Here is a 55,086-nt window from a genome sequence, read left to right as displayed (position 1 = left end):
TCCAAGAATTAAAAAATAAATAAACCTAATTACCCCCCCCAAAAAACCCCAAAACCCAAAACCAAAGAAAACTTTACTGTGTTTGTTGCGAAAGGTTAGGAATAAAGGCTCTGACATCAGAATGCATGGCCTTGAGTTTGGACCCTACCACCTTTCTCTATTCATTATTTCTTTATGTGACAAGTGGTTTTCTATGTGCAGTCTTGTATATATTTTATAACATTTTATGCTATTTTAAAGTGAATTTTTAAAATTTCAAACACCTAATGTTCACTGCAAGTATATAAAAGTACAGTTGAATTTTGAATATGAATTTTGAATATTGACCTTGTATCCTGCAACCTTATTAAACTCACAATAGTTTTGGGAGCTTTGTTGTAGATTCCATTGAATCTTCTACATAAATCATGTGATCTGCAAATAAAGACAGTTTACTTCTTTGTTATGGATGCCTTTTATTTATCTTGCTTTCCTTACTTTACCGGCCAGAATCTCCAGTACAATGTTGAATAGAAGTAGTGAGAGTGGATATCCCTGCCTTGTTCTGGATCTTAGGGAAAGAATTCAATCCTTCCCATTATATACAATGTTAGCTATAGGTTTTTAGCAGATACACTTTTTCAGATTGATGAGGTTCCATTCTAATTTATAGTTTTTGAGAGTTTTTTAAAATCATGAATGGATCAGAATGGTTTTTCTTTTTTAGTTTGTTCATATAGATTAATATACTGATTCATTTTCAAGAGTTAAATCAGCCTTCCATTCCTGAGACAAACTGCACTTCGTCATGTTGGATTATTATTGTTATATATTATTGGATTTGACTGGCTAAAATTTTATTGAGTTTATAAATCTGTGTATAAAGAATAGTGGTCTTTAATTTTCTTCTATTTTTATCTCATATTTTTATCATAATGCTGGCTTCATAGAATGAGTTGGGAAGTATTCTCTCAATTTTCTGGAAGGGTTTGTGTAGAAATAATTTTTTTCCTTCTTAAATGTTTGGTGAAATTTTCTTTGGGGGGAAGATCTTAACTATAAATTCAACTTCTTTAATAGATATACGGATATTCAGGTTATCTATTTCTTCTTGAGGGAGCTTTGGTAATTAGTGGGAATTTGTCCATTTCACATAAGTTGTCAAATTTATTGGCATGAAGTTATTCATAGTGTTCTGTTTTAAAAAATACTTTAAATAACTGTAGAATCTATAGTGAGATTCTCTCTTACTGCTGATAATAATTTTTGTCTTTTCTTTATTTATGATTAGTTTGGCTAGAGGCTTATAATTTTTTTTAAACTGGTCAAAGAACTAGCTTTTGATTTCACTAATTTCCCTTATTGTTTTCTTGTCTTCTGTTTCACTGATTCCAGATCTAATCCTTATTGCCTTCCTTCTGCTTACTTTGGTTTCATTTACTCTTTTTTCACCCAGTTTTTTAAAATGGAAGCTTAGGTAACTGATTTGTGACCTTTCTTATCTTCCAATGTAGACATTTTAATCTTTTATCTTCTATTGTCAGCGTAAACTTCTCCTTAAGTGTGACTTTATACTTTGAATTAGGCAGGTGGAGACGGTGGATATGGGGAGTCCATGCAAAGAACTGGAACGTGAAGGATGGAAAACAAAATATGCTTGAATACATAGTGAAAGCTATTCCATGCAAGGGAGGCCCATGCAAAGAACCAGAACATGGTGAATTAGGAGAAAGGCAGGTTATTTAGTATACCTGAGACAGAGTGAGAGGAGGTGCAACAAGGGATGAAGCTGGAGAGGGGGGGTCCAGATAATAAAAAGGCGTTAGCCTGAGGCAATGAGAAGTCAGTGAAGAATTTTAAGCGGGAGAGTGGCATGGAATAATTTGCATTTTTATAAAGATCCCTCTGGTGGGCAGGTGGCTGTGGAAGTTGACTAGAGTCAGGAACACTGGATAGGAGATGGTCTCGTGTTGATCCAGATGAGAGATGGGGGTGGCAGTGTGGATGAAGAAAAGCAGGAAGATTAAAGTGACAATAAAGGACTGAAATCAGTGTGAAAATTGGTAATCAACCAATGGGGGAAGGGACTGAGGCATCAGTAGGGGAGCTAGTGGTGCCTTTGAGTGAGATGAGGAATAGTCAAGGAGCAATGTTGTTCGCAGGCAGGTACAAGGGTAAGAGTCAAGCTGGGAATGATCGCACTTTGTTGAGTTTGTGATGCCTACGAGGCATCCAAGAAGAGATATACAGCAAGCAGGTGTTTATGTGGGTTTGGAGCTTAGGAGAAATACCAGTATATGATTGGTAGGTGAAGTGTTGTGAGTGGACAGAATCACCAAGGGAGAGGGTGTTGAGTGAGAAGAAAGTGAAGGATTAAAGTTTGGGAAATAAACACTTCAGGCATTATCACAGGATACCAGAGAGGTAAGAGTGATCATTTTGTTGTGAAAGAGAAAAGTTTCATGAAAGAGAAAACAATAAGACAGACAACAACAATGTATAACAGATTTATCAACAGAGAAGTAATATGCATTTGTCAAGAGGTATTTAAAACATGGTAATACATGGTAATTTTGGAATGTTTGGGAAGTACAAGAAGGTATAAAGAAATATAAGGAAAAAAGCCACAGTCCCACTCCCCACAGATTAATACTGTGAATGTTGTGGTTTATCTCCTTTCAGGTTTTTTTCTATCAGTGTGTAGACACAATACACACACCCACACTATCTTTTATAAAGTGAGATACTATGTATCCAGTCTTGGATGCTGTTTGTTTTTCTTTTTCCATTAACATTGTATCTGAAGCACTTATTCCACTTTCGCTGGTACTTTAAAATTATTGGATATAATACAAAAATGAAGATGGGATTTTCTTTTGGGGGAAAGGAAAATCATTTTAGAGAAAAATAGGGGGAAAAAAATCTCCCTTTTACAGGTAAAGCTTACTCAGAGATAAGATGCACCACCTTATCCTTGTTGCTATGTTCATTATCCAGCTGAGCCAACCAGTCACAGGTGAGATGGAAAGAAAATCCATGTGAAGATATGATTGTTTTCAGCGAGGGGAAGAGTTTGGGCACTGGCCAAGCTAGGTTTGGACCATCTGCACCCTGTAACTTGATGTGTGCAATAAATGAGGTGACATTATTACAGTATCAGAGTCACATATTTTCCTGACATACGGTGTGGCGAGAAGCCCACGAAGACAACTGTCTGTTGAATGCGGAGCAAGCAGCAAATGAGGCCCAGGGCTACAGTGGTGACCATACCTAGTGTCACTTCCCTTGTGAAATTTATAATCTTGGGAAACTGGTGATCCTTATCCACTATCTGACAGGTCCTCTGCTAACTATACAAGATCGTAAAGCAATAGGCTCTCTTCTGTTTTCAGAGCCCTTGGATATATCCAGGTAAGTAACTGTGTACACAAAATGAGATTTTGACATTTGTATAAGATACATAAGAAAATTACCCCCTGTCATGTTAAAGCAGAAATGTGGAAAATTTAAAGTTAGTAAACAGCTGACATTAAATGAATAATGTTTTATAAAACATAGCAAAATTGAACAACATATGTGCTTCAAAAGCTTTATTGTAACTTGGGAAGAAAAGATTGGTTTTGGTCTTTTACATTTTTTGTATTCTTAAATGAGCTCTTGCCAACCCTTCTGAACCATCAGCAAGACAGAGAGGATGTTTTAGGTTGGTGTCTCTTGATGTGGCCGCTCTAGGTTCTGAGCGGGAGGTCGCTGGGTGGAACCCGGGCACATGCACGACTGACCTGTGGGTTTCCCCATGTGCTTAGGTATACTGAGGGGTTGGCTGTTCGGCCAGTCCTTGCATGGAACACTTCCCTAGCCTTTGAATTCTGATTTTGACAACCTCTGCATTACGTGCTCCGGCTACATGATCTTCTCCAAAGTGCCTCGTGGAGGAGAAAATGACTTTTCCAAGTTAGGACCTGAGTAAGTCACAGGCTTTTCTGTGTAGTCCTGAGGATTCAGCTTCCTGAGCTTCAGGGAAATTGTTAATTTTGTTCCCAGAGTATTGTTGGCATCGACCATGCATTAATTATATGGCCAGAATCCAGCACATACTGGACATACCATGGTGGGGGCAGCCTAAAAAGGGACATCAGGACGTCCCAGGAACTTGGCAGACTTAAGAAACACAGAGAGAGAACAGAGGGCAGTGCGAGATAATGGAACCAGGCAGCTCAGACCCTCTTGACTATGTTACTGTCACACCTGCAGCCTGTTAATGGCATCAAAGGGGGACTCTGGGATTAGGTTCATTCTGCCCTTCATCACTAAGCACAAGACAGTTTTCTTAAAAGAGGACAGAACTGAGGTGGGGGGAGGAATCTAGGAAAAGGTTAAAGGAGCTTCTTGAGTGAACAGAGTTCACTGAGAAACTGTTCCATTTTCCAGGAAGCTGGTATTGTCTGAGGTGGACGATACTTGGGGTATAACCAGTGGGTATATGTTCTCAAAGGTACAGATGTTAAGAGATGAAACTGAGTTAGATGGTGAGGTAACAAGTGACCTGTGCTATTATTGTGGCTCTTCTGGAATTCGCTTATTTTTTTAAATTAAATAAAGACCTCGTCTTAAAGGCTGGAATCACAGAATCCAACATGCTGCCGAATTCAGGAGGAAACGATGCCAGGAAAGGGAATCATATCAGGCTTCAAACGTGTCTATGTGTGAGTAGGGAATCTGTTACGTGGCACTTTAAGGCCCGCTTTAGGACTTCATAGTTTTACCTTGTTATCTATAGAACCAAAACAAAGATGCAATACCCTTAAAACTTCCCTTGTCTTATGTATTATTTGTCTGGTTGAGAGTTTAGGAATCTCATTAAACCAGTGAAGAAGCCAATGTCTTTTATTTGTAGACTAGGGGAGATTACTGTGTACTCTCAAAGGTAACTCTTTCATGAGGTACAATTACAAATCTAGTGATCTGTACAAGTCTTGGTTTATTTGCTCCCTGAGAACAAAAGCCAGAAGTGAAACCCATACAATGCTCTGCAGAATCCTCTTTTATGATGTGATGTACTGAACTTCAGTGCTTTACTGACTGTTTTAACTTTTCAGGCATCAATCTCACATACACCAAGCGTTAAAAACCAAGACGAAAACAAAAAACAGCCCATGTCCATGCTTCCAAATGGAAGTTACAATTTTCAGCATGATACATATAATATGTAGTATATATAGTAGACATTATATATTTATGAAAAGCACCCATTCTCTTCGAAAGGGAAACATACCTTCGATTTATCTCTAGAGATGATGTCTTAGTCACATCTTAGGGGTTTTGTTCTATTTTTGATTTATAAATCGATCATTGAACGAAACAACATCTTGAGTCCTGTCTAGAAGAGCAATGAGCTCTGTTTTCAACTTCAGTCCTTTCCATTTCCCAAACCCCAACGCAGCCACTATGACAAGAAGACTAAGGAAAGGAATTCATGTCCTCTCAATGCACGGACTCAAATGTCAGTGCTCCAACTCCTTCTTACTTACCCCCCAAACAGCCAAACGCGGATGCTCTTCACAGCCCTTAACACAGGCTCCAGCAGTGTTAACAGGACGAGGTTTCCCACTCTCTCAGTGCTGCTTCTGTGTGTTGGTTCAGCAGTTCTTACGGCTACATCCTTCCTCATTCACATCCACCAGGAAAGAGGCTGCTTCTTTCCCCTATGTAAGTCATTCTCATAGAATAAGGAAGTGATGACATAATTTTCAAATAGCAAAAGTACAGCTAATTTTCTCCTCTCATAGGTGACATTTTCTACTCCCCTTTGACAGTCAGCACTGTCAGCCGGGAAATTCCAAGGGAATGATTTTCCGTCTACTCTTTCACCACTATGTGGATGACTCAGTCAATCACTGCTGAATCTTCACCTGCAAAAGTGCTTAAAAACAAAGGCATGTGACTTTCAGAGGCACTGGATAGGTAGGTCAGAAGTTTGCTGTCTTATTAAAAGCTGACCAAGCAGCAAACACTAAGTATGGATGACCTGCCGAGGCTTGCTTAGTCTTTGATTTCATGAATTACTCTCAAATTTTCAACAAAAATTCCTAGAGAGAACAGTCTCATCCACAATCCTCATCACATGCATCTAAAGTTCGTTCTGATGCTTATCCAGGTTCTCCTACTCCTGTGCTCAGAAACAGGTGACCGTGTCATCAAAGGGCACTGCCACCTGGACCCACAAACGCATTTCCTTTTGTCTCAGGATGGCTTCACGCTTGACCTCACCAGTAATATTTAAAAGCCTTCTACCTTTGTTCATATCAGGTGAGAAGTTATGACCTGGATCTTGAGAAGCCAGACTTCTCAATATGTGAAATGGGCAAGGTTTTGATGATATCATTCCAGGAAGAGTTTGTCATGGTTTTGCTGGTTCTCTTTCCAAAACTTAACATTTTGCTGCAAACAAAGCAGATTTATACCCTAACAGAGGTGGAATACTGAATACATAGGCCCTTGTTTTATAGGAATAGTGGAGGGGGAGGGAACTCATAAAGAAGTCAGTCATTGGAACTGTCACAGACACCCACTTCTAACTGGAGAAACAGCCTGAAACAAATAATTTGATCCTTAATTGGAACATTTGAGTACATAGCGTAAGACACAGTCGTGTATGTACCCATCATAAGACACAGTTGTGTAAATGTGTTATAACACTGTGTGATAAAGCACCCATGGAACCGACTTCAGCATTTCCTGGGAGATAATCTTAAATGCATTCATGTGTTTATAAGAAAGAAATACAGAAAGTTACGTTTACAGAGACTTCTACAATTGGTAATTTCACTCCACTAAAATGAAATTTAAATGGAAAACAATGTGCCCCAAGGGCACACTACAAATGTCAGAAAGAAATGATAAATCAATGATCTTTTTCAAAACCATTTGCACCAGAAAATCAAAACATCACTTTCCCTAGAAGATGATACAGGAGAATAAGGAAAATGCCCTAGAGCTTCCTGATAACTTGGAAAAGGTGAAACAGAAGCTTGAGTAGGCAGCCACAACCCAATAAGAATAAATCTGTGAGTATTAGTATTTATTACAGGAAAGAAGTCCCAATAAATATTTGTTGAAGGGAAGGAGAGAGAGCATAGAACCAGAACTCCAGAAATCTAGGCTGTATTCTCAACCACTAACTATATGACCTGGAGCAAGTCACTTCAAGCTCTCTGTAACTCATTCTACTCATCTATAAATAAGGGAGTTGGATTATGATCTGTAAAGATTCTACTCTGAATACTATTTCTTTTTGGTGTTAGTGAAAAGGCAATAAGAAATCAATTGTCATGTTTCTTGAGAAACACTGTTTCAATTTAAGCTAAGTATCAGGAAACTGAGTTACTGTCCCCCTCAGGGGATCTTTGAAAGCCTTGAAACGAAAATAACAGTTGCAACCATCATCATTTTCTAAAGAACTGCTGTTCAAGTGACAGTCCCTACTATTGAAATTTAGTATTAAACTCCGTTCCCCTACGGGACTTCTTTACCTTCTTAGCTGTAATTCCCTCTGTTCTTCTTTCTCCCATTCTATACCTTACCCGTAGTATTCCCAGCATGCAAGATGAGCTTCAGAGAAACAGCATCACTCAGAAAGCCCTGGGCTGACTGTAAAATCAGTGGTTATGCATAGGGCTTCTTCATTCATTAATTCATTGATTCAACAAGCGTTCGTAGAGGGCCCACTGGGGCCACATGCTGCATGGGTAACAAAGATTTAAAAACTTCAGTCAGCTTCAAGGAACTTAGCGTCCAGGCCTGAGCGCACGGATTTCCCTGCACGGCCCTCTCTGGGCCCCAGCGGTTGAGCTCGGGTTAGACTACTGGGCTGGGACTGCAGATTTCAGTCAGTCCGAGCATCCCGACGGCGCCTCCTCCGGGCCAGGCTCGGGCCCAGCAGGCTTCGTCCTTCTGAGACCACGGACCGCCCCTCTGCCGGGCCAAGGTGTCACCGCTCACACCTGATGCCACTTGCAGCGTCTGCGTAGCCCGAGACCCGGGGCGGGTCCGCTGAGCCCGCCTCTGGGATTCCAGGCCTCCTTGGACTCGGGGTACCCTTTTCCGAGGCGCCACCGCCGCCTCTGTGCCGCGCATGAGGACCACAGTGGCCGAGAAGCAGCTCGGGGTGCGGCCTGCACCTGTCAGCCCCGCGCGGCCGTCTCCATGGGAACACGCAGGGCATTCTGGGAACGTTGCATTTTTTGCGCGGGGACTCGGCTTCCACAGCGCCGCCTGCAGGCAGGAGGAGCCAAGAGCCTTTTGAGGCGTCTTGGCGCGCAGGGCATCCTGTAACAGCGCCAGAATCTTACAGGCTCTGTAACCTGGGAGGCCTGAACTTTAAACCCTGGTCTCCTTCCTCCTTGGGGGTTACACAAGGTTGGACCTAAAACTGCTGGGCATATAAGTCAGGGAGTTGCATTACGAGTAACGCTGTGTTTTTCTGCCTCGATTTTTGATACTCTAGTCAATGAAAAAAATTAGTCAATCTAAGGAAGAAATGGAAATTTTTATTTGAGCCAACTTGAGGATTATAACCTGGGAGACAGTTTTTCAGAAAGCTCTGAGGACTGTTCCACCCGTCAGAAGTCAAAGCACGGTTATATAAGTTTTTGAGACGAAGGGTTAAACATCAAAATAACACATTGACAGTTTACATAGTCCAACAAGGTGGGTAGTGGGTTATTGTGACTCCCTGACAAGACTGGGAAAGGAATGGCATCACCTAAGGCATTGTCTTCTTTGTGCCAGGAGGAAGCGTGCTTTTTTGTTTTTTGTTTATTTGTTTTTATTTTGGTGAGTAGGCAGTCCCACGACTTCTAACAGGAGCTAGTTAATGTGTAAGCAGATGCACAATGTACACCAAAGGGGGGGTGGGAGTGGCTCAAACAGGCAGAGAGAATTTTCAGTTTCATCAGGTAAAAGAAGCCCTCAGAAGTAAACTCCCCATCCTCCAACAACCAAACTGGTATCTGTAATAGTGTCATGTCCCTCTCCTCCACTTACTGTGGGGAGAATGTCCCTTCCCCATCAAAGGCCAGTTCCTCCACTTGCTCTGTTACCTTTCCTCTCTACATCATCAGTTTCCTCCTCTTTCAGAATCCTCCTCCAGTTGCATGCAAACATGCTCTAGCATCAGTAACAACTTTTCCAGCTACTACCAGATTCTCTGCATCCCTTCATAACCAAACTTCTTTCAAACTTGAGTTTTCTGTATAGCCTGTCTCCAATTTCTTATTCACATTTATGCACCAATCAACCAACAGTTCCCAGTGAAACTCCTCTGGTCTATGTCAACATTTATCTCAGTGTTGCCAGTTCTACCAGCCATTTCCTCATTCTCGTTGCACTTAACTTCTTAGCAGCACGCATCTCTGTTGACCTTCCTGGAATACTCTCTTTGCTTGGCTAATGAGACACCATTCTCTCATATTCTCTCCTTGTTTGGTCTCCCTTGCTTCTTCTCCAAATCTACTGATCCTCAAGTTATTGGGGTTACTTAGATTTTGGTCTTCTGTTCTTTTTTTGTGTGTCCCCTTAATCCCTAGGTGATCTCAATGCCAGTGAATTTACATGTTTAATGCTGATGACCAAGTTTCTCTCTCTAATCCAGATCTAGCCTCTGAGCTCGAGACTCACAAATCTGTTAAACCACCCCACTTGCATCTTATCTTTAGCTTCTAATAAAGAAAACTGTAGGAGGGTTTTAAGCAGGAAAATGACATGATATGACTTTTATTTTTAAAAGAGCATTCTGGCTACTCTTTGGAGAACAGGCTGTGGGCAGGCAAGGGTGGAAACAGGGAAATCAGTGAGGAGGCTATTGAAATAATTAGGCAACAAGTGCTGGCAGCTTGAACCAGCTGGACTTGGAGGAGGTGCTAAGAAGACAGAAGATTCTAGATATATTTTGAAGATGGAACTGTCAGGATATGTTGATGGATTAGGTGAGATTTTTGAGAGGAAGAGAGAAGTCAAAGACAATATCAAAGTTTTTTTTTTTTTTTTTTTTACTAAGAAACTACAAGGTGGAGTTTCCATTTACTGAGATGGGAAAGACTACAGAAAGAACTGGTTAAGGGAGAAAACTTGGAGGCTTCGGTTTATTAATGTCGAATTTGAGAAGTCTGTTAGACATCCAAGTGGACATGGTGAGAATGTATCCTTATTCCCTTAACACACCAAACAGGTATGATTTTTCTTTATAGAGACCATTGCTTTTCCCTCAACAACCTATTTTAAGTGTTTGTTGAGCCCATCTTTGTCCATACATTTTACCAGGTGATTCTCATCAGGATATAATCACAGTGGTTTCCTTGGGGTTATTCTCATAGAGTAGGATCATGGTTAAAAAAAGTCCTTCTAGTTTCCATGACAGTGATTGGTTTGTTTCTAATTTATTTAAAAACTTCTGATAACAAACTCCCCTTTATTTTTTCAATTATACCTAAAGATTCTGGATTTTTAGTTATTTGATTTAATAACTCCAAACTTCCCATTGTAGGTTAATGGAAACCTCCCTCCTAAACTATCTTGGTCAAGAAAGAAGTAGTAAATTACATCCAGCTGGAAAAAAGTTTCTATTTTATTCCTAAATAATCCCTTTGTTCCTAAAATCATAAAAGGTTTCTATTAATTCTAATTGCTTTTCTTCCCTATTTTAAAAAAAGAATCCATTTAAAACTGGACAGCTCCATGTAAATCAATGAAGTTAGAATACTCCCTCACACCATACACAAAAATAAACTCAAAATGGCTTAAAGACTTAAACATAAGACAAGACACAATAAATCTCCTAGAAGAAAACATAGGCAAAACATTATCTCACATACATCTCAAAAATGTTCTCCTAGAGCAGTCTAACCAAGCAACATAAATAAAAGCTAACATAAACAAATGCGACCTAATTAAACTTACAAGCTTTTGCACAGCAAAGGAAACCATAAGCAAAACAAAATCACAACCTATGGAATGGGAGAAAATACTTGCAAAAGATGAGACAGACAAGGCCTTGATTTCCAGAATATATAAACAGCTCATATGACTTAATAAGAAAAAAACAAACAACTCAATCCAAAAATGGGCAGAAGACCTAAACAAGCAATTCTCCAATGAAGACATATGACCAATAGGCACATGAAAAAATGCTCAATATCACTAATTATCAGAGAAATACAAATCAAAACTACAATGAGGTATCACCTTACACCAGTCAGAATGGCCATCATTCAAAAGTCCACAAATGATAAATGCTGGAGAGGGTGTGGAGAAAAGGGAACCCTCCTACACTATTGGTGGGAATGCAGTTTGGTGCAGCTGTTGTGGAAAACAGTATGGAGATTCCTCAAAAGACTGAAAATAGACTTACCATGCATTCCCACTCCTGGGCATATATCCAGAGGGAACCTTAATTCAAAGATACACCTGCACCCCAATGTTCATAGCAGCACTATTTACAATAGCCAAGATACAGATATAACCTAAATGTCCATCGACAGATGACTGGATAAAGAAGATGTGGTATATTTATGCAATGGAATACTACTCAGCCATAAAAATGATAAATACTGCCATTTGCAGTAACATGAATGGCTCTGGAGAATGCTATTCTAAGTGAAGTAAGCCAGAAAGAGAAAGAAAAATACTATATGGGGGGGTGGGGGAGAAAGAAAAATACTATATGATATCACTCATATGTGGAATCTGAAAAAAATAAAAGACAAATGAACTTATATATAAAACAGAAATAGACTCAGACAGAGAACACAGACTTGTGGTTGCTGGGGGAGGGGTGGGAAGGGCTAAATTAGGGGTTTGAAAGTTACAGATACTGACTGGTATATATAAACTAGATAAATAAGTTTATACTGTATAGCACAGGGAAATATATTCAATATCTTGTATTAGCTTATGGTGAAAAAGAATATGAAAATGAATATATGTATATTCATGTATGACTGAAGCATTGTGCTGTATACCAGAAATTGACACAGCATTGTAAACTATGCCTCAACTAAAAAAAAAAAAATCCTTTTCATTGATCTTTTAATCTCTTCCAAGATGCTAATACTCTCCCTTGGCCTTTTTTATTTTTATGCTGAATACTTCGTGGTTTTCTCTGTTCTTTCTATGTAGTCTTCTTTCCCTGGTTTAGGTAACTGTGCTGGGGTTTTTTGTTTGTTTAAGAAGTTAGTATTTCTTATCCACAGAATATGCATTTCCTAGATATCTAGTTAGGTGCAGTGGAAACATCCCTGCCCTGGAGTGAGGAGACAGGCACAGTCCCTGCCCCGCCACTAACTAGGTATAGGACTGCGGATAAGACATTTACTGTGGTTTTGGTTTCTTCTTCTGTATCATTAGAGACTGGAATTTAAAAAATCTAAAATTAAATTCTAAAAAGAATTAAAAGGAGTCTCCAGTCCTCCTTTAGGACTGAGTTTTAAATTTCATTTTTATATTTATTACTTTCAAAATTTTAAAAATTTCCTTGTAATCACACATACACATTTTTATATAAATGAATAAAGGTAATCACATCCTGAGAGGCTTTTTGGTGTACTTTTCCCCCTTTATTTGACTCTTTCTCCTATTCTCCCTTCTACCTTTATATCATGTATGTATATGTGATTAAGATATATATGCATAGATATGCTTTTCTATAGAAAAATGGGCAAAGGCTAGTATTTGCACAATTCACTTTTTTCCATTTACTTATTTTCTACCTATTGGAGCTTGGTTCTATTTTCCTGGGAGATTTCTTTAACCCTACTATGAGATGTTTTTATTTTAGCAATCACTTTTTAAAAAAACTTCCTAGACTTTGTTTTTGTTTCGAGATGCATCCTTTCTCATAACATTATGTTGTTTTATAGTAACAGGTCTCTAATTTTTTTAATATTTTTATTAGAGCTTTTAAAATATAGCTTTTATTTATTTCCTGAATTAGCTATGATTTGGGACACTTTTTTTCTTGTCTGGGTCTTCTCTTTCATCTAAAATTTTTTCCCCTAACGTTTGATAATCCTTGCCTCTCTATAGTTTAAGGAATGCAGCAGTAGACAAGTCACAATCTTTGCGTACATGGGTGGGTCTCGTGTGACAGTTTACTCCAGAGTGACTGATTGTTTAGGAGTCCTCTAAGTGCTAGAATGTGGAGGGTTTTCATCTCAGACAACACCTACAATGTTCTAGTTACTCTTACGTGCTCTGTTCATTTCCTTTTTTTCCTTGCGAGGGAAATACCTAGCAGCTGCCAGACATACTTCCTGCTGCTGGTATCAGTAATAGTAGTGGATGGAGCAGGCCTGGACTATTCACTGTAGTAGACTTTCAATTAATGCCCTGGTTTCAGGCCTCTATTCTGCCTGGCTCTCCAGGTTGAGCTGCTTCTGAGCAAATCAATAACTCCCCTCAACTCAGCCCTCTGCTCCTCTTCATTAAATACTATTCTTCTAACAACTTTCTGAAACCTGTTGGAATTTCTCATCTGGTGATGGTCTCCTCAAAATTCTGTTCATTGTTGAGGATTTTACATCCTTCAAAACAAAATCCCTTTAATATAATTTTAATGTGACTGAGGGGCAGGAGACACAAATATAAGAGTGTACTTAATTCCTGTCTTGAATCAAGACAGTCACTGTGCCTTGGTGAATAGGACCACTTTTCTCACTTGTAAGAATTACCTAGCTAATTCTCTTGGATGTTCCAGATACACAATTATATGATACATCCCATGATGTTAAGTAATGGCTCAGCAGAGACCTTGTCTTCTTGATTTTAGTCAAGTCAAGTCAGCAGGACATCTCACCACTGATTTTTTTTTTTCTTTTTAGGAATTTTGGGTAGGAAAGGAAGAGAAATTTTAGGAAGCTACACTTTTGATACCTTCTTTCCCAGAAATCCCTCTATTCTTTAAACATCACTCCGGTATCTTTTTCATCTCTAGTGTGGGCAGCGTAGTGTACTTGGATTTAGTTGGGTCGTGCTCTTTTTCTCAACTTCCTCCAAAACACTTCCAGTTCCTAACAAAATGCAAAATTTCACTGAGATCCTTTAATTGTAATAAGCAACAGGTGAGAACATCACACAAGAGACCCTGGCTTTCAGTCTCCCTCAACGCCTCTCTGTTGTTCACTGTCATATCCTCCTCCTCCTCCTCAGACTTTTGTCATCTGCCTAGAATGTCGCCTGTGGGAATCTCATTCACTCTCCTGACTGCCAACAGCACCTGTATTCTGGAACTCCCAAATCTACTTCCTGTCCCAATCTCTTATCTAAACTCCAGTCCCATACATCTTACCGCTTCAGTTTTATTTTCCTCAACTCAGATTAACCAAATTTTGCTAAAATCATCAGCTTTTCCTTAAGGGGAACTATGCATAACTATGGAACCTGCTGTGAAAACTCATTTCACGTAGATAAACAAACCATGATTCAAGAACTCATTTTATTGCTGTCAACTTCAAGATAAATGTCAAAACCAGATCCAACATTATACCAGGGCTGCAACAAAATTCTCTAGGTCAAACCCCCAGTTTATATTATGAAAAGAAGAAAAGTAGAATGGACATTTAACAGTCACCCCACACTTTTAGTTTTGAGAACAGTACTGGAGGGATCTCCTGCTGCCGAAATTCAAGCTGGGAATTCAGTTAGCTTAGCATCAGGGGGAAAATTTCCTCTTAGGTTGTTCTTCCTTAAGGAAGAACAAATACCTCTTTTTATCAATGGATAGGAAATATAACTGGTGGTGTTTTAAACGAGAGAAGCCTTTGTGTTTTCTCGTATTTCTAACCTGTACTACGTTCTTGCTCCAAAAAGGGCCCGTTTCTAAAACTCGTCTACCAGATTTCGCTGTTGGCTGCGGCGGCTGTGGATTACCGGACAACATCAACTCCACTTAAAACTCTGGATGCCGTGCTCTGCCTCAACTCCAGTCAGCCTCGATCATTGCAAACAGTTGGCTGAGCCTTTTCTTAACGTCAGGCTCACTAGGGGTGCGACAGGATTTTGTATGCACTCTGATGTGTTCGGCAAGTTTCGACTTGTAAATGAAGCCCTTGCCACAGTCTGCGCAGGAGAACGGCCTCTCGGGCCTGTGGATGCGCTGGTGCCGCAGCATGTGTCCCCTTTCCCGGAAGCTTTTACCGCACTCGGGGCAGCGGAAAGGCCTCTCCCCGGTGTGCAGGCCTTGGTGGCTGAGCAGCTGTGCCTTCAGGCGGAAACTCTTGTCGCATTTGGGGCACTGGAAAGGCTTCTCGCCCGTGTGCGTCCGGACGTGCTCCACGAGTTTGGACTGCTTGGCGAAGCCTTTGCCGCATTCGCAGGAGAACGGCATCTGGCCGCCGTGCAGCAGGCGGTGCGCCTTCATGTCGGCCTTCACGCGGTAGCGCTTGCCGCAGTCGGGGCACGGGAAGGGCCGCTCGCCTGTATGCAGGCGCTGGTGGCTCCGCAGCTGCCCCTTGAGGCGGAAGCGGCGGCCGCAGTCGGGGCAGCCGAAAGGCCTCTCGCCGCTGTGCACGCGGAAGTGCTCGGCCAGCTTGGACGGCCGCGTGAAGCCCTTGCCGCATTCCCCGCACTGGAAGGGCCGCTCCCGGCTGTGCGTGCGCTGGTGCGCCTTGAGGATGCCCTTCAGGCGGAAACTCTTGCCGCACTCGGGGCAGCGGAAGGGCCGCTCGCCGCTGTGCACTCGCAGGTGCTCGCGCAGCTTGCACGGGTGGGCGAAGCCGCGGCCGCACTCGCCACAACTGAACGGCCTCTCGCCGCCGTGCCGGAGCCGGTGGGCCCGCAGCCGGCTCCTCAGCCGGAAGCCCAGGCCGCACTCCGGGCACGGGAAGGGCTTCTCGTCCGGGTGCGGCCGCCGGTGGCACCTTATCAGCGGCCCGCGCCGGCGGAAGGCCTGGCCGCACTCGGCGCACGGGAAAGGCCGCTCAGCGCCGGGCACCTGGGCGAGGTCCGCGAGCCTGCGCTGCTGGGAGAAGCGCCGGCCGCACGTGCCGCAGGAGAACGGCGTCTCCTCACCGGGGCCGGGCTCTAGAGCCTCTGGGCCCACCGCCTGGCGGCCGCGCTCCTCGCCGGCTGGGCTCGGGTCCGGCTTCTTCCCCGACCGCGGGCGCGGGGTCTTGGCCTTCTCGGAGGAGGCCCCGGCGCCCTCTTTCCAGGACACTGGCCTCTGCGCGCTGGGCAGACCTTGTGGGGTGCTCTGGTCATCGCCCGGGTACGGGGAAGGCCTCGCCCCCTCCCACAGGGCCGGATGGCCTAACAGAGTCCGCTCGGGAGGGAGGCACACTTTAAACTCTGGACCCTGCAGTGGGCTCTCCCCTGCGTGGACCGCCAAGTGGCGGAGCAAACACTGCTTCCGGCGGAAGCCCCACCCACACTCCGGAGAGCGGAAGTGCCTCTGTCCCCGAGGGATGCTCTGCGGCTGGTCTGTGTCCGCTTGTTTGCTGAACTGCTTCCAGGCCCCGTATGGCAGGCCCTTCGAGTGGTTCCTCTGGTGCTGCTCTAAGAGGTTCTTCTTCCAAAAGCTTTCCCCGCAAACGGGGCAAAGGTGCAGGAGGCCCACCCAGGAGGAGATTTCCTGGAAGCCTGGGAGACCCAGGGTCCTGGGACTTGGGATTCCTTCTGGGGAGCTGTGAACTATTGAGATCAGGGTCCGTGTATCACGTCTGTGTGGTTTCAGGAGGTTGACAGCTTGGTCAAGCCTGAAGGAAACATCACTTTTTCCTAATAAGGGTTCAGAGAAATACTGGCTCTGAAGAGGATCTACTTGGGAATGGCGATGAGCTTCTCCTGAACTCACAGTTTGCTGGCTTCCTGAAATTGAAAACAAAAATTCGGTCAGTATTCCAGTCTATGGCATGACTAAGGCTGATGTCGCCAGTAGCAGTGACCTAAGGAAGCCCAGGAGCCCATCTTCCACTGAACTAAACCAGCAGATCCGTTTCAGTGGGGGTCAATTTCACGACCAGGAGTTTTGTGAAACGAAACTAAACAGACCTATCTTAGAACAACATTGAAAAGAGGATAATATAGGTCACAAATACAGGGTCTGAGCTCTGGAATCAGACTGGATTCAAATTCTACCTGCTCACAGTGCAACTTTTGTCAAGCTAATCTCTGGCTTCAGTTTCTTCTCCTGCAGAAACGTGGGAGCAGTGGTACACAAGATTGTTGCGTTAATGTGTGGAAAATGTTTAGCGTGGGCCTGGCATGCTGCATGTGCTCTGTAAATGTTCCCCATTATTATGACCTCAGGACCACCAGACTTGTCCCATTTTGATATGCAGACATTCCTGGAGTGAAGAAATGATGCCAGCAGTGTTACTGACAGACCCTGGATAACACCATGGCTCCACTTGATCCACAAGCTGTTCTAAGACCAGATGTTCCTCCCTCCTCACCCCTATTCCTACCAACCATATAAAAAGGTTTCTTGGAAGAATTGGTAATAGTTAAAAGTGAAATAATCTGTAAAGAGAAACTCTTACTCTGCTGAAAGAAACAGCTAAGAACTAAACAAACTGTTGTCAAGATTTCTTGGAATGATGCTCCCATTTGACTTCTCTTTCCATGCTTTAATACTGACTCTTAAGAATTCCAAAGACTCTCCCATCATAACAAGAAACAAGAGGAGCCTCTGATTCCCTCGTCACCTACTACTAAGAATAGCTCATATTTACTGAACTCTGTGTTGCAAGGTATCATCTTAGTTTACATACATTAACCCATTTAACCCTATAATGTAGGTATTTTTGTCATCTTTGTTTTATAGGCCAGGAAATTGAAATGCTAAGAGGTTAAATAATTTGCCCCAGGTTACCCGGAAAAGGTAAGATCCAGACTAAGGATCCAGAACCACAATCCTCACTGCTATGCTTTACTGACTTTCTCTAGAACATACCAGACGTTAAGCCTCAGTCCATTCAAATAGGAAGTCCAGATCAGAGAACTGGAACTAAGAAACCTGAACGTGATGTAAGGACAGGGCCCTGATTTCTTAATACTCACCCCAAAACAGCTGTTCCTCAATAACTGGATCAAAATGCACATCAGCAGAGGGGCAAATTACATTTCCTGATTTCTGCGATTCTCCCCAATTCCTGAAGAGCTCTCTCCCCTGTTCAATCCAGGATATTAGTTCTGGTTTGGGAAGTCCATCATCTGTACAGAGAAGTCAGACAGGGTAGTTTGGTTTCCTTAGGCACTAAATTTAAAGCACAATGAGTTGTTTTTAAATTTCTCAAATTTACTCCTGGGAAAATGTATGAGAAGAGATGTTAAAAAATAGATTATAGGTTTACACAAAGAGGAGCAAAACTACCCACACATTATAACTAAGCTTCTTAATCTACCTGGACCTGTTAGATGAGTTGTTTGTTTTTGCATAAGTTGTGTTTTAATTTTTTATTGGTCCCCATATATCTAGCAATGCTGTATTTTGTCATGGGTTTCTTAAAACTCACCAGTGTTCTGCTTTGAGAATGGTGGCCAACCCTTGAGGCAACTAGAGATATCATGGGAATAGGGGTGTACAAAAAATAAGAACTGGGATGACTGTCCTAGGAAATTTCAAACTGGGTAGCTCAGCTAAAATATTCTGAGGAGTACTGGTGACAATGCTAATCACAACCTAAAACACAGCTGAGTTCTGCTAGAATAGAAGGGGTTGCCATGAATGAAATGAACAAATGAAAATAGTTACAAGATGCTCTAATATATGACGCTGTTCCCCTGTAGGAAATGTTTATGTATTTTCAAGTAAAACTTTCTTTCAAGAATATATATTTCACAGAAGCAAAAGTATGCTTCACAGGTTGCTCAGAGGAGATTGGTAGATGATCCAGATCAGAGAAAAAGGATAAGCCAGGCAGTGCATTAGGGATGAAATGTCAGAGTGGTGCAGGACATGGGAGACTGATCACACTGTTTCAGAGTCCTCATCAGCCCTCAGAAATCTGACTTCAGCCCCAAAAGAATTTCAAGGCTGTGCTCATGAAAAAAGGAATAACTATCTTTTATTTAAATCCATATACCTATTCTCAGTCTTCACCCTGGCTAAATGAACTCTCGGCATCTTTTAAAATAAAAGCATTTTCCAAAAAAAATTAAATTAAGAAAACAAGTCCACTTACAGCAACATCAAAAAGAATAAAATACTTAGAAATAAATTTAATAAAAGAAATATGACTTGCACAATAAAAATCATAAATGTTGCTGAAAGAAATATTTAAAGTCCTAAATAAGTGGAATGATATCCCACGTTCATAAACTGGAATACTTAGTATTGTTAAGATGACAGTATTCCCAAACCCCCTCTACCTATTTTTTTTCCCCTGCAGAAACAAGTGGATCCTAAAGCAATGGTAATCAAAATCGTATGGTACTGAGGAGGGGAGGGTATATAGCTCTAGTGGTAGTGTGCATGCTTAGCATGCACAAGGTCCTGGGTTCAATCCCCAGTACCGCCATTAAGAATAAGTAAATAAAAAACCCTAATCCCCCTGCAAAAAAAAAAAAAAAAAGAATCTGCAAATTCAAACATCAGTGAAATTAAAACAAACAAAAAAACCTGGTATGGTACTGGCATTAGGACAGATATACAGATCAATGAAACAGAATTGAGAATCCAGAAAGAAATTCTGACATTCATGGTCAATTGCTTTTCCAAAAGGGTGCCAAGATAATTCAAAAGGGGAAAGAACAGTATTTTCAACAAATAGTGTTGGGACAATTGGACATCCATATGCAAAAGAAGCTGGATCCCTTTCTCACACCATGTAAAAAATTAACTCAAACAGATCAAAGAAGGGGAAAAAAGGATCAAAGACCTAAAATAAACACTAAAACAATAAAACTCTTAGAAGTAAAAATAGGAGGGAATCTTTGTGACTTTGGATTAGGCAATGGTTTCTTAGATATGACACCAAAAGCTCAAGTAACTAAAGAAAAGATAACTGGACTTCATCAAAACTTAAAACTTTTGATTCAAAGGACACCATCAACAAGTGAACAGACAACCCAAGAAGCAGAGAAAATATCTGCAAATCGTATATCTGATAAAGAGTCCAATATTCAGAATAGAGAACACTTATAACTCAACAATAAAAAGACAAATAGCCCACTTCAAGAATGAGCATAGTATTTGAACACACATTTCTCCAAAGAAGATATAAAAATGAAAAGATGATCAACATGATTAAGCATTAAGGAAATGTAAATCAAAAAAAAAAAGGTAATGCAAATCAAAACCACAGTGATATACCACTTCACATCCATTTGCTCTTGATGCTTGGAATGCTTTCTGGGTGGCATAGAGTTAATGACATACAATTATGTTTCTTCTTCTATAGATTCAATTACTTTAATTGGTTCTTCAGTAACAATGAAAACAATGTCATGTCTTGGATTAATGTTTTAGAAACACTCTATACAGACTGGAAAACTTAACCATGGAAATGGAACAGAATATAAGTATTAGAAACTTGGCAATGTGAAGGAAGTGGTATGGCTGTCAGAAGCTGGCAGAAGTGGAAGGAATACAGGAGAAATAATTACCTTATCTTTACATACTGACGGAATCAAGAGATATAAAGCTGAATATGACCTAGAAATTTATTATTTAAATTATAAAAGTAGCCAACAGAGGCATGAAAAATTGGGGGAGAAGGGGAAGGGATAGAAGAGGGACAGTATAAGTGAGTGAAAGCCTCATTTTTCATAGTAAGGAGTTAATGCTGCCTAAACTAGATAAACCAAGAAATATAGGAGTAAGTGTGACAGATTGAAGGAAACCACAGTAAGAACTGAAATAGAAATGGTTAAAAGTGGTTGCCTTTGAGGGGTAAGAATGAAGCGAGACACTTTTATCACTCATTTTGATGCTTCTCTGAACAGACTGATTTTTTAATAATCATGTTTAATAATAAAAATGTAAAGACCAAATAAGCAAAAAGACTAAAAAGAACACCATTACCATAATCACACAGAAACAACTCTGGCTAAACCCCTCAGTGTATAGCCTTCCGAAATCTCATTTCAGGGAAAAATAGTATGGGGTTTTCTGAGGCATATGGACACCACCATGAAAGTGGACAGGGAGGGACACCCTAGGTTAAAGATATATGGGGTACTTCATGGATTTGGGCTAGATATGTGTCTATCTGCAAAATCATGGCAACCTGTGAGTATGCAGTGACTAAAAGTCCTGACATATATTTATTGTTGCCTCTGACCACCTTATATTACAGTATCACAAATATTCCCATGTACAGTGTCTACCCTTGAGTAAGGATTAGCAATGCTTACAGATATTAACAAAAGACTCTGGGGTAAAAATACCTGAGTGAATTTCTGAGAAATCTGGCTGGCTGACAAACAGGAGTATCGAGTGAATGAGACCACTAACAGGACCCAGTTCCATGACTTACCCACAAAGTTAAACACTTCTTACCTAGAGAAACAAGAATCTCATAATTGGTTCTCATTACTTGCTTGTAAAGCTCCTTCTGGCATGCCTCTAGACCACGCCATTCTTGCTCCGAGAAATAAATGGCAACATCTTCGAATGTCAGAGGTAACTGGAATTATAGACATAATACGTATATAGTCATAACTGCTTCTAAATGACTCCAGTTCCTTCTCATCAATTTAGAAGAGTTTCGTGGAGGACAATGTTTTTGTCTGTTAGGCAGCTGCTTCCTTGGGAAATGCTCCAATCACGTGGCTCTGTTGGTAACCACGACCACCCCTTCCACTTGTTTCTCTGTGCTTGTTCCAGACCTATGCATATGTACAGTACAGAACATTTTCATTTTTCTTCTTCTTTTTTTAAACAAAAATGGGAGCAAATCTCTGTAAATTCTTTCACTTAATATGTCACAGACATCTTTCCAGGTCAATTTATAGCAGCAAAATCTTTTCATTTTTGGTAAGCTGCATTATATTCTATGGGTAAATACACCCCACTGATGGGACATATATTATTCCCACTTCCTTTATAAATTATCAACAATGCTCTCATATACTTCCTTAGTGGTTTTACTTCTGCAGGAAAAGGCTAAGAAGTAAAAAGGAGGACTGCTAAATCAAAGAGTGTAAACATTTTCATTTTACGAGACACGACTAGATTGCCTTACAAAAAGAATCCAGCATTTTTACCCTTGCTAATGAGAACTTATCTCTTTACACCTTTGCCAGCACAGGATGTTCTTAAATCTTATTTATTTAGTTGTTTATTGACCAACATGATGGGTAAAAAGTGTATCTCATTGTTTTAATTTGCGGGGCTTTTCATATTTCAGAGGGGGGTTTCCACATAACTTTGTGCGTGCCTGTTCACTTCCTTTGCTCAAGGTTTTAGTGGGCCCTTACAATTTTTTTGAGCTTTTTTTTTTTTACAATTTTTATTTTATTTATTTATTTAGGGGGGAGGTAATCAGGTTATTTATTTATTTATTTATAGTGGCAGTACTGGGGATTGAACCCAGAACCCTGTGCATGCTAGGCAGGCACTATACCACTGAACTATACCTTCCCCACAGCCCTTATAGTTTGAATTCACTTTCTTACATTAGGGTTAATAATCCTGTGGTTAATCCTTTGACATTTTCTCCCAGTTTATCATTTGTATTTTGACTTTATGTTCTGCCAAAGAGAACATTTTTACCCTTTCGTTAAAACCTGTGAGTCTTTTCCATATTGCTTCCTGTTTTACTTTCATTTTGTATACACAATCAAAAAATTACACAAATATTCTATTTATTTTTACATTTAGATTTGCAACTTAATTCTACAGGTGATACTGGCATCTTTATTTATATATATGTAGACAGCCAATCACAGAACCCTATTAAATACGCATTCTTTCTCCTGACCTTCAACCTTTGCATATATTAGATTTTCTTGTTTGTACATACTGTATTACACTATCTATACGTATCTGATTGCACAGAACGTATGCAATGTTGTAAGTCTCCCCTACCCCTATTCTTTTCTGTGAATTACTGCTGTGAACTTTTGGAATATTTATTCTTCCTTAAAAACTCTAAAACTCAGTCCTACACTCCTCCCTTCTGAGAAGCAAACATTATGATGAATGTGGTAACTTCTCAGTTCATGTTTTTAACTTTTTAACACAAGGTATATCTATAAATAATATACAGTATTTGCCTTGCCTTTTATACACAAATGCTTTATTATACAGTAATCTGCATTTTTTATTCCTTATTTTGAGATCTGTCCATCTTGATATGCATAGAATTGACTTATCTTAATTTTGTATAGTGTTCCATTGTCTGCATGTCATAATTTTTATTCCATTCTTTTATCCATTGGCCACTTGTTTTTTGTGCCATGAATTGCCTGTTCATACCCTTTGCCTATATTTTTACTGGGTCATTTGTTCTTTCATTTCTAGGATTTCTTTATACAATTTATATATTGATTAATTGTTAACATTAGGTTATAAATACTTTCTCCTAGTGTATCACTTATCTTTTATTTATGCTGTCTTGTACATGAATACTCAGCTGTGACACAAATGTATTAATCTTTTCTTAGGTGATTTTACTTTTTGTGTTTTAAGAAATGTTTTTCTATACCAAAGTTGCAAAGTTACCCTACATTTCCTTCCAAAAGGCTGGAGTTTTACTTTTCATGTTTAGATTTAATTTATCTGGAATGTGATTTTTTTATGGTATACAACAGTGACCTACCTTAATTTTTTTTCCAAATAGAAAAGTCAATTGTCCCAACACCACTTTTTGAAGTTCTCTGTATTTAGTTTCCTAGGGCTGCTGTAGCAAAGTACAACAAACCTGATAGCTTAAAACAATAAAAATTTATTCTCTCATAGTTCTGGTGGCTAGAACGCTGAAATCAAAGTGTCAACAGAGCCATGCTCTCTCTGAAGCCTCTAAGGGAGGACCTGTTCCGTAACTTTCCCTCCACTTCTGGTGGTGACTGTTGATACTTGGCTTTCCTTGGTTTGAGGCTGCACAGCTCCAGTCTCTGCCTCCACTGTCGCAAGGGCTCCTCCCTTTGTGTCTGGGTCTCCGTGTCTCTTATCCAGATATCAGTGATACTGGATGAAGTACCTGCCCTACCCCAGTCTGATCTCCTCTTAACCAAGGATATCTGCAGCAACCCTACTTCTAAATAAGGTCACAATCTGAGGCTCCAGGAAGGACATGTATTTCACGGAGACACTATTCAGCCCAGTACAGTCTGTTTTGGGGCCCTCTTTCAGTTTCTACTGCTCCCTGTGTGTATCCCAGCACAAAACAGTACTGAATTAATTTTAGAGATTTATAGTAAATTTTATTATCTGCTAGGGCAATTTCCCCTGTTATTCCTTTTCAGAATTGTATTTTTGACCTTTATTTTCCCAAATGAAATTTAGAAATTGTTCATCTCATTCACAAAAATCTTACTGCCATTTTGATGAAGCCACAATAGATTTATACATTGACTTGGAGGAAAAGTAACACCTTTACTATGTTTAGTCTTCCCAAACATAGGCATGATTTATCTCCCGTTTACAGGCATAGCTAATTTTATTTTGCTTTTCAGATATTGCATTGTTTACAAATTGAAGGTCTGTGTGGAACAAGTCTGTTGGTGTCATTTTTCCAGTAGCACTTGTTCATTTCATGTCTCTGTCACATTTTAGTAATTCTCACAACATTTCAAACCTTTCCATTACTATTATATTTGTTACAGTGATCTGTGATCAGCGATCTTTAATGTTACTATTGTAATTGTTTTGGGGCACCATGAACCACGCCTATAAAAGATGGCCAACTTAATCGATAAATGTGTGTGTTCTGACTGCTCCAGTGACTGGCCGTTACCCCCTCACTCTCCCTCTCTTTGGGCCTCCCTATTCCCTGAGACAGAGCAATATTGAAATTAGGCAACTTAATAACCCTACATTATTAAGCATTCAAGTGAACATTAAAATGGCCTCTAAGTGTTCAAGTGAGAGGAACAGTCATACATCCCTCCCTTTAAATCAAAAGCTAGAAATAATTAGGCTTAGTGAGGAAGGCGTGGTGAAAGCTGAGACAGGCTGAAAGCTAGCCCTCTTGCACCAGTTAGCCAAGTTGTGATTGCAAAGGAAAAGTTCTTGAAGGAAATTAAAGTGCTACGTCAGTGAACACACTAATGATAAAAAAGAAAAACAGCCTTACTGCTGATACAAAGAAAGTTTTAGTGTTCTGGATAGAAGACTAAACCAGCCACAAATATTCCTTTAAGCCAAAGCTTCATCCAGAGCAAGGCCCTAACTCTCTTCAATTCAATGAAGGCTGAGAGAGGTAAGGAAGCTGCAGAAGAAAACTGTGAAACTAGCAGAGGGCGGTTCATGAGGTTGAAGGAAAGAAGCTGTCTCCTAAACATAAAAGAACAAGGTAAAGTAGCAAGTGCGGATGTAGAAGCTGCAAAATGAGGGTGGCTACGCTAAATAATGGCTTTTTCAATGTAGGTAAAACGGCCTAATATTGGAGGAAGATACCATCTAGGACTTTCATAGCTAGAGAGGAAAAGTCAATGCTTGGCTTCAAAGCATCAAAGGACAGGCTGACTCTCTTGGGAGCTAAATGCAGCTGGTGCCTTTAAATCGAAGCCAACACTCATTTACCATCCCGAAAATCCTAAAGCCCCTAACAATCATGCTAGATCGACTCTGCCTGTGCTCCAGAAAGGGAACAACATAGCCTAGATAATAGCACATCTGTTTACAACATGGTTTACTATTTTAAGCTCACTGTTGAGATCTACTGCTCAGGAAAAAAGATTCCTCTCAAAATATTATTTATCACTGACAATTCACTTGGTTACCCGAGACCTCTGATGGTGATGTACAAGGTTAATGTTGTTTTCCTATCTGTTAACACAACATCCATTCTGCAGCCCATGGATCAAGGAGTCGTTTTAAGTCTTATAATTTAAGAAATAACATTTCATAAGGCTATAGCTGTCACGGATGGTGATTCCTCGGATGGATCTGGGCAAAGTCAATTGAAAGCCTTCTGGAAGGATTTATCCTTCTGGATGCCATGAAGAACACCCAAGATTCACGGGAAGAGGTCGAAATATCAACATTAACAGGAGTTTGGAAGAAGCTGATTCCCGCCTTCATGGATGACTTTGAGAGGTTCAAGACTTCAGTGAAGAAAGCAACTGCAAATGTGGTGGAAACAGCAAGAGAACTAGAATTAGGAGTGGAGCCTGAAGATGTGACTGATTTGCTGCAACCTCATGATGAAACAGATGAGGAGCTGCTTCTTATCAATGAGCAAAGACAGAGGTTCCTCCAGATGGAATATACTCCTGGTGAAGATGCCATTTAGATTGATGAAATGACAACAAAGGATTTCAAAAATTACATTTTAAAATTAATGTTGATAATTAACTTATCAACATTAGTTGATAAAGCAGTGGCAGGGTTAGAGATGACTGACTCCAATTTTGACAGAAGTTCTACTGGGGGTAAAATGCTATTAAACAGCATTGAATGCTACAGAGAAATCGTTTCTGAAAGGAAGAGTGAATCAATGCAGCAAACTGCACTGTTATTTCAAGAAATTGCCACAGCCACCCCAGCCTTCAGCAACCATCACCCTGATCAGCCAGCAGCCGTCAAAATAAGAGTTAACACCGTCTACCAGCAAAAAGGTTGCAACTTGCTGAAGGCTCAGATGATGCTCAGCATTTTCAGCCATAAAGTACCATTAAGTAAGGTATGTACATTGCTTTTTTAGACATGCTACTGCACACTTAACAGACTACAGTATAGGTAAACATAGCTTTAATATGCACTGGGACTGGGGAGGGTATAGTTCAAGTGGTAGAGCACATGCTTAGCATACACAACGTCCTGGGTTCAATCCTCAATACCCCCCTAAAATTAAATTAAAAAACCTAATTACCCCCACCCCGCAAAATGCACTGGGAAACCAGAAAATTTCTGACTCACTTTACTGTGATATTTACTTTATTGCAGTGGTCTGGAACTGACCCCAAAATATCCCTGAGGTATGCCTGTATTTACAGTTTTTGCCATAAAAATGCTGCATATCTTTTGTATATTTAATTTTAGGAATTAAGCCTTTTGTTGACATTGTTAATGGTATTTTAAAAGTAATGATCTCAAGAATTCATTTAGTAGTTAGTAAAACTGCTCAATATGTAAGTTTATAAAATACAAAACGATAATACCTCGATTTCAACAAAATACTAAATAAGCAAATACTGTGTCCCCTACTTGGGTTTTTATATTCTCTTCTATTCCTTCCAACGTGTCCTTCTTTCTTCCACTTAACACAACCTTCAACATGTTAGCGTAAAATTCTGACTTGTAAGCCCCTCCCAACCATCACTTCAGCCACTCAGAATCTTCAATCTTTTAAAACACTTGTCTTAATTTCAGCGACTGTAATGTAAAACGAATTGAACTGTGACACCCATCGCCGACCCCAGCCCAGTTTTGATCCTTTCCCTCTTCCGCCCCCGAAACAGTCTCCGCCGGTTCCCCGCTCGGCTTTGTTCAGAGGTTTGGCCACGATGGAGCCCCAAGAGCAGCGGTCACCGGCTCGGTCCAGGGTCCATACCCCACACCCGGGGCATAACGCGACCCTCAGACCCCGGCCCCCACCCCGTCCGCCAGCGCCCCGCGACGACCCCAGGAGGCAGGCCCGCCGAGCCAGAACCCGAGAACCCGCCCTGAGCTCGGTGCGGGAGAGCTCCTCTTACCGGAGCCGGCTCGGCCATGGCCCTTCTCAGTCCCGCCGGCCCCGGCCCCGGTTCCTGCCACGCAGAGCGTGCAAGCGGCCCAGCAGCACCTCCCGCACTGGAGTCTTGCGCTCCACCCCGCCCCGCAGGCCCAGCCCGGGCGTGGTGCACGCTGGGACTCGCGGCCGCTCCGCCGCGCAGCGCCCCCTGCGGCCGGGAGGAGCGAGCGCCACGCGCCGGTTACTGCCCGCGCTGTGCAGTCGGGCGGTAACCAACTCTCTCACTCTCTTTGGGGACCCAGGGGAGGGAGACGGAGATGGAGTTTGAGGAGGAAATGCAGAGTAAGCTACAAATGGATGGAGAGAAGCCCCGCTCCTCGCTGAGACGGAGACAGTGAGAGGGAGTGCAGAGGTTTGGTTCCTACCCGAAGTCGACCCCAGTCAAAGATTAGATTTAAGGAGCCCTGTGTGGCGGTCCCAGAAATCAAGTGGGAGATGAGAAATTAGGCGCATTAACGAGCAGGTTCCCCTTGTGGGCAACTGGGATCCCATCCTACTGGGGACTCTGAGAGGGTGCAGACCATTCCTCAGAATTATCCTGCCAAGGGCGAGGGGGCCGGGTATACATCCTCAGGAAGTCAGGCAGAGGCATGGACTGACCCCATGGACTTAAATTAGGAGTTTGACTCATAGTCTAGACCATCCAAAAAATAGTCTACAACCTAAATATGAAATGGATCCTAAATTTGCTCTGTCTTTCGCTTTTAAGCAGCCGGTGTGGCTGAACTGCTTAGATATGTGTAATTGCTATCCCCACCTTAAAACGTTTTTTTAACAAACAATATTATATACATAAACAACAATGAAGCAAAAAATTTAAGTTAAAGTATAGTTGATGTATAATATATAAATTGCAGGTGTACGATATAGTTTTTCACAATTTTTAAAGGTTATACTCCATTTATAGCTACTATAAATTATTTGCTATGTTACCCATGTTGTACAATATGACCTGTAGCTTATTTTATACCGAGTAGTTTGTACCTCATAATTGTCTGCCCCTATGTTGCCCCTTCCTCCTTCCCTCTCCCCACTGGTAACCACTAGTTTGTTCTCTATATCTGAGTCTGCTTCCTTTTTGTTATAGTCACTAGTTTTTTTTTTTGTATTTTTTAGATTCCGCATATAAGTAATATCATACAGTATGTCTTTATCTGACTTATTTCGCTTAGCATAATGTCCTCCAAGTCAATCTGTGTTGCTGTAAATGGCAAACTTTCATTCTTTTTATGCCTGAGTAGTAATCCATTGTATGTAGACACCACTTCTTCTTTGTCCATTCATCTGTTCATGGACGCAGGTAGCTTCTATATCGTGACAATTGTAAATAATGCTGCTGTGAACATTGGGGCGCATGTATCTTTTCAAACTAGTGTTTTTATTTATCTGTTTATTTATTTTTACATATATACCCAGGAGTTGGCTTGTTGGATCATATGGTAGTTCTAGTTTTACTTTCTTGAAGAACCTCCACGCTGTTTTCCACAGTGGCTGCACCAATTTACATTCCCACCAACAGTGTACAAGGGTTCCCTTTTCTCCACATCTGTGCCAATGTTTGTTATTTGTGTTCTTTTAAAAATATATTATTTATTTATTTTAATTTTTTAATTGAAGTATAGTTGATTTACAATGTTATGTTAGTTTTGGGTGTACAGAAAAGTGATTCATATATTCTTTTTCAGATTCTTTTCCATTATAGTTTATTACAAGACACTGAATATAGTTTCGTGTGCTATACAGTAGGTCCTTGTTGTTTATTTTATATGTAGTAGTATGTCTATGTTAATCCCAAACTTCTAATTTATCCTTCCCCTTGCCTTCCCATTTTGGTAACCATATATCTATGAATCTGTTTCTGTTTTGTACACAAGTTCATTTGTACCATCTTTTTAGATTCCACATATAAGTGATATTATATATTTGTCTTTCTCTGTCTGATTTAATACACTTAGTATAATAATCTCTAGGTCCATCCATGTTGGTGCAAATGGCATTATTTCATTCCTTTTCATGGTTGAATAGTATTCCATATATATATATACACCACAACATCCTTATCCAGTCATCTGTCAATTGACATTTAGGTTGCTTCTGTGTCTTGGCTATTGTAAACAATGTGATATGAACATTGGGGTGCAGGTATCTTTTCGAGTTAAAGTTTTCTCCAGATATATGCCCAGGAGTGGGATTGCTGTTATTTATGTTCTTTTTTATGATGACCAGTCTGACAGGTATGAAGTGCTATCTCACTGTGGTTCTGATTTGAATTTCCCTGATCATTAGTGATGCTGGGCATCTTTTCATGTGCCTGTTGGCCATCTGCATGTCCTCTTTGGAGAAATTATTTATCAGTTCTTCTGCCCATTTTTTAACTGGGTTGTTTGTTTGTTTTTGATTTTGAGTTGTATGAGCTGTTTATATATTTTGGATATTAACCCCTTATTGGTCAGATCATTTGCAAGTATTTTCTCACATTCAGTAGGTCATCTTTTCATTTTGTCAATAGTTTCCTTTGCTATACAAATTTTTTTAACTTTAATTAGGTCCCATTTGTTTCTTTTTTCTTTTATTTCCTTTGTTTTGGGAGATGAATCCAAAAAATACTGTTACAATTTATGTCAAAGAGTGTTCTGCCTATCTTCCCCTAGGAATTTTATGGTATCTGGTCTTACATTTAGGTCTTTAATCCATTTTGAGTTTACTTTTGGTGTTAGAGAAGGTTCTAATTTCATTCTTTTACATGTCTAGTTTCCAAGCGCCGCTTATTGAGGAGACTGTCCTTTCTTTATTGTGTATTCTTGCCTCCTTTGTCATAGATTAATTGACCTTAAGTGTGTGGGTTTATTTCTGGGCTCTCTGTTTTGTTCTGTTCATCTGTGTATCTGTTTTTGTGTCAGTAGCATACTGTTTTGATTACTATAGCTTGAATAGTTTGAAGTCAGGGAGCATGATTCCTCAAGCTCTGTTCTTCTTTCTCAAGATTGCTTTGACTATTAAGAGTCTTTTGTGTTTCCATACAAATTTCAAGGTTATTTGTTCTGGTTCTTTGAAAAATGCCAACAATAAAGCAAATTTTAGAAGTAGTGAAAGTTGTCTGTAATTCTGATATTCTAATATAAATGTTCAACTCTTTTTTTTATATAAACCTCCAGTCTCTGTCCACAGTTATATACTTTTTATATGGTTCTGAGACACACATCATTTTGTGTTTCTTCTTTTGTTTTTCATTTACCATATCGAAGTTTTCCATGTTTCTCATAATCTATAAAAAAGAAGTATGTATGAGAATCAACCACTTAAATAAGCTAGTATGAAGACTAAAAGACAAAAAATTGTAAAATCAACTGTAACTACAGTAATCAGTAAAGGGATAAACATGAAGATGTAAAAGATGACATCAAAAACACAAAATGTGGGGGAGAGGAGTAAAAAAATGTAGATCTTCTAGAATGTGTTTGAACTTAAATGACTACCTGTCTAAAACAAATAGATATAAGTTAACATACATGAACTCCATGTAACCACAAATCAAAAGCCTATAATGAATACACAAAACTAGAGAGAAAGGAACAGAAACATATTACTAAAGAAAATCATCAAGCCACAGGGAAGAATCTAAAAGAAGGAAAGAACAGAGAAGAATTGCAAAAACAACTGGAAAACAAGAAACAAAATGGCAATAAGTATATACACTTATCAATAATTACTTTAAATTTCAATAGAATAAATATTCCAGTCAAAAGACATATGATGGCTGGTTGGATACAAAAACAAGACCCATCTATATATCACTTACAAGAGACTCACTCCAGAGCTAACAATACACAGACTGACAGTGGGGAGATGGAAAAAAATATTTCAAGCAAATGGATATGGCAAGAAAGTGGGAGAAGCAATACTCATATCAGAAAAAATACACTTTAAAACAAAGTCTATAACAAAAGACAAAGAAGTATTATATAATGATAAAGGAACAGTACAAGAAGAGGCTATGACACTCGGTAACATATATGCACCCAATACAGAAGCATTTAAATATATAAAGCAATTATTAACAGACATAAAGGGAGAAACTGATAATAACACAATAATAGTAGAGGACTTTATCACCCCACTTACATCAATTGACAGATCATTCAGACAGAAAATCGGGAGATACTCAACATCACTAATTATTAGAGAAATGCAAATCAAAACCATAATGAGATACCACCTCACATTTGTCAGAATGGTTATCATCAAAAAGTCTATAAATAGCAAATGTTGGTAAGGATGTGGAGAAAAGGGGACCCTTGTACACTGTTGGTGGGAATGTAAATTGGTGCAGCCACTATGGAAAACAGTGTGGAGGTTCCTCAAAAAACTAAAAATAGAACTACTATGTGATCCAGCAATTCCACTATTTGGGTATACATCAAAGAATTTGAAAAGATTCATGAACCCCAATGTTCATAGCAGCATTATGTACAATAACTAAATTATGGAAGCAATCTAAGTGTCCATCAACAGATAAATGGATAAAGAAGAAATCGTATATATCTATATCTATATGTACAATCACTCAGCCATAAAAAAAAGAATGAAGTTCTGCCATTTGCAGCAACATGGATGAACCTAGAGGCTATTAAGCTTAGTGAAATAAGTCAGATGGAGAAAGACAAATACTTCATGTTATCACTTTATATGTGGAGTCTAAAATATAAAATAAATGAATGTATATAATAAGACAGAAACAGACTCACAGATATAGAGAACAAACTACTGGTTACTAGTGGGAAGAGGGAAGTGGGAGGGACAAGATAGGGGTATGGGACTAAGAGATACAGACTACTATAACTACTGTGCATAAAATGAATACATAACAAGGACATATCGTACAGTACAGGCAAATACAGCTATTTATTTTGTCATAATTTTAAATGGTGTATAATCTATAAAAAATATTGAATCACTGTGTTGTACACCTGAAACTAATACCATATTGTAAATCAACTGTACTTCAATTGAAAAAGAATTTAAAACTATCTTTCCATCAAAAGAAGAGCCAACACTAGGTCACAGATTGGGAAATGATATTTACAACAGGGAGTAGCATATAAATAAATATAAGTAACTTTAAAAAATCATAGACTACCCTAGCAGAAAATGTGCAAAGTTATGAGTTCTCAGAAAGGGAAAAAAACAAACAGGCAATAAACATAAAAATGTTCCACCTTGTTGATAGTCGGGAAAATGCAGTATCTGCTTATAAAGATGTGCACACCCTGTCATCTGGCAATTCTTACCTTGGGGCTATTGTCACATATTTACAAAAGCCATTTCCTAGAATCTCTAGAGCAGCATCATTTTAAGAGTAAAAACAGAAAAATAATTTAGACATCCAGTCACCCAAAGGATGGATATCTTGTGGGTTTTTATCCCCATACACTGAAAACTGGCAGTAAAAATTAATGAACTGTACCTAAAAACAGTATGAATGAATAGCATCAACATAATGTTGAGTGAAAAAGCATATTGCAGTTTACAGACAGTAGGGTACCATTTATAGAAACTTTAGGACATATAAAACAGCATTACATATTATTAAGCAGTAATACATATGTAGGGAAATGATAATGACATGTACAGGAATAAACACCCAATTTGGGACAGTGATTTCCGCTGGGAACCGGGGTCACGGTGGAGTAGTGAAGAGATGAGTGAAACTGGGGGGGGGGGTCACACAGGGGCTCCATCAGTGTTACTAATGCCCTGTGACTCGAGTAGAGCCAAGAGCCAAGAGCCAACAGCATACAGGTGAACGTTCTTTACACCGTTTAAATATCTTGAATGTTTGAAGCTACATTTAAATGAATTCATCAAGTCATCACTGACTATTTGCTGTCTTGTGGGGAGGGACACAGGCTTGTGAAAAAATAATCTTGAAATAATATTTGATAATTGCTATTAGCACAAATGCTATGGGAGCATCAGAGACGTGATTAGTTAGCTATCTCTAGAGGAAGAGTGCACTGAAAAATTACCTTGGTTCTAGCTTTTTGAGTTGACCATGAAACTAATTTTTTCACTTTGTATTTTAAAATATATGTATACACAATAATATGATTTACCTTTAAGTGTCATCCTAACTTCATCTCTCAAATTTGAAGTATAGAAATGGCAATGTTAAGTTCTAAAATTGCATTGTGATTTCTCTTTAATGCATCGAGCTCCTTAGGAGTATATTTTTAAGGTTTCCAAGATTTCCTAATATTTTTAAATGTATAATTCCTTATATTTTAGTGAATCAAAAATAATGTTTTTTAACAAATATTTAATCACGATGTTGTATACCTGAAAGTAATATAATATTGTAAGTCAACTATGCTTCAGTAAAAAAATAAAGGAAGGTAGTATTTTATAATTAAAAAATAAAAAGGGCACGAAAAAATACTGTTTTTAAGATATTTTATGGACTTCTCTATTATTTTAAATTTATCTGGCGTAAGTTCATCTTGATTTAGTTGTCGTTGGTTTATATAGAGTTAGGTCTCTTTATCGACTTTGGAATTTTGGTTACAGGACCATTTTGAATGGGGGAGTCAGTTCTGTGCACAAATGAGGATGTGTGTACAGTCAGCCATTCCTGTTGTGCTGTTTTGCAGTTGCCTCTGCCTGGTTCCCGGGGCCCTTCAAATCCAAAATCAAGTACTGTCAGTGGTTCAGTGCTTCTCCCCCCGTTATTGGGTAAATCACAGATCTGGGCATTAAGGCAGAGAATGGAGATGGGAGAAATAGCAAAAGCAAGATCAAATCCCTGTCCTCCAGGGGTTCAGGCTTTGGGGAAACAGGCAGGTAACTGTGGAATGTGGAATGCGCTATTAGAGAAAGTTTGAGGATGCTATGAAGAGATGAGCACATACCTGAAATATTCCTGGTGTTAAGACTGGATTGTGGAATATGAAGGAGTTCTGAAGATGAAAGAGGAAAGGCATTCCAGACATGGAAGCAGGCATGAGAATATGATGCATTTGGAGGAGATAAAGGTCACCTAATGTGAGTGAAGTTCACGCTGTGAATAGGGAACAAGATTAAGCAGAAAAGGTGGGTTGGTTCAGCTCGGAGGTTCTTTTAAGTCATGTTAAAGAGTTTGCATTTGCAATAAAATTGGAAACTTCTTAAAAATATCTTTTGAGAATAACATTAGCATTGAATTTTAGAAAAATCAATTTGTCCCAAAGGTGATGCACTATAGCAAAAAGCCAGAGGCAGAGATATGTTTTTTTAAAAACATACACACACACTTACAGTTTTTAAAAAGTGGGCTTAAAGTGGTAGAGAAAAAGAAGGGCTTTTATTTGGGAGACATTTAGTAGATTGGGTGGAGGAAAATCTAGGATCAATATCAGATTTACAGCTTTGGAGGTTAGTTATAATTTCGAGTTGGGGAAAATGGGAGTGTAAAAAAAAAAAGAGCTGTAGAGTGAAGGCTGGTACTGACGTGGAGTCTTATTTTGGGCATTTTGTGTTTGAGATGTCCGTGGAAATCAGAAATATTTGGGGAGGTTGGAAATATAGATATGAGTTTATAGACTTGAAAGTCGTCAGCATCTCAGAGATAACAGAAGAAATTGCTGCATAAGGTGTGGCTCAGGAGAGTGAGACAAGACAGGCAGATGATGGACTCAGCTGGCTGTTGGATTTGGTGGGGGGTCTGTTTCTTCCCCTTTCTCGGCATTTCCTTCCCTTTAGGGGAGGTGCCACCAGCACAGGCCGCCTAGTCTCCACGTCCTCATTCATTTTGTGCAGGTCCAGGGCTACACGACCAGGTTCCCCGATGTTAATTCATTAAGGTTAAATGAGGTCACAGGGTTGAGGTCCTAATCCAATAGGACTAGTGTCCTTATAAGAGAAAGAAATACGAGATCCCCCATCCCCACTCCCGCACAAAGAAACGCCATGTGAGCACAGAGGGAGAAGGGGACATAGGTAAGCCGCGGAGAGAGGCCCTCAGCAGACACCAGCTCTGCTGGCATTTTATCTTGGACTGCCAGCCTCGAGAACTGTAAGAAAATAAATGTCTCTGGTTTAGGCCATCCAGTCCGTGGCATTTTGTGTGGCAGCCCAGGCAGACTAACACAGCCATAATGTAAGGAACTTTTATCACAAGAAGCTTTATTACAAGGGGGAGGGGGGAAAAGGCTAAAAGAGGAGTTCTAGACTGAATCTCACCTCAGGAGGACTAGAATGCCTTTCGAAAAAAGCCTGCCTTCCTCCAGTCTCTCCACTCACTAGGTCAAAGGCTCTGACACTTCAACTGGCACAAGATTACCTGGGAGGATGGTCACTCAGTACATCTGGGGAGGGTCCTTAGGTCTGTATTTTTAACATGCACCCCAGGCAAAGGCACAGAACTGTCCTGAAGTACACTGGTAAGAGGCCAGCCAGCGCTGACATCCAGCCCACACGTGCCCTGCCGCTGGCTGGGGGAAAGTGTCATTTTCTCTGCACAAAGTCATCATCAACTCACCAAGCGACTTGCACCTACAGGGACTGGGACACCCAGAGGGCGCACCTCTCCTTTTTGTTTAGACATTGTGATTAGTGGAGTGCCCTTGACTCCAGCTAATTCTGATTCAGGTGATCTGGGACCCCATGTGCTCAAAGCCAGAACATTTATGTAGGCCCTGAAGATTCTCTAAGGAAAGAAATCTGTACGTTTTTGTAAGAACATGAAAGACTGACAGTCTAAGAGATAGATGAAGGTTTGCTAGATCAAATCTAGGCTGGAAAATTATAATGATGGCTTAGGCTATAGAACAAAATATGGACTGACAATATTTTTCCTTTGGTGTTAATCTCAGAAACCATGATGTGAAGGCAGCTATATCTGGGAACTGACACACTGTGGAAAATGCAGGGGAGGGTAGATAAATAACACTGCTTATTACAATGGTGGATTTTTGGATTTTTAACCAATGTGGGCCATCATTTTAATAAATGAGGTGGTAGATGACATTTATTTTTAATAGTGTAGAGAAATTTCCCCCAAACACAGATGCTCTCCGACCACTTGAGAGAGAATAAAAATTCACTATGAGAGAAAACTGAAACTTTCCCACACAAATTTAAATAAGAAGGTCCAGTAATGGAAAGCTGACTGACATGTTTTTGGGGAAACAATTCAGTCGGTAACATTTCTTCCATCAGGCTGTGCTTTCAGAATTTAATGAAGGGACCACCATGCTCTTGGATGACACTGAAAAAACCCACGAAATAACAGAACAGAATAAAATGCTCCTTCCATGATTGGCAAGACATGCCCATGAGATTATAGAGGGGAGAGGCCTCTTTGTCTTCTGCATGGATTATCTGGAACCTTGTTCAAGGAGCGGTCACAGCCTGCCCCCTGCGCATCTGGCCAGTGCTTCTGAAGCATGTTGGGTGAATTCTTTTTTTTTTTTTCTTGGGGGGAATAGGTAATTAGATTTATTTATTATTTTATTTTTTCGTTGGAGGTACTGGGGATTGAACCCAGGACCTCATGCCTGCTAAGCTTGCACCCTGTCATTGAGCTGTACCCTACCTTGGGTGAATTCTCTCTCTGCCTCTGCCAGAGCCAGCAGAGCAGCTGCCGCCTCCTCAGAGCTGTCACTGCTTGCTCGCTGTGTGGTGTGACCTAGAGACCGCAGGGTTTTCCCCTGGCATGGACCGCAAGATGGGTGTTGAGGGCGCCCAGGTAGGTAAAGCTCCTCCCGCACTCAGCACAGGGAAAAGGCCTCTCCCCTTGGTGGTGACGCAGATGCGTCTTCAAACTCCTCTTCTGAAGGAAGCCTTTGTCGCACTCGGGACACCCGAAGGGCTTCTCTGCCCTGTGTGTGTGCAAGTGGACCTTCAGGCTGCCGCGGATGCAGTAGCTCTTACCGCAGTGCGGGCACTGGCAGGGCTTCTCGCCGCTGTGGACGCGGGCGTGCTCCCTGAGCCGGTACTGCTGCGTGAAGCTTTTGCCGCACTTGGCGCAGGAGAAGGGCTTGTCGCCACGGTGCTGGAGCAGGTGGCTCTTCAGGCTGCCTTTGAGGCGGAAACGCCTGTCGCACTCGGGACACGGGAAAGGTCTCTCCCCGCTGTGGATCCTGGCGTGCTCGGTGAGCTGGGACGGCTGGGCGAAGGCCTTGCCGCACTCCCCGCACGCGAACGGCAGCTCGCCCCGGTGCCGCCGCTGGTGGACCTTCAGGGAGGCCTTCCAGAAGAAGCTCTTGTCGCACTCGGGGCAGCGGAAGGGCCGCGCGCCGCCGTGAAGCCGCCGGCGCTCCGCCAGGTGCGCGGGCCGCCGGAAGCCCCGGCCGCGCTGGGCGCAGGACGCCGCCTGGTCCCGGGCGTGGGCCCCGCGGTGGCGCGCCAGCCGGGCTGGCCGCGCGAAGGTCCCCGCGCACTGGTCGCAGGCGAACTCCTGCCTGTCGTGCACCCGCCGATGGCGCGCGAGCTTGGAGGGCCGGGTGAAGCTCCGGCCGCAGTCCCCGCAGGAGAACGGCTTCTCCTGGCCGTGCAGCCGCTGATGCGCCCGCAGGGCGTTCCGCCAGCAGAAGCGCCGCTCGCACTCCGGGCACCCAAAGGGCTTCTGCCCGCTGTGCTGGAAGCGATGCGCCTTCAGGCTCCTGTTGAGGCGGAAGCTTTTCTGGCACTCGGGACACTGGAAGGGCTTCTCCCCCGTATGCACCCTGACGTGTTCGGTGAGCCTGGCCTTGTGGAAGAACCTCCTCCCGCACTGGTCACAAGAGAACGGCTGCTGCGCGATGCGCGTCCGCTCGTGGGCCCGCACGCCCGCCGGCCGGGAGAAGCTTTGGCCGCACTGCGGATCCTGGAAGGGCCTCCTCCCGCTGTGCACCCCGAGGGGATCGGCGAGCCGGCCCGGCTGGATGGAACCCTGGCCACACTCCTCGCAGGAAAACGGTCTCTCCCCTTTGTGGCTCTGTCCTGGAAGGCCTTGTCACACTTGGGGCACTGGAAGGGCCGCTGCCCCATGTCAACAGTCTGGCGAGTGACCAGGCTGCGCTTGAGAAAACAGCTCTCCTTGCACCTGCCACCCTGGAAATGCTGCTGCTTACACAGGATCGCTGGGTCCATCCCGAGCTCAGCGTTCCCTTGGGACTTGGTCTCCTGCTTCGGATCTTTACAGGGCTGGCTCTTAGAGTGGTTCCTTTTGTGCTTTACCAAGTCTCTCTTTATCTGGAAGACCTTCCCACAGACGAAGCATGAATAAAGTCTCGGCCCTGGTGCAATTTCCAGGTGACCTGGGGCTCTGGTCAGCTTAGGCCATGGATCATTCTGGTCCTGATTAGATGCTGTGGCGTCAAGGTTTTTATTTAGCATCTCTGTTTCTTGGAGACTTGGATGTTGTAAGGAGGCTCTTTGATCTGATAAAATCTTTCTTTCCTTCTTGGATGAGGGAGCACATGAGCCCTGCTCCTGGAGATCATTTAAATGGCATTCCCCTTCTTTTGCTCCAGGAGTTCCTCGGTCACCTGGAGAGAAAAAAGAAGATCCACCCTCATCAGTGATACATCTGTGCGTAAGTGGGGTCAAGGACCGTCTGTACATCATTAACAATGTGGGGAAAGGAATCCCATTGACCCGAATGACTTTGTGAATTTGCCTGCCACTGGAAACCTACATTTAAGTTTAACTTTGATATGTAAATCCTTTCATCCTGTGTTAAGAAATGGCTTAGTATGAAAAACATGGCAGGCAAATACATCTTGTGAACCTATGATGACCCTCAGAGGGGAAGCAGAAGTTGGAAGAAAATAAAGATGAGTTATTCTGAGAATCCGACCATTTAATTATAGTATTTCTTTAAATCTGTGAAATAAATAGCACAATATTTAAGTAAGAAGGCTTTGCCCTCTTCTACCACACATTCTACTTCAGGAACAGTTTTCTCGAAGGAATGCTAATAGGAAGTATCTTTCTTAGGAATATCAAAATGGCAATTTACTGAATTCACAAAGAACACTGTGGAAATAATTCCCTTTCCCAAGGAACTCTGAATTATAAGAATGACACTGATATAAGTAAGCATAGTCACTGCTGTTCCCAAAGTAAATGCCACTGTAACAGGGAACAGAGGGAGCTGAGTTAGCACCTTATTCTCACCCATGACACCTGCAGAAGACAATTCTCAAAGCTCACCTGAGCTGCTGTAGTTCAGAACCTCTTTTTCTCCCCGCATCCTGTTGAAGTGGGTCACGGAGCTCTCCTTTTTAAAATGTTAACCTGGGAGAAAGCCTCACCTATCAGGCCTGCCCCAGGTAAAGACTCTGATTATGCTCTGAGGTCATCTTAACAACATAGGTTACGTTTCCAACTGGATAACGTCACTAAGTTAGCCCCCTACAGCTTCTGCCTGGATTGTGACAAAAGCATACCTGCCTGTCTCCCTGAATCCTATTTCTCATCACTTACTATTGATCCCAGGCAGAGGAGCAGCTGTGATGACTGGGTGAGTACCACCTGGTACAAAGGGAACATTGGCTTTCAGGGACAGCTACTAACATCGTTCATTCTTTGGTACTCAAAAACATTTCCAGCTCCTTCATTTCTAAAAGAGAAGTTAAACTCTCACCTTGGCATTTCTGGCCTCAGATATTCTGATACCAATTATGCACCACCACCAATTCTTCACACTCCCCCCTTTCTTCCACTATGTCCCACGAATAACATTCAACTATAATCAGCGTCTTCCAGTTTCTAAACATAACAGGCTTGTTCCCACCTTCGCGCCTCAGCTCATGTATGACCCCCTGCTGAATCTTCTTTGCCTTACCAAATCTGCCCTTCGTATGCTGTTTAAATCCTAATTCCTTTAGAAGTCCTCCTGGGACACTGCTGTCTCTCCTCTGCTCTTTCTCCTCTAAATCCCTCTAGTGCTTATGATCACTGCCACTTATTAAGTTGTATACAGTCTTATTTTATAGTTGACTAATCCAATAGTTCAATATAATTGACTAACCTGTCATGTCAGTTGGTAAGACAATAAACTCTTAGGGTGAAATACACATATGTGTGTGTCTATATTTTATATATATATAAAATATATATATATACACACGCATATATATATATATCTCCCACCCTGCCCCCCCACCAAACTATGAACATGATAGGGACTCAATACTGGTTAGATGAGTGAATTAATAGATGGCAGCAATGAAATGAAGCCCTTGGGAATTCTTTTCTCTCTCATGGAACTAGCCACGCATTCCCTGGGTTTAAATCTCCTCTTCTTCAGGAGAGTCCTTGATTCCTAGGGACTTAAAAATGACAAGTTTCCTTAAATACTTAAAGTGTTAATATGTTCCAAATGTTTCCTTTATGATGCAAGGAATTAAAAAAGTAATCCTTCAAAAGGGATTAAAAAAATCCCAAATTCTAAAAGTCTGTACAATAAAAAAATATATTGCACACAATTGGAAGGCTTCTCATTTCTCTAGACTCAAACGGGTGTGATGATATGATGGCAGGGTGGTTTTTTCCTCAGGACTGGACAAGTGGATTCTTTACTGTTCTCTTACCAGCAGTTTCTGAACTTCAGGGGTTGGAGGTTTTTTTTCTTTATGGAAATAAATATACACACCTTCCCTCTTTGTAAAAGTAATACATTCTTATATTTGCTACCCAGTTGAGTAAAAATAATAACATTCTCCATCAAAACAATGTTTCTTATTCACTACCTCCAGGTCCTGCTGACCAGGCAGAAACATCAGAAAAGGATGCTAGGAAAAATAAAAGGAGTCAGGCCCCCAAATCCATCTGCTCACCAACACATGGTGACGTGCCAGTATTCAAGTCTGACTGCTGGCCCGCAGAAGGGCTAAGTGTCACTCGTGTTTTTTCTAAGCGCCCTTGGTCTCTGATGAACAGCATTCTTCCTTGTTCCATCCAGGTGATCAAATTGGGCTTTGAAAAAACACAGCCTGCAAAGAAAGTCCACACAGACTCAGTCTGGTTTCCTGAGTACTTGACTAAAAATGATTTTCAAGGTTGACTTTGATTCCTGGGGACATGAGATCAAAGTTATGTTAAAAAAAATAGAAACCCTTGAAATTACATGAATGACTGACTAGCTTCAATGTTCCCGGCAATATTTCACACAAATAAAGGAAACAGAGAGGTTAAGGATGCTGAGGATCCAGGCAGAAAGTATTCAAAAGGGATCATTATGAGAAACAACGTGATTAGAATAAAAAGCAGTCATAGGGGTCAGAGAGGGAACCCAGACAATTGGACTTTCATGATTAGACTCCGTACATCCAGGGAAACTATTACTAAGGTGCCAACATTCTCCATCAACGCAGTGAAGGAACTGGGAGGTTGTTAAATAAAAGTGATTATGAAGAGGTGGAGAGTCAGGTGTCTAAGGACATCAGCCGGAAGGGAAGAAGCTTCTTACAAAATAGTGGAGGGATTTCAGAAGAGGCATCAGATACCCTGCAGTGGTGTCACCTCTGGCTCAGCCCTTGGATCCCAGTTCCTCAAAGCGAACTGCGTCCCATCAGCATTAGCAGCACCTGAAGCGCTTGTTAACAATGTCAATTCCTGGGCCTGAGCCTGGACCTGCTAAATCCTAATCTCTGGGGTGAGGATCTGGACATCCTGCAAAGAAAATCATTTGCAAACCATACTGTTTGGTTTCTAAAATTTGGAAAATTAGACTGGATTCTCCAAGCCCAAGGACACTAATTGTGCTAACTCGGTACTCAACACTGGATCAGCACAGGACTCTAGTTCCTCCCACCCGGCTGGCCTTAGTCTCCTAAGATTGACCCCTACATGTTGGGGTGTCCTGGGGCTCTGTTCCATCGACATATTCTCCTTAGGTGATCCCAGCTAGCCCTGTGGTCTAAAATGTCATCTATACAATGACTTTCAGATGTGTAAATCCAGTCCTGATCTTCACTTGGAATTCCAGTGTCTCCAATACTCAATTATCTACGTTACAATTCTATATAAATGTTTAATAAGCATCTCAAACTTAACGTGGCCAAAACCTGCTCCCTCCCAAGCCTTCCTCATGTCAGTGAATAAAACCATTGCCATCAAGATACTCAAGCCAAAAATCTAAAAGTTGAGTCTCCTTTCATCCTTCGACTCCACATACAAGCCACCAGCAAAATCTGGGATGCTACCTCCAAAACACGTCTGGAGACTGCCTACTGCTCTCTGGCTTCATTACTACCTACCTGGTTTAGCTTCCGTAAAGACTCACCAGCACTGCCAAGGCCCTTGGCTGGTCTCTCTCCTTTAATGCCATGCAGTACAATTCATTGTCCACATAGCAACCCAAATAATTGTTAAAAAAAAAAGATACTGTATTACACCAGTTAAATCTTACCATCTTCCCTTCGTCTTTTGAATAAACCCAACCCATACCTTAGCCTAGAGGCCCTCCGTGATTTGGCATCGCTGACCTTTCTGCCCTTTTCTCCTTCACTCTCACCCCAGCCCTCTAACCATGTACCACAGCAGCCTCACTGTGGTTCCCACAGTGTACTGAGCTCATTCATTCCAACCTTTGGGCCTTTGTACTAGTTTTTCCTCTGCTTAGAATTTTCTTCTGCTTAGAAGTTTCTTCCCCCTGATTTCATATGGTTGACTCCCTCTTGTCATCCATAGCTCAGAATAAGTTATAAACCCCCAAAGAGAAAAACATCCTTCAGGTTATACTGAGGTCACCTGTTAAACTGATAACAGGAGAAATATTCTTAATGATACAAGATTGAGTTAGAGCAAGATGGGTAAGCAGCAAGGCAAAATCTCCCCAAATTCCTCTTTCAATCTCCTCCCTGAGTACTTCCCTAGAGATACCGGACGATCCCATCCCACTGCTCTCTCCTCTCTCCCTCTGCCAGGAAAATTTCCTCCTTGTTGTATCCACACTGTGTGGTGTGTTGGGTCCTCAGCTTATTCCAATAAATAACTATGTCCCCTTCGTGAGAGCCACAGTTCTTATAAGATGCATCTTATTCAGGCAACATAAGCAGGCACTAAAATATCAGTTAAAGAAATAAAACACACTTAAAAAGAGAGGCAATTAGATTATTTAGTAATTGTAACTGTGGGAGAAATGAGGGAGAGGTAGAGTGGGAGACAGAGAATTCAGAGTGTTAATAAGGCTGAGGGGCACAGACATCACTGGGTGAAAAGGGACAAGTTAAATACTCCCAGGCCATTACAGGAAGTTAAGGAGACACTGTGAATGTGAATTGGGCACAGTATCATATTCAACCAGCCAATAGCCAGTAAAGGGAGGAAAGCCTATTAGTATTAGGTTGGTTCCTCAAAAGTGATCCTTAGAACCCGTCTTACCCAGGGAATCAAGGGTCTCATAATTGGTCTTCATTTCTTGCTGATACAGCTCCTTCTGCCACTTTTCCAGGATGTCCCACTCTGGCTCCGAAAAGTATAAGGCCACATCATCAAATGCCACAGTTAACTGAAATCACAAACAGAATAAACATACATGTTCTCTTTAAGGCTACTTTGTTTTTCAATGTCCATGTCTTTAAAAGACAGGAAGAAACAATATAAAACTAGTTATCTCTGGATGGTGCCACATAGCAAAGAGGTCACAGATGCCCTACTGCAGCCAAGTAAAGGGGATGAACAGCAGGCCTCTGAGCACAGGTACCATCTAAAGGAGGATCCTTTGCTTACCAGCAACCAACCATTGCTATGTATGACTGGGCCAGTGTTGCTGGATATGTCAATTTTCAAGGAAACTTTTAATTTTGAAATTATTATAGATTCACAGGAAATTGCAAAGGCAGTACAGAAGGGTTCCCTGTACTGTTCACAGTGTACCCCAATGGCCACATGGTACATTACTACAGTACACTATCAAAACCATGAAACTGACACTGGTAATGTGTGTGTAACTCTATGTGATTTCATCATGTGTGCTGACTCATGCAACTATCCAGCAATCAAGGAACTCTCGCGTCATCAGAGATCTCCTTTGGGCTACCGCTTTATAATCACATCCTCTTAACTATTATCCATTTCTATAATCTTGTCATTTCAAGACTGTTAAGAAATGAAGTCATAGTATGCAAACTTTTGAAATTGACTTTTGTCAGTCAGCATAATACTCTTGAGATCCATCAAAGCTGTGTTTATTGTTTATCAATATTTCATTTCTTTCTATTGCTGAGCAGTGTTCAACGGCATGGATGTACCACAGTTTGGTTAACACTTTACCTATTGATGGACACTGGTTGTTTCTAGTTTTTGGCTATTAGGGAGAAAAGCTGTTATAAACAACCATGTACAAGTTTTTGGGTGGGGATACATTTTCATTTTCCCGGGATAAGTGCCCAGGACTGTAATGGCTGGGTCACAGGGGGAAGTGTATGGTTAGTTTTTTTCAAGAAACTATTTTCCAGAGTGGCTGAATCCTTTTACATTCCTACCAGCAATGTCTGAGAGATCACTTTTCAGCATCCTCACCAGCATTTGGTAATGCTGCTATTTTTTATTTTCACTGTTCTAACAGCTGTGCAGTGATCTCACTGTAGTTTGAGTTTGCACTTCTGGAACCAAGATGATGAGCATCTTTTCATGTGCTTATTTCTCATCCACATATCCTCTTTGGTGAAATCACTACATGTCTTTTGCCTATTTTCTAATTGGAGTCTTTGTTTTGTTTGTTCATTTGTTTTTCTACTATTGAGTTTTGAGAGTTTTTAATATATTCCAGTTTATGTCCTTTGTCAGATACATGGTTTACAAATAGGCCCCCCATCTGTAGTTTGTCTTTTCATCCTCTTAAGAGAATCCTTCCCAAAGCAAAAGCTTTTTAATTTTGATGCCATCCAACTTATCATTTTTTTTCTTTTATAGATTGTGCTTTTTGTGTCATATATAAGAACTTTTCACCAAGCCCTAGGTCGCAAAAATTTTCTCCAATGTCATCTTCCATAGGTTTTAGAGCTTAATGTTCTTTTTTTTTCCATTTTTAAAAACTGAAGTATAGTCAATTTACAATGTTGTGTCAATTTCTGATGTACAGCATGTTTTAGTCATACATGTACATATATATGCTCCTTTTCAGAATCTTTTTCATTATAGGTTACTACAAGATATTGAATATAGTTCCCTGTGCTATACAGTAGAAACTTCTTATTTATCTACTTTATATATAGTAGTTAGTATCTGCAAATCTCAAACTCCAAATTTATCTCTTCCCACCCACTTTCCCCACTGGTAACCATAAGTTTGTTTTCTATGTCTCTGAGTCTATTTCTGTTTTGTAAATAAGTTCATTTGTGTCTTTTTTTTTTTAAGATTCCACATTTAAGTGATAATATCACATGGTACTTTTCTTTCTCTTTCTGGCTTACTTCACTTAGAATAATAATCTCCAGGTCCATCCATGTTGCTGCAAATGGCATTATTTTATTCTTTTTTATGGGTGAGTAGTATTCCATTGTATAAATATACCACAACTTATTTATCCAGTCATCTGTCCATGGACATTTAGGGTTCCATGTGTTGGCTATTGTAAATAATGCTGCTATAAACATTGGGGTGCATGTATCTTTTCAAATTAGAGATCCCTCTGGATATATGCCCAGGAGTGGGATTGCTGGATCATATGGTAAATCTATTTTTAGTTTTTTGAGGTATCTCCATACTGTTTTCCATAACCGTAGAACTTAATGTTTTACACTTGGATGTGACAGTTTTGAAAGGAAAACTGGAAATATTCATATTTTATGTGAACTCTTCTGAGTTTTACATCTTGGCAACTAAAGTTCACAATTTTAACAAGAAAGGGCCCCCCAAAATCCCGAACACATCTGTAAGCCATGAATGGCTCATGGACCTTCAATCTACAAGCTCTGGTATGAACTGACTAATCAGGAGTACTCTTCCTGGAGGTTCCAAGGACAGATGAACTGTGACAATAGGGAAGCAAGAGAAGGTATATAATTTAATTTTTGAAAATTCCGTTTCACTTCTTTCAGAATCTGGGCTACAAATATAGATGACAACCCATCAAGGAAAGTGCTGGACAACTCACAAGACAGCTAAGGCTCTTCCCAAGTAGATGAAAAAATGTGGGTCACAAATGCTACCAAGTAAACTCTCCCAATAAAGGAATCTAGGAAACTTAATAACTAGGGCCATTTCACACTTTTTGGAGAGAGGAGTTGTAGAGATAAAATTCTATCATCAAAACTATTACAGGCCCCTAAAGCTGAAGTATCAGCAGGTATAACAAAAAAATTTAAACTTGGTGTTGCTTTTATAAGGTGGGACTTTCAAAAAATTTCCTCTGCCGTTTACTTACACCTCACCTTGTGCTTTCCACCTGCAAAAGACTTCTCTGTGAGCACACTCAACATGAGCACTGAACTACTCCAGTGAAAAGGAAAATCAACGAAAAAATGCTGATTTCTCCTTGCCTACCCCAAATAATACAACAGCTGACATCACTTGCACTTTCTCTGTGGACTCAAACTTAAAGCCAAAGAAGAACTACTACAAACCACCAATTGTCATAGAACAGAGAGGGATATTCTTGGAGGTTGAAGAGACATGGCTTGAAGAAATCTGAACAGAATTTGTACCTGGCAAGGAATGTTGGGGAAGAGGAGTGAGAAGCAGAAGGGAAGAAAATGCATTACGTTGGTGAGATTATTCGATATGAAATCTCAATGAGGATACAAGCAGAACGTCCATACTTAAGCAGGTTATACTTAATTGAATGTAGTTTCCAGGCTTAGGCTCAGGATATGGCTTTCAACACAGTGTTCAAATTTTCCTTTAAAACACTAGAGTATTAGGGGTAAATTTGACTTAGGAAAACCACCCACAATGGTTTCAGATTTTCTGTCCTTTTCTAGAGGAAACAGTCTACAGCCTTCCTTCTCTTAACTTTTTCTCATTTGCTGATGGAGAAGTGCTCCCCGGACGCTGCATTCATCAGCAGAGCACAGAAACCAGGACGTTCAAAGAGCCCCGGCACAGGACGGGAACTGCGGCTGACCTGAGCGGACCACTGGCGAGACTGTGGGTTTCTCCACCTGGCCACTTCCCCTCAGATCACCGGCGGAACAGCTCGAGCCCCCAAGCCGCGCCTTCCCGGCCCGGGTCGGAGCCCAGTCCCCGTCATGGACCACCCCCTGGCCGGGGCTCTCACCGCCTCACTCCTGAACCTGGAGCCCACTCCACATCGCGACAGGGACCGGAGCCTCGGCAGGGCCCGCATCCCCCACGGGCCCTCTTACCGGAGCCGGCTCGGCCACGGCCCTTCCGGGTCCCGCCGGGCTCCGGCCTCCGCCACGCGGGGCGTCCAGGCGACCCCGCGGCACCACCCCCGCGGCGGCCTCGCGCTCCAGACGGACCCGCCGGCCCAGCCCCGGCGCGGTGCACGCTGGGACTCGAGGCCGCCCCCCCACAGCGCCCCCTGCGGCCGGGAGGAGCGACCGCCACCCACGGGAGCCTTTGGTTCTGTCTCAGCCAGAGGGTCCCCGAGCCCGTTTTCAAGTGCTGATTTTTCACCTACATACCCTCTTTGGTGAAATGTCTCTTCGTGTCATGTAATCCTATTTCAACTTTGTTTTAATTGCATTTACTTAATTACTATTGAGGCTATAGACTTTTAATTGAAAAATTTATTGAGATAATTGTAGATTTGTGTATGGTTATAAGAAGTAATGCAGAAAGATCCCATGTTTTCTTGTATTTATTTGTGTTTATGTGTATTTAGGTCTGTGAGGCTATAGGTTCTTTTATGCATTAATATGTTTTTTCTCCTTTGTTACTCTTTTCTTCATTCCCTATTTGATAATTGACTGGTGGATCCTAGAAAATGATCTTACATGTTTATATAAATTTCATATCACTTCACATCACATTCCCATTACATAATGCAGTGATGTTCATCATATATTTCTTATTCAGTAGTTTGATTTATCATATTTTTTAAATGTGTATATTCAAATTCACTCATTTTTGTCTTTGATGTAATCTGGCACTTCAATATTTAGAATTTCTCTATATATACAGTGGGTAACAAATATAAATTTATTTTCTTTGAGTAAATACTTTGACTATACAAAATTCCCCTGTTTATGGTGTTAGATATGGATCTAAAGTAGTTCTTATTATTCTAATACTCATTGTACTATTTGGACAGTCTGCTCTGTAGCAGTGAAATTCACTTTACACCCTTAACTGGTAGCGTTCATAAGCCTTCAAAGCCGCTGGAGCCCCTTCCTCTTTCTGTGCGTCAGGAGGGCTCACCACTCACCAACTTCCTTGGTGGCTCTTGTGGTGTCTCCAGTGCTGTTCCTTCTGCTGCTGCCAACGAGAGTGTCAGTGTTGACTTCAGATCTCCACTGTCTTGGTAGCCAATGGCTATTTCCCCTAAAGCTGCTGCTGGGTCCTCAGAATTGGGGGTATGGTTTTTTTCCCTCAAGTTTCTGGGTTTACAATGTCTTTTACTGGGTCACTCAAATCCCAAGTGACCAGAGAGGTGAACATCTGAAGGACACCACCTATTAAACACTTGGTGTGTAAATGGCAACCCAGTTTCTGATGCCTCTTACATGCTTTCTGAAGGAAAGGAATCATGAATAGGCATAGATACAGTGATTTCTGTAAAATTCTGCTTAGCTTCCTAAACCATCCATACCAGGTCAGCCCTCTGTTCTCCATGAGTAAGGAAGGTGTTTCCCTATGTAGCCTCACAATAATCTTGCCCCAAGTTTTAGGCCACCCAAAAACAACTTTGAGCATCAATTTCTCCAGGCTTCTTTCTGGCTGACTTCAGGAAGTCTTATCCCACAAGGAAATCAGCTATGGTGGAAAGAGTTTAGAGTGAGAAAGACTTGGCTTTGGATATTGGCTCTACCATCTGCCATCTTTGGGGTGCCAGGCAAATCATTTGAACAATAGGAACCTTAGTTTTCATATCTGAAGGGTTGCTATAATAATTAAGTGAGTTAACATAGATAAAGCACTTTTACCACAGTCCCTGGCATTCATTCCTCCTGGTCTCGCCCCCTCCCACCTCCCTCAGCCCCAGATTGTCTCATTTGGGGATAAGCACCTCCTTCACCCACCTGGAAGTCTCCTTGGTGCTCTTCTTCATGTCTTATTTTCTCTCTTAGCCTGAGTCTCCTGGTTCTGTGTTATTTCCCTGCAAACAATTCAGCATAAAGCCAGCATATTAGGCAAAAATTATGTGTAGTCAAGATTACCCTGAACATCTTTCAGCTTTCTCCTAACATACAGTGTATGTGGTTTTATATAACTCTGTACAGCAATTCTTATACACACTAATGTTTCGGAACCAGTGACTCAGACCAGAGGAAGAAAAGGAAAGTCCATTTACAGATGTCTGCACATTAAATCATCCTGCTTCCAAGATAATCATCAAGTCTGGAGATGGTGAAGCAACAAGTGGAGAAATCCAAAGTGTTGCTTCATGCCTACTGGACCCCCTCCATTCCACATTAATACTAAACCTCTATAACCTTTCTCCAGTCAATAGACTTGGCCCAGGTGGCTGCACACAGTGGATCTGTACTGAGGGACGGCGGGCTTAGGAAACCCCCAACCTAGTGTTGCCAGGTTTAGCAAGCAAAAACAGAGATGCCCGTTACTTTTGAATTTCAAATAAACAGCAAATAATTTAATATCAGTATTGCACAAGGCACATTTACACTAAAAATTACACTAAAATTACATTGACAAAAATTTAGTTATTTATTTGAAATTCAAATTAACTGGGCCTCCCATATTTTATCTAGCAATTCTGTCCTAATCTTGTAAGGGGGACGCCAACAGACTTGTCCAGGAGAAAGACAATATCATTACTATCCTGGTCAAGAAACAAATTTGCCTGTTCCCCAGGGGGAGACACTGTCTCTGTCCTCCCAGGTTGTTTGCCATGCAAGTACCCTTGAAAAGCCAGCCCAGGATAAAAACTGTCACAATACATGGAGAAACACCATGGAGAATTGTCCACCAAATAATCACCTAAATTATGGAGTGAACAAACACCTGTGTCACACGGTTGATGTCAGGATTAAATCAGATGGTTGTGTAAGTGCCCAACAAACAGTAAGCACTCGTTCAGTGTTAGGTTCCTTACCTATTTGTAATTGCTGTTTTTAATTTGTTCAAGCTTCTCTCGTCAAGCTTCTAAGATTTCATTTAGCTTTCCAGCCTCACTAATCTTCTGCATCTGTGTACTACTCCCATGTTACCATATTTTAAGATCCAGCAGCACTTGCCCCACGTGTGCTTTTCTGAATATCCTATGCTGAGCACACCTCTGGGACTTTGCATTGCTGTTCACTCTGATTGGAATGACCATCTCCCATTCCTAGGACACCTGATAACTTCTATGTCCCCTCAAGATTCAGCTACCATGTCACCTTCTCCAAGAAGACTTCCCTGAAACTCCTAGGACCCAGAACAAATTTCCTCCCTATATGCTACTTACTACAGCCACTTACATGTTGTGCATTGAATTACATCCCCCAAGAAAGATATATTGAAGTCCTAACCCCTGATATCTGTGAATATGATCTTATTTGGAAATAGGGTCTTTGCAGTTGTGATTAAGATGTAAGTTAGGATGAGGTCATATGGGAGCAGGGTGTGCCCCTAATCCAGTCTGATTGCTGTCCTTATAAGAAGAGTTGAAGAGAAGCAGAAACACAGAGACACAGGAAGGACACTATGTGATGACAGGGCAGGGACTGGAGTGATGCCTCTATAGTTCGAGGAACACCAAGGACTGCCAGCAAATCCCAGAGGCTAGATAGGAACAAGGAAGGACCCTCCCCTAGAGCCTCAGAGGGAGCATGGCCCTGCCGACACCATGATTTCAGAATTATAGCCTCCAGAACTGTGGGAAAATAAATTTCTGTTGTTTTAAGCCACCCAGTTCATAGTATTTGTAATGGCGGCCCTAGGGAACTAACCCAATGATTACACATTACCCAATGAGTTGAAATTATTTGCTTTCTTGCCACCTCCTACTCCTAAGTAAAGCCATAGCCCCATGAGGAAAGAAAGTGTGTCTTATTCTGATCTTCATCCCCTGTATAATATCTGGCACACAGAAGCACTTGTGAATCATCGCAAAACATGAAAGAAATGTTAGAGTGTCAGCGATCATTGATGACTTTCCCAAAACCCAAAAGTTGTTCATCAGTTTCCACTTGGCAGTGAAAAGATAGCTTTGCATATTATTGAAAGTTTCAATATGTATTGTCTTCTCAATGGAAAATCTATAACCATCTTCTGCCATCTCTGATCAGTGGTCTCTTTCTCTTACCTCATTCAGTTAACAATTTCACGTTGATATTTGGTTTAAAGGCCGTAAGGGAGGTAGTGCAGCAAACCGGTCAAGAACTTGGGCTCTGAAGTCAAAGGAACTAGCATTCAAATCCCGGTTTGTCCACTTCTTAGTCCTGTGACCTTGGGAAAATTATTTAACTTTTAAGGCATGTTATCTCCATTACAGAACAGTTGACAAGATTAGATCATATGATACATGCAAAGAGCATAGCATGGTCCCTGACATTTGGTACTCAGCAAATGTTAGTGGTTATTGCTATTAACAGATCATACAACTGGAAACGACTGTGAGATATTTTTTCCCACAACTAGAAGAAAATGTAAGAATATTTTTATAATTTTGGATTAAAAACACAAAATTTTGAAGGCATGAAGGGAAACACTGACAGATTTAACTACATAACAATAAACTTTGGAATATTGAAAGACACACAACAACAACAAAAAAGAAAGTGAGAGTTATATATTGCTGGTGGGAATGTAAATTGGTATAACTTCTCTGGATAGCAATCTAGCCATCTCTTTCAAGAGTCTAAAATAATCATACTCCTTGCCCAGTAATTGTCCACTCCTGGCAACTGTGTCTAAGGAAACAATCAAAAAAGCTTATGAAGATTTATGGACAAGCAGAATCAACTTAAATTTATGTAGTGGTGAAAATTAGAACCTAAATGTCCAAGTAAATGATTAAACACCTGTCCAATGAAGTCACATGTAAACATTACATTTATGTTTTAGAATAATATTTAATGCAAGGGAAGATATTCAAGTATATTAAGTAATAAAGGCAGCTTGCAAAGCAGTATTTATGGTTCCAACTATGTTAAACAAATATACGTAGAAAAAAGTGGCCTGGAAGGATAGACACCAAAATGCTGAGTGATTATCCTTGAACAGTCCAATTATAGGTGGCTTTTGTCTTCTCTATATATCCCTGCATATTGCAAATATTCTGCAAAGCACAGGAAAAGAATAATAAATGTGAATGGAGAAAGACAAAAAGAAAAAGTAAATGTGTCAGTCTCAGAATTTTGGTGGCCATTAGTAGTTAAAATAGAAAATAATTCCAATCAATTTACACCATATAAATATAACAAATATTTAAATAAGTAAAAATAATATCCATACTTTCAATCAGATGGATTACAGTCACTTGGGAATTTTCATCTACAATCACAGTAATCTGATGACCACACAATCGCCACGTCTTTCACATGTGCCTAGGTGAAAACTATGTGCATGTGTACTGGGACTGCACTAAACTTGGCCTTCACATTCAGTGTCTGGCCTAACTCTGCTATTCAGTTGTGGCTTCAGCCTTGGCCACTGCAGAGTGGAATAGCTGAATGCTCACTCAATGTCATTTCAAGCATCCTTAAATCTGTACATGAGTAATGACTATGCTGTTGGGTAGATTTCCATCCCATCCCATCCACCAGTGCCTCAATCTTCAGTAACATACACACAGCATGTCATCCAGATTGACTGTTAGTATACGAAAATTTACTTTCAAATTTAAGTATTCTAAATCCTAAATATAACGTGAAGTGTAAAATCTGATGACGCACTTTGTATGTTGAAATGCTAACAGTCAGTTGAAGTATATATGAATGTATTTTTAATATTGCAAAAATAAAATGCTACAGTAATTATTGAGGATTATGAAAGGTGTTGCTTTTATGTAATAAATAAGAATTTTCAAATAGTTAAATATGTTAACAGTTAATGTGACTACTGAGAGAGTGTTAGCCAGATAACTTTACAAAGAACATTATATCCTTTTTGAGCCTACAGATGTTTATAAATACATAAATATGAACACAAGGCAAAATAATAAAGGTTAGATTATATCACAGTTCTAACTACTGTAGAATTACTTGGTGCAATTGCATTTGTAATATTAAATAAAATAATCTTTAGAAGTGAATGTTTAATTATTTAATTCCAGTTAGTCTGTGAATTTTAAAAAAGAAAAAGCCCTAACTTGGTAATTTTTCACGCATTAGGAAGGCAAGGTTAAAAGCAGAATGTTGAAGTGTCTACCTCAAAATTTCACAAGGACTAAAAAACTCACGTGCAAGACATACATGATAAATCATCTTTGAGACACGATTAAAAATAGTATGAAAAAAAGGAGAAAGTTGAGATGAAATGAGCTACCCAAAATACATTTCTTTTCTCTAAACAACGTACTTTATAGGAAGGCTTTTAATAAGACCTCATGGTTTGGGATCTGTGAAGGCTAATATTTTCTTGCTCTAGACTGATGACCATTTTCAGCAGTTGAAGAGAAAGGATTTTTGAGATTTGCCCAAGCTATGAATTCTAGCTATTGATTTCTTTTAGAAAACATTCTTAAAAACTTTTTCCTGACTAGTATTTTGCAGCGCACAAAAAGGTTATTGAAATGATTAACTGCGCTACTGCCATACATATGTGGTACCTGTACTATTTGGACATGAAGAATCAACCTACATGATTGTATTTTAGGTTTGACAACATAGAGGCTTAATGACTAATTCAACTATGTTTCCACTTTCTTTACTTGATGAAAGATTCACACATAGTGAATCTGACTTTGAGAATAGTTATGGAATGTAAAATCTGTAAAGAGACGCATGAAATTATGGATTATGGAACAAATCTGGTGAAGACTATGTGCACAGGCATACTATGATTTGTTTATGACCATCAGTTCTATATTTAGAAAATGGTTATAGTTTAAAAAGATGTAATAGAAAATGGCTTCAAGCAGAAAGATTGTAGACCACTTTCACAATTTTTCCTCAGCCGATAGCAAAGTATATGTTACACAGAACTTTTGAAATTGGTTTGTTATGCATGTATACAAGCTCTCTAAACAAGACAGAACATCAGCTATTATATCCTTCAAAAGGCTTATAGAATAAAG

At 40.8% G+C, this 55,086-nt stretch overlaps 2 protein-coding genes across 2 annotated transcripts; both read right to left on the bottom strand.

Annotated features, from left to right (window-relative positions):
* Positions 1-14,453: 14,453 nt before the first annotated feature.
* On the bottom strand, positions 14,454-27,900 carry ZNF786 (zinc finger protein 786). The gene is made up of 4 exons (XM_072964272.1): positions 27,775-27,900; positions 21,473-21,599; positions 18,031-18,183; positions 14,454-16,836 (listed from the first exon to the last, which is right to left on the bottom strand). The coding sequence occupies exons 1-4, from the start codon at positions 27,790-27,792 to the stop codon at positions 14,948-14,950; spliced, it is 2,187 nt and encodes a 728-aa protein (XP_072820373.1). The 5' UTR covers positions 27,793-27,900; the 3' UTR covers positions 14,454-14,947.
* Positions 27,901-32,870: 4,970 nt separating this feature from the next.
* On the bottom strand, positions 32,871-48,117 carry ZNF425 (zinc finger protein 425). Its single transcript, XM_072964271.1, is given in 5 exon segments — positions 32,871-38,772; positions 38,775-39,316; positions 41,612-41,767; positions 44,160-44,286; positions 47,998-48,117. Coding segments are annotated over 5 exon segments (2,193 nt in total). The 5' UTR covers positions 48,067-48,117; the 3' UTR covers positions 32,871-37,473.
* Positions 48,118-55,086: the final 6,969 nt, after the last annotated feature.

Source organism: Vicugna pacos, chromosome 7 (genome assembly GCF_048564905.1).
Source record: "Vicugna pacos chromosome 7, VicPac4, whole genome shotgun sequence".
Classification (NCBI taxonomy): Eukaryota; Metazoa; Chordata; class Mammalia; order Artiodactyla; family Camelidae; genus Vicugna; species Vicugna pacos.
The sequence above is the reverse complement of the archived record's forward strand: the minus strand, read 5'-3'. Positions and strand labels throughout refer to the sequence as shown.

What these genes read in the sequence shown, in the direction of transcription:
- ZNF786 (XM_072964272.1), bottom strand. An exon ending in TGAGATTCTTGTTTCTCTAG is followed by an intron (nt 18,184 to 21,472) that starts GTAAGAAGTGTT and finishes TTCTCTGTACAG; the next exon opens with ATGATGGACTTCCCAAACCA. An exon ending in TGAGGAACAGCTGTTTTGGG is followed by an intron (nt 16,837 to 18,030) that starts GTGAGTATTAAG and finishes TTTCAATTTCAG; the next exon opens with GAAGCCAGCAAACTGTGAGT.